Raw genomic sequence first — 72089 nt, forward strand, 5'->3', positions numbered from 1 at the left:
AAGAAGAAATTTGTTGTTGTTGTGTGCCATCCAGTCAATTCTAACTCATAGATGCTCTATAGGATAGAGTAGAACTGCCCCATAGGGTTTCCTAGTCTAAAATCTTTACGGGAGCAGATCTCCAAGTCTTTCTTCCTGCAGAGCGGCTGGTGGGTTCAAACCACCGACTTTTTGGTCAGCAGCTGAGCTCTTAGCCGTTGTACCACCAGGGCTCCTTCAAATGGTCAATGAGCACATGAAAAGGTGCTCAACATCTTTAGTTATTTAAAAAAAAAAAAAAAAAAATTTTTTTTTTATTAATGGGGGAGCAAATCAAAGCCACACTTAGATACCATTTCACACCTACGAGGATGGCTAAAAAAAAAAAAATTTTTTTTTTAGGATGGTTACCATCAAAAACGAAAAAAATAACAAGTGTTGGCGAAGATGTGGAGAAAGTGGAACCCTTGTACATTGCTGGTGCAACTAGTGTAGCAAACAGTTCAGCTACTCTTAAAAAGTTAAACATAAAATTACTTTATGACCCAGCAATTTTTTTTTTTTTAATTTTTATTAAGCTTCAAGTGAACGTTTACCATTCCAATCAGTCTGTCACATGTAGGTTTACATACATCTTACTCCCTTCTCCCACTTGCTCTCCCCCTATTGAGTCAGCCCTTACAGTCTCTCGTTTCATGCCAATTTTACCTTCTTCCCTCTCTCTCTATCTTCCCATCCCCCCTCCAATCAAGAGTTGCCAACACACTCTCCCGTGTCCACCTGATTTAATTAGCTCACTCTTCATCAGTATCTCTCTCCTCCCCACTGACCAGTCCTTTTCATGCCTGATGATTTGTCTTCGGGGATGGTTCCTGTCCTGTGCCATCAGAAGTTCTGGGGAGCATTGTCTCTGGGATTCCTCTAGTCGCAATCATACCATTAGGTGTGGTCTTTTAATGAGAATTTGGGGTCTGCATCCCATTGGTCTCCTGCTCCCTCAGGAGTTGTCTGTTGTGTTCCCTGACAGGGCAGTCATCGATTGTGGCCGGGCACCAACTAGTTCTTCTGGTCTCAGGAATGACCCAGCAATTTTATTCAGAGGCAGATGCCCAAAAGAACTGAAAGCAGGGTCTCAAAAAGATACTTGTATCCCAAAGTTCATAGGAGCATTATTCACAATAGTAAAAAAGTAGAAATCCAAACGACCAATAAATGGATGAGTGGATAAACAAAATATAGTTATATATCAATGAAATATTATGCAGCCATAAAAAGCAGTAAAGTTCTGATTCATGCTACAACACCAATGAATCTTGAAGTGAAATAAGCCAGTCATGTATTGTATGATTCTGTTTATTTGAGATATCTAGAATGGGCAAATTCATAGAGATAGAGAGTCGAGTCGAGGTTACAAAGGGCAGTGGGATGGGACATTAGGAGCTATTGTTTAATGAGTATAGAGTTTCTGTCTGAAACAATTTTTAAAAAAAATCTGGAAATAGATAGCACTGATGATTATACCACATTGTGAATTACTTAACACCACTGAATTGTACACTCAAAGATGGTTAAAACTGTAAATTTTATGGTATGTATATTTTACTAAAAATTTTAAAAAAGTTGTAAAAAAGCAAGTCACTAAGAAACAAAATTCTGTTGAATTAAGAGTAGATGACACAATTGAAAAAAAGATTGGGAAAATTTTATAAAATTTTAAAGGGGAAATAAAAAGTAATGTATAGGACGGCAGTGGGTTAGGACACATTATCGAGTACTGCTCTTCCCACAACTAAGAAGGAAGCATAACACCACTAACGGGTGGGCCTCAAAAACAGGGGTGAAGGAAATCCTTCCAAGGGGCAGAACTTTGAGCAGTATACCTGGTCATCTGATTTGTGTAGAAAAAAAGTGCCAAGGCAAGAAAATATGTATGGACTCATGGACAGTGACAATTGGCTTGGCTGTTTAGTTAGGGGCATGAAAGGAGAAAGCCTGGAATATAAGGGAAAGTGGGGAGGGGGGGACATGTAGAAGAACCAATGAAAGCAGACACAATGTGTAAAGACCTTTAAATTATATGGTAAAGCCCACCAGAGAGCTGATGAAGATCAGAGATTATAGCCTTTAGTATGGATTTTTTTTTTTTTTTTTAGTATGGTTTACACCTCAACATAAAGAAAACAAAAATCCTCACAACTGGACCAATGTGCAACATTGTACTACAGTCTTAGAGGGGCAGGGGTGATTGGTGTAGGTACCGGTATCTGGTTGTAGCAGGAGGTCACACTCTGAACAAGGCAGGGGGCTGAGAATTGTCCCCCACGTCACTCCCTGTTCTCTAGAGCATACAGGTAGGTGGATTCTGCAGACAGACCATGAGCACCCAATGTTTTTGGTTGTAATGACTGGGAGGTACCAGTTATCCTTGGACCCCTGTTCTGGGTAGCTGGGTGACCTCAGTGGAGCTACCAGTCCTTAGGCCCCTAATGTGAGTAAGTGAGGACCCTATTTAATAGGCAAAGCAATGTCAAACATCAAACACCCACCTCTCCACCACACAGCTGAAATGGTTGGAGTCTGCCAACAAAGGTCTAGTCTCCTGAAATAGGCCCACACAGGTCCATGCAGAGGGGTAAGGTATTCAAAGTCCATGGACCATTTATGCCCAGACAGAAGCCGCTTGTCTTGAGCTCCCCTGGAGCTGGTAAATTATCTTTTCCCCCAAATGCAAATTCTTTCCTTCTCCAAGGCCAGGAAGATGGCTCTAAGCACTCAACAGTGCCTATGTCAGGCCCAGGGAATTCAGCTGCTGAACCCGGCTTGGGGGCCGCGGGGTGGGGGGGGAGGGCGCGGTAATATGCATGTACTTAGCCTTTGCCGAGAGCACTGTTCTCCTCAGGTTCTGGAGGTGTGAGTAGGCTGCGTGGCTGGCTGCTTCTCCCTGAGGAAACTGCAGCTCAACGCTAGTACCAGCCCGCCGCCGCCGCCACTCCGGTAATGGTGGCTGAGGGCTCCCCGCGATTCAGGTCTGGTAACTTCTCTCCCCTTCTGAACTGTCTCTTCCTCCCCTTGTCCCTCAGTTTGTTTTCTAAGTTTGCCTTTGATGTTCAGGGCTCCTAGCTTGTCATAAACATACTCGTTTCACTTATTTTTTCAGGTCTTGGTTGTAAGAGGGCTCCCCGGAAGCCCCTGTCTATTCCACCATCTTGGCTCCGCCTCCCAATGAGCAACATTGTGATAAATGGAGAAAAGATTGAAGTTGTCGAAGATTTCATTTTACTTAGATCCACAATCAACACCCATGGAAGCAGCAGTCAAGAAATCAAAAGACATGTTACACTGGGCAAATCTGCTGCAAAAGGTCTCTTTAAAGTGTTAAAAAGCAAAGATGTCACTTTAAGGACTAAGGTGTACCTGACCCAAGCCATGGTGTTTTTGGTGGCTTCGTTTGCATGTGAAAGCTGGACAATGAATAAGGAAGACCTAAGAATTGATGCCTTTGAATTATGGTGTTGGCAAAGAGTATCGAATGTACCATGGTCTACCAGAAGGAACAAATCTGTCTTGGAAGGAGTACAGCCAGAATGCTTCTTATAAGCAAGGATGGCAAGGCTTCATCTCACTCATTGTGGACACATTATCAGGAGGGACCAGTCCCTGGAGAGGGACATCATACTTCGTAGAGAGTTATCAAAAAAGAGGAAGACCTTCAACAAGGTAGACTGACACAGTGGCTGCAACAAGTAGCAAAGACTGTGAGGATGGCTCAGGACTGGGCAGTGTTTTGTTCTGTTGTACATAGGGTCACTATGAGTCAGACTGACTCAAAGCATCTAATAACAACAATGCCAGAGAGCATCTGCCATGGAATAGGCACCTGTGATGGATTGAATTGTGTCCCCCCAAAACGTGTGTCAACTTGACTAGGTCATGATTTCCAGTATTGTGTAATTGTCCACCATTTTGTCATCTGATGTCATTTTTCTATGTGTTGTAAATCCTACCTCTGTGATGTTAATGAGGCAAGACTAAAAGCAGTTATGTTAATACTGCAGGACTCAATCTACAAGATTAGCTCCTATCTCGAGTCAATCTCGTTTGAGATATAAAAAATAAAAGTAAAATAAAATAAATAAAGATAGGAGACATACAAGAGAGAAGAGAGAAACAGAGGGACCTCATACCACCAAGAAAACAGCAGCAGGAGCACGGTGCATTCTTTTTTTTTTAAATTGTACTTTAGGTGAAGGTTAATAGAACAAACTAGCTTCTCATTAAACAGTTAGTATACATATTGTTTTATGACATTGTTTGACAACCCCACGACATGTCAACACTCTCCCTTCTCGGGCTTGGGTTCCCTATTACCAGCTTTCCTGTCCCCTCCTGCTTTCTAGTCCTTCCCCCTGGGCTGGTGTGCCCCTTTAGTCTCATTTTGTTTTACAGGCCTGTCTAATCTTTGGCTGAAGGGTGAACCTCAGGAGTGACTTCATTACTGAGCTAAAATAGTGTCTGGGGGCCGTACTCTCGGGTGTTCTCCAATCTCTGTCAGGACAGTAAGTCTGGTCTTTTTTTGAGAGTGCGTCCTTTGGATCCAGGGTTCCTGAGCTAAAAAGCTCCTAAATCAGGGGAAGATTGATGGCAAGAACCCTCCCCTAGAGCTGACGGAGAAAGAAAGGCTTCCCCTGGAGCTGGCACCCTTTATTCAGACTTCTAGCCTCCTAAACTGTGAGAGAATAAATTTCTCTTTGTTAAAGCCATCCATTTATGGTATTTCTGTTATAGCAGCACTAGATAAACAAGACGGCATCAAACAATTGAGTAGATAGAATAACATAAGTTAACAGCGTGCCTCTCATTGGCCAGCCTAATGATGGCACAAAAGGCACGTGGCTGGAGTAGCCAGGATTGCAGAGATGGAGGATACAGATGGGCCCAGGAGCATGGGCTTCCACTTATCAAGGCTGATTTAACCACCGCCACTGTTGTATTTTCAACCTGCCGGCAACAAAAACCAACTCTGAGCCCCTGATAGTGTGCCATGCTTGAAGGGATCAACCAGCCTCCTGATCTCTTGTTTACAGGTTGATTACATTGGAACTTTTCCGCCTTAGAAGGGCAGTGATTCATTTTGACTAGAATTTACAAATATCATGGGTTTGGGTTACCTTTCCTGACCACAGGACTAAGCCAGCACTACTATGTGTGGGCTTCCAGAGTGCTTGACCCACCAATATGAAATTTTGTATAACATCACTTCAGACCAAGGGACTGACTTTATAGCAAAAAAAAAAAAAAAAAAGTGCAGCAGTGGGTATAACCATGGGATCCACTTGTCCTATTATATACCATATCCATAAGTTGTTGGTCTGACAGAGGAATAAAACAGCATAAGCAGCAACAGAGGCACTTACTTGGAGATAAAGAGGTATACATCCTAAACCAACAACGGTTATATGGTTCCATGTTCCCAGTAAGCTGAATATACGGATTTGGGAACCAAGGTGTGCAAAGAAGAATGGACTCACTTACCATTACTCTCAGTAACTCACATGGGAATTTGTATATCTCTTGCCTTTACAACTTTAGGCTATGCAAATCTTGAGGTCCTTGATTCTAAAGAAGGGTTATTTCCCGCAGGGGTCAAGCAAGAGTTCAATTAAACTTTAAGCTAAGGCTTTCACACAGGATTCTTCATGTAAAGTGACCAGTAGGCAAGAAAAAGAGTCACCATCCATAGAGGTAACTGACCCCAACCTAGGAAGAGGTAGAGATGTTACATAAAGTAGAAGGGAAGAAAGAATATGTTTGGTATGCAGGTGTTCCATTGGGGAATCTCTTGGTGCTTTCCTGTCTAATATTGATGCAGAACGGTCAAGTCAGTAGCCAAGGTTTGAAAAGAATATGGTGATCAGGAACTCAGACCCCTCAGGAATGAAAGCCTAGGTTTTCTCACCAGGGAAGCCTCCTAGACTAGCAGAGGTGCTATCTGTGGGTGAGGGGAATCTAAAAGTGGTAGTAAAAAGAAAGTGATGATAAATATCAGCTGTTTTCCCAAGACCTGCTATAGTGTCGGGGATTATGGTATGTTCCATTAACATTTCCAGGTAAAGAGACCAAATAGAATCCTGAGAGAGCTACCCTCATATGAGATGAACTTGTTACACTAAACAAGTCTATAGGATATAGACTATACTGGAAGCTGAAATCCATGGGTGGCACAAACGGCTAAGCACTTAACTACTAACCAAAAAGTTGGCAGTTCAAGCCCACCTAGTGGCTCACCAGAAGACAGGCCGAGCAGTCTGCTTCTAAAAGGTCACAGCCTTAAAAACTCTATGGAGCACAGTTCTACTCTGCATGCATGAGGTCTCCATGAGTTGGAATCAAATCAACAGCAACTAACAACAACATAATCCACCACATCACCCAGATCTCCCCTTCAAGATAAAAACCCTCTTTCCCTGGCCATGAGCTGTGTTACCTGTTGACAGCTGAGTCCCTTCCAAGGAACTATGCTTGGCTAAAAATTGTTTCATAAAAGTTATGCATTCTCAGTGACTGGTTGATGTAAAGGGATAAAGGTCCAGCCTCCTTGCTTCAAATAGAGACATCTTTGATGGGCCATCCCAGTTTAGGGCTCCTTGTGAGATCAGCTGAGGACTTTGTTGTAACTGCATCTCAATTCAACTTCTTCCTCTGACCAATCCTATTTTCTTTATCCTCTTTTATGGATTAAGCACACTCAAATAAGCCACTTACATGTATATCTCTATCTTAGGATCTGTTTTTGAGGGAAACTTCCTTACGATGTATGAAAACCCCAAAAAACCAAACCCACTGCCATCGAGTCGATTCCGACTCATAGCGACTCTATAGGACAGAGTAGAACTGCCCCATAGAGTTTCCAAAGAGCACCTGGTGGATTCGTACTGCCGACCTCTTGGTTAACAGCCATAGCACTTAACCACTATGCCACCAGGGTTTCCTACTATGTATAAAAGGCATACAACATGGTATTTTGAAAGATCAAGAATTTGGGGATATAAACGCAGACAGATTATAAATTTTAGAGACAGAGACTGCAATATCTGTGATTCCAAAATTATTTTGATGTGTCTCCTAATAAAAATAATCTGATTTTCATTTTCAGAATAATATAATTTAGGCAATTCTATGCAAGATTGTAGATTACCATAGAAAACATAATTTAGTCAGAAGGGCCAATATGAACCATGATTTGTAAACTAGAAATCCTGTTTCGAATGTATATATTTCCTTGGAAGACAAAATTTAAACGAAATTTAACCATTTTTAATTATGTACATTGTTGAAAACTGTTTCTCTAGATCAAGTGAAACACTGCATTGCCCTTGTGTTTGCTTAATATGCTTTGTCTTCAGAGAGCGTGATGGTAACTCATTTAATATCCAAACATAATATTATACATTCTCAATTAGTTAAGTCTAAATAATGAGGTTTTCCTTCATGTGTAATTTCTTTAGAAGAAAGATATCTAGAATACAAGCATGATTATTTTAATAATATTAAAGCTATACTGTAAGCATGTGAAAACTTACTTGAGTTATAAATTCATCTTTTTTTTACTCTTTTTATTTTAAAAATAACATCCATATCAAAAAGCATAACACATACACAAATCATTTAAAGTACCTGTGCACCTGTGTAGCCAGTCACACAGGTTAAGAGACAGAACATTACCAACATCTTGAAAACACTGTGTCCCTTTTTGATCACAAATGTTTTCTCCCTCCTATAGTTTGTTATTAGCTTCTCTTGCCTTTGGTGATACTCATTTCCTTACTTTGCTGGATTGTTTTACCACCCATGCATATGTAGCAGATTAAAGACGATTAAAAATTCTTTGAAGTTTATCCCACAGAGAGGTGGGGGTCGATGCTCTCTCCCCTCAAATCTGAATGGATTCTATGACTACTTTGACCAAAAAACTCTGGCAAAATAGTGTTGTACAGGTTTCTGGACCTCTCTACATGACTTCATATCCAAAAATTAACACAAAATGTTTCAAAGCCTTAAATGTAAGAGCTAAAATTATAAAACTCATTGCCCTTGAAAAAAAAATATTTATGGAGATTCACAAAGCTTTTCTATGAAGGCACTTCCTCCAAAGATTATATGAGTTTTCTTTTGCTAATCATCTAGGCTACCACCAAATCACCAAGTTGACTCTGAATCACGGCAAGCCATGTGTGTCAGAGCAGAACTGTGTTCCGTGGGGTGTTCAGTGACTGCAATCTCTTGGAAGTAGGTCACCAAGACTTTCTGTTGAAGTGCCTCTGAGTAGATTTGAACTGCCAACCTTTTAGTTAGTAGCCAAACCCGTTACCAAACCAAACCCATTGTTGTTGAGTGGTTTCCGACTCATAGCGACCCTTAGTAGCCAAGTTAGTTAGTAGCCAAGTTCTTAGCAATTTGCACCAAAGAATACAGGGTACCTCCAGTCCCTGATATTTTAGATAAAATTGATGATTTGAACTTCCTTAGGTTTCCTTGGAGAAAATCAGTTTGGACTACACTTCTGCATAAGGGCCAGTATTTAGGTTACAGCCTTCTAGGAAGAGGTTTTCCGTGTTTCTCTTATATGTTCCTCTTCTGTTCAGTGTCTAGGCAACTCCCCTGTCCCATGGAGAGTTGAAGATGTGGCAGCTTTAATTCTTGTTCACCCTCCCTGAGTCACTAGTCCTTCAGAATTCCAGCTTAATGTGAATCTGTGTGGGTGTCTATCAAACACCTGATTTTCTGCAGACTTCCACTTCTATCCTCCTCCTTGTGCTAGACAGTCAAAACAAAAGGTCATGGTCATTGTTGTTTCTTCTACAGAGACAAATGCCCTATGGGCAAAAGTAATTTTGCATTCTCTCTTAACTTCTAGGGTCCTCACCTTCACGTTGGCTTGATTTTGATTGGAGAATTCCTCACCATTTTTTCAGCACTTTGATGTTTTTCAGAAAATCATATTTCAAAATTTTTGCACAGATTTGTTATTTGTTGTTGTTGTTAGCTGCCTTCGAATTGGCCCCCAACTCACAGCAACCCCATGAACAATGGAAGGAATGGTGGCTGTGTATAAGGTGCATTGGCTGGGAATCAAATCCAAGTCTCCCACCTGGAAAGCAAGTATTCTAACGCTGAGACACCAATGTCCCCACAGAATTTTAGTTGTCTCTAGTAAGGATTGTTCTAAATAATCTAGGCCTGTCATTTTTGGAAGCCAAAGTTCCTTCAAAAAATAATTTTTTTTTTTTAAAGAAAACACACACACACACACAGATTCTGTTACCTCTCAATTTTTCAAAAAATATTCAATGAAATAACGTTGATATGTTAAGTTGTGTACTCAATTGCATAGTAGGAAAACCATTCTAAGCATTTGGAGTCTTTAATGACTAGATTTTCACTAATAGGATGTGTCTAATCTCTCTGAATTCTCAGCAGATGTTGGAAAGTTAAAACTTGCATTTCAAAAGAAATGGATGCATTTACAATAAAGTACTGTAATATTTTTTTTTTTTTTTATCATTGTATTATGATTTAACTCAGACATCTTCATTGTTTGTACAATTTCTCCAAACCCATGAAAGATAACATATATCCTTCTGGCAGGAAACGAACACTTTAGATTGAGTAACTGTGTTATTTAACTACTCTAATGAATAAATTTTTTTTTAATGAATAAGTTACAATTGAGGATATTATGCAGAAATCTTTTCAATTAACTTGTGTTGATACAGAAACTAAATATAGTGGTCAGTGGGAACCTATTTTTTTAAAACACATTCTTTACCTATCAGGCAGAAATAGTTTTATATCAAATATTACCTACTCTAGGAAATACAGTTGTCCCTCTGTATCTGCAGGGCATGGGTTCCAGGACCCCTGCGGATACCAAAATCCACTCATGTTCAAGTCCCTTGTATAAAATGGTGTAGTACTTGCACATAACCTACCCACGTCCTGCCTTATACTTTAAATCATCTCTAGAGTTCTTATAATACCTAATACAATGTGAATGCTATATAAATAGAAGAACAAAGAGTGTGCACAACACAAGTAGATAGCACAGGAGATTCAAGGCAAATAACCCTTGAACAATGAGTGCTGGAGAGAGACGAGGGTCTGTGAAATGGTGGGAGAGGCCACAGCAGGGGATGTTACGCATCCCTTCATTCATGTGGATTAGGCGTGGTTCTTGGAGTGTGGCAAATTCAAGTTTTACTTTTTGAAACTTTCTTTTTATTTCAAATATTTTCGATCCCTGATTGGTTGAATCTGTGGATGCAGAACCCGTGGATACAGAGTGGCTACTCTATATTAAAGAGGATATTGAAAGTAATAATAATTATAAATATGATACTTAAATATCTACTATTGTTTTCATTTAAGGAAAAAAAATTAACTTTTTCTATGTAAATTACTTTAGTTCACTAAAAGAAGTGTATGCTGGCATAATGGAAGAAGCCATCTGCTGTAAAGCCTGAACAGTTTTGGTTCAAATTCTGAGTTCGTCATGTTCAAATCCTTAGGCAAGTCACTTAAGCCTCCTGAAGTCCATATTCCTTATTTGTAAATGAGGAACAAGAAGGCAAGCTGCTTACTAGAATCCAAAAGTGTCTTTGCAGAAAGAACTCGAAAACAGCAGTCAATAATTTGACTGAACTATACAGAAACTTTCAATGGAATTGTGGAAGGATGCAATTTTTTTTTCAGTCTGTGAGCCTTCTTTGCAGATATTCTAACTTCCCTCATATTAATTCCCAATTGCCATTGATTACAGTTGTGAAAAAAAAAATGATGACACACTTATTCAAGGCTCTTTCATATTTACCATGTATGTTGTATAAGAGTGTTCAAGAGAATACAGCAATACCTTCTTAAGCTATAAGGGCTCTCTTCTCCCTGGGAAGGTTGAATTCATTTTCTAGGGTTAGAAGAGAAAATCTTCCAGGCCATCTAAATCAGCGTCATCCATCCTGACCCTCAATACAGTGGTATATTTCTTAGCTTTTAGATCATTAACTAATTGATATTCATATTGTATGAATAACTGATATATGATAGTCTCATGTTAGTGGTGTGCAGAAAAGAATCAGACACATTTCTGCCTTCAAGGAGTTCACGGCCTGGTATTTGACAAGTCATATCTAGCCCTTGATTCCACCCTTACCTCTACTTCTCTGGTTTTATTTGCAGCAGACAAATAGGAGTAAATATTCCTAGGGTAGCCAGGGATTTAGTTACGAATACCCTTCTAATCTACTCACACTACACAACATACTTATGAAGGATTAGGTATCACAAGTCATCCTAAAATCAACCACATTGCCTGCTGAAGGAAGCCTTTTATTTATTGCATACATTTCCTCTAAATGGAAAACAGCTGTGATAAATTAATCTGTTCACCAGAAATTTGAAATTAAGAGAAATTATCATATAGATATTCTCTCAACCATGAGTTTTGCCCACTATGAATAGTGCTCCTCTAGCCTTTTTTTTTTTTTTTTTAGCCTTATCTGTTCCTTTGATTGTGGCTAGTTCTCTTGGTTCCTTCTGTCTCTGTGGTGCACCTTAGAGACTAAATGTTTCCTGAATCAGACATAATAATATTTGATAGTAAACTTTTTTTTTTTAAGAATATGTTACTCAGAAGGTGATACCATCAGCAACAATAGAACACTTAAGTACAAGGCCCATGTTAAGAGCCATATGCAGAGCATACATCCTCTGCCTATGGAATCAATTAATAATGCAGATATCACTGCTCATGCCATCAAATATTCAATCTCAGAATTCACTTCCTCTGCTCTGCTTCTGTGATAACTGATCAAGATTCTGATTATAATTTGGTTCCCCAAATGGATTTCTTTGTGTAGAATGGCTACCAAAGGGGCTTCCAGTTCCTTTGGTGGTGTCTCATTGTCAACTGATATTTTGACAAATTCAAATATTCGAGGCTGCTAAGCTAAGGCTCAAACATTGTACCATAGCGATTTCACCAAAAAAATGTCCTGCTGGTGGCCAGGGGTCCGGCTAAACACTGCCCCACCCCACCCCCCTCCCCTTCAAACCATAATAGTCAATTTCTTAGTCTCTGTCTTTTATCTATGCATGGCTTGGTCATGGACAATGTGGCTTATATTTACAAATTTATGTTTCTCCTCTCTGGTCAATAATCCTGGTGGTCTATTTTCTTTATAGGATACTTTAAGGAGAAAGGAATACAACACAGTAAGGTAGGTGCCTAAAAAATAATGTGAAAGCCTGGAAGATCACAATAGATTTTGGTAACAGGAATGACTCTGACATTGTACAGAATCGGCCTGCTAGGGGAAGCTACTACTGCCACAATCAGGAAAGTGGGAAACCTGGAGGCTGTTGCTGAAAATGCTGAGTTGGAACTCACGGCACCAATGCTATGATCCAGGGATCAGGAAACTGGGATCAGGGTGCCACCACTCATGAAACCTCCTCTCAATGCCCATTAACAGGCCAGTGGACAGAGAAACGTGGTGCTCGTCTCAACTCCTCCTTGCTATTAAAAAACAAAATGAAACACAAACACAAAATAGTTTCCATGACCTTTCTGGCCAGCAGAAAACAGCCAAAAACAGTAGGAAAAAGGCCTTCTACTCAATTCTGCTTTGTAATTTTACTGTAGGGGCGTCTGTTTGGTGGAAATGTTTTTCATCCAGAACGTAGGCAATGTAGGTTTTTTTTTTTTTTTAACTTTCCAGCCTGCGCAAGATAAAAAGGGCATTCTAAATGTAGATACGAAAGAAAACTGAATGTCAATGGACCATATCCAACATATTTTCAGGTCTGTTTGTTTCCCCATGTTCCTATAAGCTTAACACTAGTTGTACGCAAGGTATACTATGTTCCCGTATCCTACTGTGCACGTACTCTTACTGCATGTGTGGGATCAGAACTGTGCACTGGAGTCGGTGGAAATTACTTTACTTAGTGCAATGCACTGCATGAGATCCTGTGTGGTGCTATACCCTAGTATGCTACAGCGAATGATTCGGTGTGCAACGTGTGTATCGCTGACCATCCTTATGTTGTATGTAGGATGGAAAAACGGCAGGACGAGTCCTGTGAAAATAGTCTACTCAGCCCTTGGTGTCTTGTAAGAAGAGCATATTTATTTGACTTCTTAGATCCTCACATTTACTTTAATGAGATGTTGACCCTTAAAATCTGCTGCTCCTTTCCTTTCTAATCCCCCACATATTTTTCTCATTTAAGTATAGTCACTTTTATGTAGCTTCAGTTATTTCTTCCAAAATATCCACATACAGTTATCTTCCTCTTTTCCAGGTCACACAGAGAGCCATAGAGTAAAAAATGTGCATTCAGAGAAGAATGAAAATATATGGCGGAGCTTTCTCCACTCTCCTCCAAAAGGCTCCAGTGACTTTTGCAACACCCCCTGACTTCATTTATCTATAGGATGGCTCTTGATAGCTTTGTGTGAGCTTTTTAAAGTTCAGCCAAGGCAGCTGCATGATCAACACAAAGACAATAGCTCCCACACGCGGGGTTACATGGATTAAAGAACCCGATCCATCAGTAAATCTGCCAGATGGCAGTGGAAGAAAGCTTGTAACTCTCTCACTTTCATTTCAACAGCAGCAAACAAGGTTCAATGTTTAAAATAAACTCTTCCAGATGAGCTAAAGATAAACTCTGAGGTGGGTGGACTTGAGATGGCTAGGCTGCAGCTCTGTTTGATTACATTAACACAAAACCCCTGGGTAGAAACTGCTTCTGTCAACAGAATGCTTAGACTGGAACACCTAGTACATGAACCCATTTCCTGTGCTTTCATGGACTGGGTGGCAGAAACTGGCTTACGCTTTTTTCACAAACTAACAATGCTATATATTCCTCCGAACTCAGCACTTCCTCAAACCAGGCAAACAATTTAAGATATACCTAAAATGCCAACACTATACATCTACATAGATAAAATCTTTTGAATCTATTTACAACTTAAAATGCTACTTAATCATTCACCTTATTGCTCTATGTACAGGGAGCCCCTACTGACAGAATTCAAATCACCTCATCTCTCACGGAAGCAAAAAGGGGCCATTAGAAAGATTTAGTACCAATAGCTGGATAAGCACCTAGATCAGTGGGGTATACCAGAAAAAAGCCAGTTACTAGGTGTAAGTATTTTCTTAAGTTAGAATTTATAAAGTTAGCAATTGGTGTTTTTGTTGTTGTTTTGTTTTTTTAAAGACTCTAAAACCCACAGCTGTGGACAGAACAGGCCGGAATACCTCATATGCAACACGGCAACTTCTCAAGATAAAATGACACACTGGTAAATAACTCTATTGAATATTCAGGAACTTACCTATTTAACACAGTTAGTAGGAACTTTCACTGAGGAAGAGGAAACACAGGATTGAGGATTAAGTCTGGTAAATCTCAATAACATACTGCAAAAAGACCCCAGGACCAAACATATCAAATCATCAGTTCAGTCTATTGGAGCATTTTAAAAAATAAAACACACCCCCAAATTCAGATTAGAATTCTGTGGAAAAAATATAACTCATTATTCAGAACACATGTATCATCAATGCCTCCAAACTGAAACTCTTCCAATCTGTCAGTGATAGCTCTATTTTAAACAACAGAAGCCCTTTTATTTGGAATTGGTTAGTTAACAGAAAAACAGTTGATTAAAGGACATCATAAAAATGAGTCAATCAAAAATTTTTATTTGAATTAAAACATGCACCATGCTGATCTGCTTATTTTATAAGGCTAACATTTCCATTGCTGTTTCTGTTGCTTTTAAAAGTTCGGTCCACTTGGAATTCCACATCGGTTTTCTTCCATTGTACTAACTTAGGAAGTATAGTTTATGATTTGGGGTTTTTGTATCTTTAAAACGGAGTCAAAATTTAAAGTCACATGCAAAGCACTAAATAGACTCCATATAGATTTTTATATTTATTTTTAGTATTTAATAGTTGTTTTGAAACTTTATAAAAGCAAATTTCTAGTGATTTGCCTTTAAATTTTTAAAAGCACTCAGCTTACTTTTCATAGAAATTCTCTTTGTACTCATATTTCATTGGTTTGTATTATGATTAATATCTCGGATTTTGATTAATAACAAGCACAGCTAGTATATACACACACAGGATTGGTTGGGTTTTCTCTGTTGGCTCCTTTATCCCCAAGAGCCTAGAATAATGACGGGCACATAACAGGTCCAAAAAATCAAACCAAACCCAGTGCCGTCGATTCCGACTCATAGCGACCCTATGGGACAGAGTAGAACTGCCCCATTGAGTTTCTAAGGAGCACCTGGTGGACTCGAACTGCCGACCCTTTGGTTAGCAGCCGTAGAGCTTAACCACTACGCCACCAGGGTTTCCATACATAACAGGTACTCAGTAAGTATTCGTGAAGTGAATAAATGAATGGCACACAGCTCACTCTTCCTAAATATTCAATAGAACTGGAGGGAGCAGAAGGGCCAGAGGTGTGCTCAAGGGTAACCTATCAGTCTAGAGCATTCCCATGGTATGGGCATCAGTCAGTATGTTTTACAAAAAGAATGGAGAGAGAATCAGTTATTACAAGCATGTCTGTTGGGTGGTGGTTGGTTAAGAGTGATTCTTCTGGACTTTGATTAAACATCAATCTTAGCAAAACTCTTCCTTACTGTCTGTATAAAAACAGAGCACTCCTCTAGCTCTCCTCCAGGAATGAGCTACCTTCCTCCACATTAACCTGTAACTACTTTAACTCCCCATTGTCCAAAGAAGGTTTGGAAACATCTGAAGCTGTCTGTGGGGGCCAGGCTCCTGAAGGTTGATTAGTAACACATTCTCTCTTCAGTGTTTCTTAGGACATTTGGAATCAATTAAATATTCAAATCTAGGTTCTTTCAGATCTCTGGCCAGACCCAGCAGGTTTGTTGGGGGAAGAGTTGAAGGCAGATAACTGCTATTCCTCACAGCAAAATCTATAGCTGGAGATAGATTTAAAAAAATACACTCCCTAGGTTTCCTGGATCTATAACAAATAGTCATACATACAGAATTAGAAATGATATAGAAAAACAACAGGAGACTTATTAAGAAAGAGCAGATGTAGTATACATGAGAACTACTACTATAAATGGTGTCTTAAATAAGTACATTGTTCCCAGTTAATCACAAAGCAGATGCTGTCAACTAGTCTTGGGTTTAGGAGACTGTACTAGCTGTGTAAGTACGATAGTATGTCCCAAGAATAAGGATAGTTTTTACATTTTTAAAATAATTAAAAAATAAATTTAATTAAAAAGAGCAAGTAAGAGGCAATGTGGCCCACAAAACCTTAAATATTTACAATGACCCCTGGTTTAGAATTACGTTTTCATCCTATGTACTCACCAGCCATTATGAAGGAGCAAACAAGCGGTTTTCGATCAGCTGCTAACCTACAGGTTGGCAGTTTGAACCTCCTAGTGGCTCCATGGAAGAAAGGCCCGGCAAACTGCTTCCGTAAAGATTACAGCCAAGAAAACCTAGGAACAGTTCTACTCTGTAACACATGGGGTTGCGATGAGTTCAGAGCCAATGTAGTGGCAGCTAACAATAACAACCATTATAGTTACTATTACTATTAACAATTAGATGCATCAGGGAAGGGAGGATGGATGAGTGCCCATGTGTACCAGGCACTCTGTTAAACATTTTACTCACTCTGCCACTTTTATTCCCAGAGCAATCCTTTAAAGTAGGCATTCATAACTCTAAATGCTAGAGTTGAGAAAACTGAAGCTCAGAGAGGTTAAGTAACCTGCCAAGGTCACACAGCAAATTAAGTAGGGCAGCCGTTATGGAAACTCAATGTGGCGGTGCTTTTCAGCACTGAAACCCCTTTCCAATGAAATGTTACTTAGAGCCCCCCTACATAAATAGCTACTCTGAGTGAAGCTGGGGCAGAGGGCCCAGCAATCTCATCCTTTCTCAGAACATTTTGCTTCAAAAGAAGTCAGTTTTTCAGATAATGAAGCCAAGAACCAGCTCAATTATTCCATAATCTGTGTATTACAGGTTTCCCTCTAACAGTATTTTGCTGAAGATGAGAGTAGGTATCAAAGTAAGGGTTGCTGTTTACTTAGAAAGGGTTAGAAGTGTTAGCAGAAGGGAGAAAAGAGAGGGAGAGGGTTTAAACAATCTTTAAAATCTAACTCGTCACACTGTATAGCTATTAGTCCTCTCCTTGATTCCACAGAACACTCAGGTTGGGAGGACATCTTCTAAATGGCACCTCATTTTACCTTAATAGTGGGTGTTTACAGATGAGTTTCTCATTTTTCATCATGATAAATTAATACATCCTATTTTATTATGGTGCCACAAACAAGTACTCTGAAAGGCTTAACTCTTAAAAAAGACCCAAAACCCTAGAAAAGCATCAGGTATCAACATGCAGCCAGAAAAGATGATATTAAATGAAAAAAAAAAAGAAAAGCACTCCTTTTTTAATGAAGTTGAGGTGTAGGACAGATTTATTAACTCCCATTTTTCCAGGTCGCATTCTGGTGTATTTCCTGCCCATATTTCCAAGTTCTGCAGGTCTCTGTGTAGAACTGGTTTTTAAAAAATACAATGTTTCAAAGAAAATGATGTAGCTATACCTATGCCTGCTATGACACACCTGTAATGATACACACATTGAAGTGTTTCTTCCATTCACAACCTAATGCTCTAACAGACCTGCTGTATGATCTGCCAACATCTTGTCATTCTTGAAGGGAATGAATACTGGATCTAAATATTATTGTCCTTCCCGCCAGAGTGATAAGCAAAGTGATAAGCAATTAAAGACTAACCCAGACCAAACTGATGAGTAGAATCAGTGTAGTCTATCCTTTACTGTCATAATTCCTTTTCCTAAAATTAGGGGATGGCTAAAACAAATAATTAACAGTATTAAATACATGCTTTTGATTCTATAACACAAATGCCTATAATAAATCTATAAAAATTATTTTAACGCACCCTATTCATTCATTGGAGCCCTGGTGGTGAAGTGGTTATGAGTTTGGCTGCTAACCAAAAGGTCAGCAGTTCAAATCCACCAGCCACTCCTTGGAAACCCTGTGGGGCAATTCTACTCTGTCCTATAGGTTTGCTATGAGTTGGAATTGACTCGATGGCAACTGGTTTGGTTTGGTTGGTTTTGGTATTCATTATTTACTGAATGTTTACTGTGTGCCAGGTACTTGGTTCTAGGAGGAAAATAAGATAGTTCCTTTCCTTGAAGAATTCCTATTCTAACTGTATAACTGAACCAGTGAGCAAATAATGTGTACACTGAACTCCTAGTAAAGCTGCCAAAGTCAATGGAAACAAAGTGGAAAGAGAATTCGTTCTGCCTACAGGGATTGGAGAAAAAAGTCAGCTGAGGGGAACCTTAAAGGGTAAGTAGTACCAGTGAAGGGAAGAAGGGCATTCTAGAGTGAAAGAATATAAACAAAGGCCCAGAGAGGAGAGTGAGTGGGTGACTTGTCTATAGTGAAGACTGAGTTATAATATGGAATGACTAAAGCTGTGTTGTCCAAGATACAAGCCATTACCCACATGTGCCTATTTAAATTCAAATTAACATTAAACAGAATTAGAAATTCAGTTCCTCAATCAAACTAACCATAATTTCAAGTACTCTTTAGCCACATATGTCTAGTGTCTACCATATTGGTCGGTATAGATAGAATTATTTCTATCACTGCAGAAAGTTCTACTGGACAACTCAGAATATGAGGGCAACGTAAGCCTGTGGTCTCAAATGCATACAGAGCTTAACCTTTAAATAGAAGTGGCTTATGAACTATTCTGCAAAGTTTCTTCAACAACAGCCTTGGGGGATGCCAACCCGATAGTATTGCTATGGCTTATTTTACCCATTCAGCTTCTACAATGGAGTAGAAGTCTTAATTTGAAGAAAGAAACCCCTATTATGGGCAGTTGGAAACCACCAAAATTTTTAAGCAGGGAAATGACACAATCAGATTTAGGCTTTAGATATATAAACTCCCAAAGAGTATCCATGATATGTGAGAAGAAGACTTCATTCAGCATATCTTATAAAGAAATACACAATTAAGAATATGCACCAGTAAATTTATTCCACATGAAGAATTGTGTGCACACACTAAGTATGTTATTTCCACACAAAAACCAGCAGTACAGTAACAATATTTAACATTTTGGTCATGAAACTCAAAGATATGTCAAAAACTTCTCAAGGTACACTTTTCAGTTACTAAATTTCCTATATCTGTAATCCATGCTTGCCCAATTATAATTTAAAAAATATACTACACTTGTATTATTCATTATACTTTGAGATGCCTTTGCTGAAATTTTGTCCTCCAAAATAATAACTGTTCAGTAATAATTGTCATTAACTTCAGAATATCTACATGTACCTCTTAGCAATACTACTGTAAAATTGAAATTGTTTTTTCAAGTAGCAAGCAGTCACGCCACACCACTCCTGGTCATGGATACGACTGACATACAGTTTTATAAACAGGCTCTCTTTTACTTCTTGTCTCTATTTTAATATGCCAACCATCACTTCACTGATATCCCAGAGTTTTCTTGCAACAGACTCATCCATAGCTTTGGGCAATAGTTCTTCTTCTTTACAATCCCCAAAGTACTTTCCTGACACACCTTCTACCTCAGGTGAAGAGGCTAAATAAATAGAAGTCTGGGCTCCTTCTAATGGAGTTTTGAAAAAAGCCCACGATACCAAATTGAACAGTGGTTTGACCAGCAGTGGAATATTTATGTGTCTCCCAAGATTAGTTCGTACAATACCAGGATGTAACACATTGACAGTAACATTTGTGCCTTCTAAGCGGCGGGCTAGTTCTCTGGTAAAAAGAATGTTAGCTAACTTGCTCCGACTATAACAAAAACTTTTATTATAGCTTTGTTCACAGTTCAAGTCTTCAAAGTTGATGTCTCCATATTTATAAAGTTTGGAAGATACTACCACAATCCTGCTGGGAGCTGAACTTTTGAGGAGTCCAAGAAGAAGGCTGGTGAGCAGGAAGTGCCCGAGATGGTTCACTCCAAACTGCATCTCAAATCCATCTTCGGTCTTCATGTAAGGGCACTGGAAGATCCCTGCGTTATTGATCAAGACATCCAGCCTAGGCTCTTCCTTTAAACGTCAAAGACAGAGCAGCAAAATTATGAACACAGGCCTTTAACTGCTTGTTCTGTTCATGATAAATAAGTTGTAATAAAAAAGGCAACTAAAGGCTAACAGTTTTCAATTTCAGGTGTTAGCTTATGAATGAGAACTATCTGGCACGTTAGCAATTTTGCTTTTAATTCGTGGGGGTAGGGATTCCTTTGCAGGCTGTTCCTGAAATAAATCCTAATATTCATGATATTCATGACCGTTAATTCAACAGTCTCTTTTTCTCATTTATTAAAATGATATGCAGAAAGATATTTATCCACAGCAATCTGCCAGTAGGAGACTTAGATATTGAATCTAAGGCTTTGTTTCTGATCTTATGCTTTTATAACTTAAGAATAGTTACTAATACATATATTCTGATATTTATTTTACTAGAAAGTTGACTATCTGATCAATACCAGGATCTTTCTTAAAATGGAAGTACAGTTAATTTGGGGAAGGGACACTTCTCTAGTTCCAGAATTCTCCCCGTAAATTCAGGTGAACTATGAAAATACCTATTTGAGAGTTATCATATAAATACTCAGATCATATCAACATCACAATAAATGCAGTTGTGTTAAGATTTTTAAAAAATCCTGGCAAACTACTGAAATTCTATTAAATGTCTCTATGAGTTGTCAACATTGAGAAAAAAATGAAAAAAAAATTGCATGCTGCACAGGGGTCTGGACTTGTGCTAAGTGCTTTTTGCATGTTTTCTCATTTACTACTTTCAACAACCCTATAAGAAAACCGAAGCATAGAACTTAGGTGACTTACTTGCCCAGGGTCACAGAGCTCGTAAGTGGCAAAACAAAGGTCTGAAGATGAAATTTATATACTAATGCTTCTTCTTTTAATTAATAAACCACTCTGCCTCTCTAATCAGGGTTTTCAAACCACTGCTAGAGAGCCCCTGTGAGCTAGAGTTGATATACAGGAGAAGGCAGGTGGCAGAGATGTAACTAAGGCATGGCAGGTGGGGTGTGTGCCCTGGGCACCACTTGAGGAGGGGTGACAACAACCAATTTCTATTGGCCGTCATAGTTCCCATCACCAGCAAGGAGAGATCATTCAGCGATTTAGAACTAGTTGCCATAAGCGACTGTTTTCAGTAGATAGGCCCTGCAGGTCAGCATCGCTTATTTCCAGAGCTATTAGTAACAACACTAGGGGCAAAGTTAAGAATGCTTTATTCTGTTGTTCTCTGAGGATAAATGACAGCATGGGGATGCAGCCTGTTTAACTCATTTCCTTCAAACTGGCGTAAGCAATAGAGAAGGCCAGAGATGCAAACTAACATTGGAGAGAACATCATGAATCATTCAAAGAAAGCTTAAAAATTTTTCTAAACAGGTAATATAAAAATACCAGAAATAACCCAGTAGATCACAAATACTATGTCTCACAATAACAGCAAAGGAGACTAACAGGGATGGAGGCGGGATTATCAACAAACACCTTTAATCTCTATCTTGCCTCTAGAGTTCACAGTTCTTTTTTTTCCCTGTGTGAAAAGAACCTTTTTCCAGCTTCAAGGGGCCTCCTGCTTAAGACATCTGTAGAGTAGAATTTTATACTTTGACCATATCCCCTTACATCTTTCCAGATCAGAGTGCTAAAATGTAGACTGTCCTGAAGTCTTTACATCCCCTAAATCATGTAAATTGGCTTTCTTTAGCCCTTTCCTGGCTCCTTTTTGTCTCTCTTGATGGACAGAGAAAGAGAAAGGCACAACATGTTCCAGGTGTGAAGACACAGTGATGACCCTCGATCAAATTAATTTGAGGTCAAATTTCAAATTTCACTGGCCCTTCTGCCAAGTATAAATGAAAAGAAAAATGTGTTAAGTCTCTCAACTGTTATCAAAGCCTACCTTGTCAGAGGATTAACTGTTTCTCATTCTGTCTGTCTAAGCACCTGTAGCTTTTCCAATAGTCAACTTCAAAAAAAAGGCAAGAGTTCACCCGTGGGGGAAAGAAAGGAGTGTTCTTTTTCACTAATCCTTTGGAAGGGTTTCCTGAATCAATCATTTCTGAACCATCAGTCTTTGCTGGGCTTGTGTTATTTGAAGACTTTATCATTTATTAATTTTAAAATTCAAGGAAATAAATGGCATAAATACCAAAAATGCCAACCTGTGGGAAGTCTACATTTCCTTTTTTTCCTTTCTGGTTATAGTCACTGAACTTCAGAGCCAGGTGAAAGCTTAGAAAAAGCTTAGAAGACAACAACTTATGTAATTGGTTCTGTTCCATGTGGCCAAAGTAGTATGTTTTTGTTGCTGTTGTTAGGTGCTGTCCAGTCGATTTCGACTCACAGTACCCCATGTGACAGAGCAGAACTGCCCCGTAGGGTTTCCCAAGCTGCAATCTTTACAGGGACAGATTGTTAAGTCCTCCCTTGGAGCCACTGGGTGGGTCTGAACCGCCAACCTTTTGGTTAGCAGATTAGTGCTTAACCATTGCACCACCAGGGCTCCTTAAAGTAGTACAGGTATCACTAATAAGAAACAGATACAGCCCCATTTAATGAATGTAGGAAAACCTAAAGCATCCAACATCTCATATATTAGTACTTATTTTCCTTATCTCTCTGTTCTCCATAGTGAAATACCAGCAGTAAAAAACAAACAAAAAAACACCGCTGCAGCTCCCAAACTGTGCACCAAGTGCCCCAACTCCCAGGGTGCTGCTGGATATCTTAAATTTCAAGGGGAACACAGTGATATTCTGCTTGACACCACAAAAACTACCAATTCCAGGTAGTTCACAGCTACATTAGTTTGCGTTATGCTCCTTCCGGTGATGTCACATTTTTGGGGAGCTGGGTTTCAGCAATGCCTACACCAAAAAACAAGTGCCATGCGAAAAATTGATGTGGGACAGGAAATGAGGGTCGCAGTATGCCATCTGATTCCAAGGTTTGAGAAGTTGGCACAGTGTCTAACAGGTACACACATCCCGTGAGTAAGTAATTACGGTTATTTAAGAATGAAAGATCATTTTTCTTTCAGTTAGGTATATTATTTTTTCAAACAACTACTAAGTTGTTAAGACATAAATACTTAGACAGTTGTTTGGAACTAACTGCTTAATAAATTAACTGCTAGATACTTCTTTTGCTTTAGGGCACAAGGAAAAAATTACTGGTCACTAAGGGTGCCCTAGAGAAGCCCTGGTGGTGCAGTGGTTAGGCACTTGGCTGCTACCCAAAAGGTCAGCAGTTCAAACCAACCAGCAGCTCTAGAGTGGGAGAAAAGATGTAGCAGTCTGCTTCCTTAAAGAGTTACAGCCTTGGAAACCCTATGGGGCAGCTGTCCTCATAGGGTCACTATGAGTCAGAATGGTAATGGGTTTGGTTTGGCTTTGGTAAGGGTACCCTAAACTGAGAAAGTTTGGGAACCTCTAATCTGGAGTCAAGAAACTATTTTCTATATGTACTTTTCTTATGCCAATACATTTTAAATCTCACTCTTCTGAATGCCCTCTTGCAAGTCACCTCTGCAAGAATCCCTCCCACCTCAATCTCAACAGAGGGCATCCATGCCAGTGAACTCTGTACCATCTGTACCAAGAAGTTCTCCCACCTCACTCCCAGGCAAAAGGAGTAAACGTAAGAGTTAAGAGCAAGGGGTTTGGAGAAAGACGATGGGTAAGTTACTTAGCCTACCTATGCCTCAGTTTTCTCATGCTGTAAAATGGGCATATTAATTTCTACCTCTTAGGGTCACTGTGGGGGTGTGATGATAACAATAATAACAGCCAAGGCACTTTAATTTCATTTAAAGTATCTGAATATTTGGCTCAGGCTCTGGCATATAATAAACCTTTGAAAAATACTAGATACTATTTTTATCGCAGTCCCAGTTTAAAGTATGACCACTGAGCTTTCAAGCTCCATTCTACTGGAAATCGCCCAGGATCTGGTTAAGAACGGTGTTCATGAGTCCACTGGTGGCATTCAGCTGAACTCCCTACCCTAGCACAACAACAAAAAAATGGATTGTTCCCTCCCCAGGACCTCGGCTGGCAACTTCCCCAAAGGCTCACAGGCTCTGTGAAAGAGAAGATGGCTTAATGCAGACTAACCTCTGACAGAGGAAATACAATTCAGAGACCTGGTGAATCTACTCCTGGGCAGCCATTTCATAATAAAATATACTTCAGCAACTGGCTTATTATTTTCCTCTTGGGCCCATTCTTTTCTCGACGTCCTTATAGGACGGGAAAAGGCCCTCTAAATTCTGTTTATCTCCCAGGGCCGCAACTCCAAAGGCGCCTCAAAGTCATTTGCTCTTGTGCTGCTACCAGCAGGCTCAGTTATTTCCAAGGTCCCACCTCCAGCCTCTCTGGGGCCGCCCCTTCCCCGCTCAGCCCCGCGCCCAGCAGAGCCCGCCCTTCCGCTTTCCTTCTCCCTCCATCCTCTCCGAGTCGGCTCTCCGCGCCCACACCTGGAGCAGCTCCTGACAGAAGGCGCGCACGGAGCGCAGGGAGGCGAGATCCAACTCCTTGACGACGAGCTCCCCGGCTCCGCCGGCGTCGGGGTCTGCCTTCTGGTCCTCGGCCTGGCCGACCTCGCGGCGGAGCTGACTCGCCGCTTCTTCGGCGCGCGTGCGGTCGCGGCAGCCCATGATCACCCGCGCCCCCAGGCGCAGCAGCTCGGCGGCGGTGGCGCGGCCCAGGCCGCTGTTCGCCCCGGTGATCAGCACGGTCTTCCCGTGCATGAGGCCGGGGTCCCCGCTGCCCTGAAGCAGCTGTACCCTGGACCCCACGAACCGCCGGGCCGCCAGCCACAGCCCCCCGCCCAGTACGGCCAGTAGTGCCGCCACCGTAGCCACTGCCATAGCCGCCTAGGTTTTGAGGGCCCACCAGCCCCTGTGCCGGAGTCCCGGGGACGCCGGTTTCCCTAAACTGAGGCTGCCACCTGTACGCGAAGAACTCTGGGCCGCGGCCAGTCGTCCCCTGTTGCTGCGGCGTGGGGCATGCTGGGACTTGTAGTTTCCCTTTCTAAAGCATCTGCTTTGATTGGTTGGGCGAGTATAGCGCTCCAGGTCGTGGTGTCCTCGGTGTAGCCTGCCAGTGGCCTCACGATGGAGGCTGAGCCCGAAACGCGAGTCTTCGGGCGGCTGGAGTTCATACCAATTGAAGTTCCAGAGTTGTGGCCTTCCCCGTGGGAATGCCTAGTGAGTACTTTGGATTTACAAATCTCTTTATAGGTCTGTTTTCAGGGCTACTTTAGGTGTTTTCCTTTAAGAGTCCCTGGGACTTGTAAATCACCTCAGTTTACTTCCACTCTCTTGAGCATGGTACCTGCCCAACTGAAGTCTGGAATGGTCCTCCTTTTTTTTCCACAGATGAAGCTAAGCACTTAGCAACGTGAATCAACTGGAAATGGAATGGACAGTGTTTCTCAAACTTTAGCCTGCATCAGAATCACCTGGAGGCTTGTAAACTACAGAAGAGTCTGGTCCAGTGCCAGAGTTTTTAATTTAGCAGGTACAGGATGGGACCTGGGAATTTGCATTTCTAAGAAGTTTCCAGGTGATGGTGATCTGCTGATATGGGGAGGACACTTTGAGAACCACTGAAGAAGACCATTAAGGCATTGGTCCCCATAGAAAAAGCTATACTCAAATGGTCTTATTTGACATTGACTGAGGTACAGTGGGAAAAGCTTGGGCTTAGTGTAAACACAGACTTCTGATCAGTCACAGGCTTGGGCCCTGCCATTAATAAATGCCATCTCCTGTGCCCCGTGGGAAAATGAAATGTAATAATGGATGGGAGAGTATGTTGTAAACTGTAAAATACTTCGTCAGTGTCGGGGGTTATTGCCACAGTGATACATCTTCAAGCTGAAAACGTTATACCTTTAGAGAAAGCTACTTTTCAGACATCCTTTATTCATCTACTCAGCCATCCATCAAACATGCACCAATTTCTTACTCTGTGAGAGCCATGGAGAAACAGGACACCATTCCTGCTCTCAGGGTGCTTACTGTCTGGTAATTCCAGAATCCCTAGGATGAGGGGAAAGAGGCATAACTTCTGAAGTTTGAAATAAGTTACCTAGATGATTTCTAAAGGGCTTCCTTCCATTTAAGAATGATGTGGCATCTAATATTCATAATACAAAGGAAAAAGGGCTAGATGACAGGAGAAAATTCCTTAAGAGTGCTAAAATGGTGTTCTGAGGAGGGAAAAAGCATTATCACTGAAGACTAGAGAGGGCGTGAGGAGTGAGAATGCTCCGCTCTGTAACCGATACGGAAACCCTGGTGGTGTAGCGGTTAAGAACTACAGCTGCTAACCAAAAGGTCGGTGGTGTGAATCCACCAGGTGCTCCCTGGAAACTCCATGGGGCAGTTCTACTCTGTCCTATAGGGTTGCTATGAGTCAGAATCAACTCGATGGCAACGGGTTTGTTTTTTTTTTTTTAAATCTCCAATATGAAGCTGCTATTCAAACTCACTGAGCCCCCAGCACATGTTTACTCTCTCTTCTCCTTTCTATCCAGCCACATCATGCCTATCCTTCAAAATCCAACCCGGTTCTCTCCATTTCCTGACCACTTCTAGCCCATACAGACCTCTACTTTCTCAACCTGACGCATGGCCATCATTTGGCACTGAGGACCAAGCATCCTCAATTGTTGGCTATTTGACTGTACACATTTGACTTCCTGTAGTGGCTTGTTACCGTTATAAATTTCCTAAAGGTTGGGATTATGTCTGAGTCCCTCTTCTGGTCTTCATGTAGGAGGATGCCTAGAAAATAGTAGGTATTCAGTAAATGTCACAACTGATATATTTTAGATTGTTTTGTACCAAATTAGGGTGTAGAGCAAAAGATATGCCACCTGTTGTCTTCTGTCAGCCAGAGCCACGGTTGGAATATGTATGTGTGGGTGAGGTAGAGATGGAGGTGGGGTAGACAGAGCAGGAGGGGTGTGGGGAAGATAGGAATATCTAGGAATATTTAGTCTGGTAACTGCAGAGTAGCTTAAGCATGGAACCTAATAGAATGACTAATCTGTTCAGGATGGTCTAAGGCCATTAATGTGAACAACTTGATTTAGAGGTAGCGTAACAGAGCAAAGAAGTATATAGCTTTTAAAGTAAACAAGACCTGGAACCTTAGTCCTGCCATTTATTAACTACCCATCCTTGGATAAACTACCTAATGTTTTTGAATCTTAGGCTCTTCATTGATAAATGGAGGGTAATAAATAATACTATGTAACAAAAATTTGGTTTGATGATAAAATGAAAATAATCAGCCCACTGTACCTAACGTGGTAGATTATGTTGATAGCCAACCATTGTTTGTTTAAAACAAAACAAAACATTAAAACAGAATGGCAACAATGAAGGGCCAGGATATTCCACTTCATGTCACATTTTGAAGCGGCGACCAAGGCTTTTTCGCTATACAAAAACGTGGGCCAACCTGCTAGGCCCGAAGTCAGAGACTTCAAGTATAAAGCCCTGTGGAGTGTGGAGATTTCTACCTAATACTCATCTTTGGTGGAAAGTACCATGTATGAACACACAGCTGCTATATTTTCTGACTGTACAGTGTCAAAATTAGTACACTCATGCAGGTAGAGTGACTTTCTCATTTTGCATTGATAAAAAAGTCTGGACTTAGAGACTATAGAATAAAAATCTTTGATTTTTAGAAGAATCTATCCTTCTACCTTTGGAGACTACTATTCTAGAATGGTGATGACTAAAAATTTATTCCATCCTATCAACATCCAAAAATGAGCAATGCTTTGAAAAATTATGTAGGCTTTTGAAACAGTCCCTTAAACATTCAAGCATTCAATTTTGAAACTCAGTCATTATTATAACTTACACTAAGAAAGGTGCAGTGACACTAAACAGCACTGACGGCTCAAAGAAAAGTAGCTGGCAGGTAACTGAGGGTTCAGTATGTTAAAACAAAACGAGAAAATATTTCCAAGAGAGCTAGGTTCTGAGGTCCAGTCTTCTGAAATATCCGCCTAATTATAGATCAAAGGTCCAATGTTCTGAAATACCCCTCTAATTACCCTAGAGAGCCAAAAGGAGTGGCTTCTGTAATACCAGACTGTCAGTGCTTTATTTCACCTCCTCATCCCTAGGAGTTGATTTTTTGACTAATGCCGTAAGGTACATGAGCTGTGATGGTGCCAAATTTCTGTGCCCCTTCAATGTGGAACATCTGGTCATCAAAGAAGATGTGGGGTCGGATCTTCACCAAGATGGGACCTTTGGGGGCTCCAGCAAGGAAGAGAGCTTCATCTATCTCTAGACCCCAGCGGCGAAGGGTTTTCAACACACGAGCGCCTGAACTGGCTGCACTCCTGGCTGTTACCAGGTAGGTCCTGATAGGGCAAAGTAACCGCTCGTCTTTGGCATAAAACTTCTTCTGCAGTCTGCCTAAATCTTCCAGAAAGCCTTTCAAGGGACCCTGTGAAAGGAACGCATGTCATAGCTGTGATCCAGTGAGCCAAAGGAAGTAAGCACTGAAAGAGCAAAGTCTTATAAGAGCTTATAAAAGGATATAACCATTATAAGAAGATATCCAGTATTATAATGCAGATAGTATAATGCTAAAATACTCCACATTTATGTTTAGATATTTCTTGATATGCATCTTTTTTTTGGGGTTCCTGAAATAAACTTTGTGTAATCATATAATTTATCATGTAAACCCAGATATTTTAAGTGTAAAAAAGGTTCTATAAATAATTAAACCAGAGCAACAGACTTAAATTGAGACTATCCATGGCAAACTGGGATAGAGGGCCACCCTAAATAAACCTTAGTTGATCACCAAATGCTTTTAATTTGCTTTTGGTGAATTGGATATCTTAACATTATGTATTTTTTTGTCTAGTTCAATGAATTTTTTTTTTGGCCTGAATTCACCCCTGTCTGATATTTACAATTGCTTGGTATATCTCTGCACATTTTATTTTCAAACTTTTTGAATACTTAGTTTTAGGTGTGTCTCCTGTACAGGGAATGGAATTGGATATTTATATGTGATCCAATACAAAAGTCTTATTTTTTAAAAGACAATAATCAATTTTATGTTTATTAATATTTTCAATATATTTGATACTGGTTCTGTTGTATTATTTTGCACTGCATTTTCCATGTTTAAATCTTTTAAAGAATTGTTCACTATGTATATATATGTGCATGGGTTCGTGTGGTTTTTCTGACATTTAGGAAGGTTTGCATTATTTCCTTCTAGAGATTACCTTTATAACTCTAACCTTTTATAGTACCCTCAGCCTAACATATATTTTTTAAATCCAGGTTCTATTAGTCTTTACAATGAAAAAATTATGGTATTTCTTCAACCTCTCTCTTATCTTCTGTTTCTCCTCCGTGATCCAATTTTAGTCACTTCTTTAATTTCTTTATGATTTACATTTGTGTTATTAAACATTTTAATATTTATGTTTATCAGTTTTACATTTTATGTTTTGATCAGCAATTGTAATTGAAGAGACCAGCATACTTACTCTTCCTTCAACCTTGTTCCCCACATATTTTTCCAGATTTCATTAGCTATATAATTTCTACATTGTTAGAGCACATAATATTTGCTTTTTTTTCTGTCATTCTAATCCCCACAGTTGTTCTTGTTTTATTTTTAGTTCTATGGTTAAATATATTCTATGCTCATTTGTGCCTTAGTGCTTCTAGTCGTCACGTGTTGGACAAAACCTGCTCTATAGTACTAATTTTTTCCGATAGAGTCTTATAGAAATAATAATCCCTGAGAATATAGTATGTTTTCAACTGCTTATCTATCTCCTCTTTCCTTGAATGACCATTTGGCTAGATATAGCATCCTTGAATTATATTTTCTCTCCATAAATATTTTATAAGTAGTGCTCTACCCTTTTGCCATTGAGTGCTGCTGTGGAGAAGTCTGAGAGCATCTTGAATTTTCCCAATTTATGGTGATAGTCCTTTTGGCCAGGCTGCCCAAAGATTGAGTTCTTCATCTTTGAAGTCACATAATTTTACTAGGTTTTATTAGGCCATATCTTAGTGGTGATCATTCTGGTTCTATTTTCCTATCACACAATGTGCCTTTTAAGCTTTCATTTTTTTAACGTGTGTATTAATCTTCTGATTAATTCAGGAACATTTTCTCAATTTATATTTTTTGGTAAATTTACATCTTTATATGTACAACACCTGGGACATAATTTCAGCAATTTTCTTCAGGCATTCCAATTATGCATATGTTGGATTTTCTTTATCTCTGATCTATTTCTATCAATTTTCTCTCTAAGATTTTACTTTTTAATTCTATGAGTTTCCAGAGTTCCACCATTTTACATTTTCCCATCTCTGCCCTGATTCTTGCATTTCTAATTTTTGATCTTGTTTCAGTAAGTTTTCAAAAGCCATGACACATGTTTAGTCACCATTTTTATCTGTACTTGGCAACTTTTTTTCTAGTGAGAATTTTTAATCTGCTGGATTTTGCTCTTCCTTGTCTGCCTTTTTCTCATAATATCTTTGCATATGTCCTGTGCTGGTTCTTTTTATTACTCATCATGGAAGTAGATTGGTTTTCCTTGGAACAATTAGAGGGTGTCTGGGGAAGGTCAAGGTAGTATTTTAAGGCTGGATCATTTTCACAATTGAAATGCTTCCTTTTTCTCTGCTGTTATTGAAACAAGCTGTTTTCTGCAATCATGGCTTATCTGTGTGATATTTTGTTTAGTACTTCTTTCTTTGAGAGTGCATATAGCCAAAAAAGCAAGTAAAAATTCACTTCCTAAAGAGGCATACACATAGGTGAAAAAGCTATAATTTTTCATTCTTATTATTTTGGCAATAGCAGCAAAGGGTGTTTAGTGACTATTGGCAGTAGTCATGTTGGTCACAATTTGCCTTTTAAACACAGTAGAACGCACTTCTCCTTACTGCTTCTGAGTAATTTTCAAAGAGAAGAAATGGAGCATACAGATTCTATGTCACCAGTTTCAAACCACACATTCATCTCATCCATTTTTATTTCTACTTTTGAGTATGTTTTATAATTTATATATTTGTACAGAAGTACAAGTATATAATTTATCATTAAGAATGTAGAAATATTAAGGAAAGGTTACTCAAAAATACTTACTTGAGAACTTGCATGATTTAAAACATTTGGAATCTGCCTAGAGTGTAGAAATGTGGAAAGACTGTTATTACCACTCTTAACAGCAAGAAAAAGCCAGATAATCTACAAAATTGTAAGTGTTCTTAAGCACAATCAGAGAGTTTAGGTCACAAGGCAACTGACTAGCATGAAATCCAAGGAAAAACAGGCATCTACAAGAAGACATAGAATGCAAGAACTGTTGCACCTTTGGTGAAACATGGAAAAAAGAGATACCAGATACCATACAAGCAGACATGAAGAATTTAGGTAATTAAAAAGAAAAAAAATTGGTAACAATGAAATGTGGGCTAGTGAGAGAGCACAGAACCTTTGGAGCCATGCACACAAGTATACCCTTTTTTACAGGCTCTTCTCCATAGACCTTACTAGGTGCTTCTGAGAAAGAATTCAGGTAGGGCAGGAGATGGAAGATAGCAGTCTTTATTGGTGCAGTACTGGAGTAGGGCAGCAGCTGCCAGTGTCAGAAAAGACTAAAACCCTATCTGATCCCTTCTCCCCTAAGATACAAAAAAAGTTTTAAACTATTAGAAGAAAAGCTCCAAATCTCATCACCCCCAGGGCACAAGTAAAGACTCATTACTACTGGAGGAAGAAAAATGAAAAAACACTTTATTCTTGGGTGAGGGAGGAAAACTGTCTGAGCTCAGACAATTAAAATATTTCCTACCACATGGGACCACTACTCATCTGTTAGCCACTGTGGTGACTTGTGTGATGCTGTAATGCTAGAATACGACATCCATATTTCAAATACCAGCAGGGTCACTCATGATGGACAGGTTTCAGCAGAGCTTCCAGACTAATACAGGCAAGGAGGAAGGACCTGGAAATCTAAAAAACTGGCCAGTGAAAACCTTATGAATAGCAGCAAAACATTGTCTGGTATAGTGCCAGAAGATGAGCCCCTCAGGTTGGAAGGCACTGGACATACGACTTGGGAATAAGAGCTGCCACCTCAAAGTAGAGTGACCTTAATGATGTGGATGGACTAAAGCTTTCAGGACCTTCATTTGCTGATGTGGCATGACTCAAGATGAGAAGAAACGGCTGCAAACATCCATTAATAATTGGACTAAGGTGTACCTGGCCCAAGCCATGGTGTTTTCAATTGCCTTATGCATGGGAAAGTTAGACAATGAATAAGGAAGACCGAAGAAGAATTGACAGCTTTGAATTATGGTGTTGGCGAAGAATATTGAATATACTATGGACTGCCAAAAGAATGAACAAATCCATCTTGGAAGAAGTACAGCCAGAATGCACCTTAGAAGCAAGGATGGTGAGAGTATGTCTCACATACTTTGGACATGTTATCAGGAAAGATCAGTTCCTGGAGAAGGACATCCTGCTTGGTAAAGTAGAGGGTCAGCAGAAAACAGGAAGACCCTCAAAGAGCTGTCTTAACACAGTGGCTGTAACAATGGGCTCAAGCATAACAATGATCACAAGGATGGCACAGGACTGGGCAGTATTTTGTTCTATTGTATATAGGGTCGTTATGAGTCAGAACCAACTTAGAAGATGTAAACAAGGCTAATGTATTTCGGTTGCACGTGTGTTCGTTGTATCATGTTAGGCACAAATATTGTTTTGTAATTGTCTTTATTCAGAGATTATATATGGTTTAAGGAGATGTGTAGAGATGCCAAGTTGACAAGGGGTGGATTGTGATGGTTGAGGTTGTGTGTCAGCTTGACTGGGCCAGGATTCTCAATGGTTTGGTAGTCACACGATGTGATCATTTCCACGATAACATATGATATAATGAGATCACCTCCATGATGGGATCTGCTGTCACCTGCATCGAATATAAGTGAACATTCTGGCAAGGATCCTGGGCTTTTGCTCATTCTGGATCCTGCAGCTGGCTCCTATTCATCTGACCTCCAGTTCTTGGGACTTGAACTAGCAGTTTACCTGCAATCTTGCCTGCCAGTCTCACTATTTATCGATCTTCGCAGCCTGTGAGCAAGAACCCTGCTCTCTGACTTACCGATCTGAGGTTTGCCAGCCTCTGTGGCTATGTGAATCAGAAGACATCTTTATCCTGACTCACCACTGACTTGGGACATTCCAGCCCTTGCAACCACGTGAGCCATTTCCTTGAGATAAATCTCTCTCTGTATTTACTCACACACTTTACTGGTTTTGCTTCTCTAGAGAACTCAGCCTAAGACCCTAACGGGGCCAAACTAAAACCCCTGACTACTAACTGTACTTGAGAGGGGCTGAGGTAGAAATCGCACCTCATATCTTACTTGTAAGTGGAACATACCTAGAAAAGCCTTCTGACCTTTATGAACAAGCTAACTCCTTCTATGTTCAAAATAAAACAAACAAAAGCGGTATTTTTATCCACTGGCAAAGGAACTGCATATAAAACAAGCAATCTTACTTAAAATTCATTGAATACTCCTGTAATAACTATTGTTAAACATCACAATTTCAAGAGGGAGTTTAATGGGGTGGGGGGGGGGAAGATAATTTAAAACATGGAAAAAAAACCTTATGTATGCAAAGTCTAAAAGAAATTTGGATTATTTACTAGAGATGAGAAAAGGGTATTTTAACATTGTCTGGAAGTAATTTTTTTTTTTTTAGGTGGGGAGCTCTTCCACATGTCAATGGTGGTAAAAGGCAAATATGCAGTGGGCTCTGAATATCAGCATAGGAGACAGATATAAAATGAAACAAAAAGAATTTTCCTCTCCATAATGAACTTCGTAATATTGAACTACTTCATAACAGTAGGTCAGAGCTTCTAAAGGAGCTATTTAAGAAGGGAATATAAAGTTAAACTCCCACACACTTACAGTTTAAAGTGTTTCTTGCTGTAACATAGAGTGACAAAGTAGTAAAATTTTTCAGGCTTCAGTTAGTCTATTCATACTTTTGTAAATTAAGGAAAAATGGCCAAAATTAAGTTCAAGTAAAGCTGATAAAAAAAACAATAATTTGGATTAAACTCCTTGGGAAGAGTCACAGAATAAAACTGAATCAGTTCAGGTTCAGTTTGGAGACTATTTTGATGCTTCAGATTTCCTTTGGCTCAGAAGCCGTAGACTTTGTTCATTTTAGACTGTGATTGTCTCACTTCAGTTCACAAATTAATTCTCAAAACCCTAAATATTTTGTTTCAGTTTGATTTACTGTTCATAGTTTGCACTTGTTTTAGGCTCATTATTTGCTCCAATTTAAGCTCTCAGTTTTGCAGATTTTCTCAATTAGGTGATACCTATTTATGGAATTTGAGGTCCTGGACAGAGGGGTTGACAAATGCTTCCTGACCTATTTGAAATGACCTTACTAATTTGAGGACCTATAGGAATGGCTTATTGCTAAGCTGTATTAACTCTGTTACTCATAATTTGGTGAACTCATTGTTATGGAAGATTACAGAAGCATTTCACAAAGGATGAATAAAATAATATTTTTAAAAAGTTGGCAGCAGCAGATGCTTCAAAATGAGAAATTCCAACACACACACTCACGCACACACAAAAGACAGAGAAAGGAAATTACAAAGGATAAAACAGTAAGAAGGACAGCCCTACCTAAAATAATTTTAAAATCCCACACTTAACAAATATCTATATACTGGAAGATAATGGGTCAAAATTAAATAAAGCTCACTGAACCTACCTGAGCAAGAGGCTTATTCTCAAATAGCGTTTCATGTTGAAAGAATTTGTCTAGCCCATGCTCCTTGGCAATATGTTCAGACTCGTCAGAGAAGAGGACGGCATCCCCATCAAAGGCCACACGGAGCTGTGTGTCACAGTAAGCCATGTCTTTGGCTCCATCAAACATTGTCGCAGAGGCGATCCCTGACAGACGATGGGGGTTGATTAAAACTCTTCTCAGAACCATGAGTTTTAGTTTCCTCATTTAAAAAAATAATTCTCCCAGACCCCATGCCTCCTCTTTAGCTATTGTCTGATGATCCAAACCCCTTCACGCTCTTAGGCACACACTGCCTCCATTTCTATAAGGGATAACCCAGTGCCATCGAGTCGATTCCAACTCATAGCGACCCTATAGGACAGAGTAGAACTGTCCCATAGAGTTTCCAAGGAGCACCCGGCGGATTCAAACTGCTGACCCTGTCGTTAGCAGCCGTAGCACTTAACCACTACACCACCAGGGTTTCCGCTACAAGGGGTAGAAACATGTAAAATGGGCTGTAGGACTATCACTGAGGATGTCCACCTCCGGGAAGGCCAAAGCTCTAAAGGACAAACTTAAGGGCTGCAACCTGTGAAAATTTCTTAGCCGAAAGCCTACATGGAAATAAGCCACACAATTATATACGAAGGCCAATGTAAATAACCACTAGAACAAAATTAGGTTAACTATAGGGATAAAACCAGGGTTATACCTTCTTGTATTGCTTCTTGCACTTTTTCAGAATCCGCAGAAAGATACAAGTTGGTAAGATATGCCTTCAAATAGCCAATGGGACTTTTTCCACCGGTCAGACAGAAGCGGTCAATTAGTAAGCCTGTTAACAGGCAAGAAAGACTGTTACGGCAGAGACTAAAGACAAAATATCGTAAATCCATGGTGCCCATGATAGTTACCCTCGGAATAACTGAGTATCTACCCAGGTTTTAGAATTACCTTCATAGCACCACTATTGAAAATATTATTAGCTGCTTTACATGAGAGGATGTGTTGGGTACATTATAATTTTTGAAATACAGCCACATAGACTATGCTAGTTTACTCTCACAATAACTGTATGGCAGGTATTCTTACCCCATTACCAAAAAGGAAACTGACAACCAAAGACTATTCTAAGCCCACTGGCTTACATGCACTGGGTAGACCTGAACCCAAGTGTTTGACTCTTACCTAGACTAGAACAGGGCTCTTTTCCTTAACTACAGCCATCTCACTCATTTAAAGAGCCAGTTAAGGTGTGGCTGTATTTTAAGTCCCATTTTTGCGTTTCTTCAGTAACAATAACCCAAAACCAAACCCAGTGCCGTCAAGTCGGTTCCGACTCATAGTGACCCTATAGGACAGAGTAGAACTGCCCCGTAGAGTTTCCAAGGAGCGCCTGGCGGATTCAAACTGCTGACCCTTTGGTTAGCAGCTGTAGCACTTAACCACTATGCCACCAGTGTTTCCTTCAGTAACAATACAATTTAGTAATCTCTAAAAACAAAAGATCTAAAATTATCACTTTCCTGATTTGAAATTTTAAATGCAGTTATTAGCGAACTAAACAACAGTATACCAATAAATGCCTCTCAAATCAATAACAACTAAAAAAAAATACAGTGCTGGTGAGAGGTTTGCAAAATAGGCACCCGCATACACTATGGATGAAAGTATTAATTGGTACAAGCTGTCTAGGAATTAGTTTGTGTACCAAGAAGTTTGAACAGGTTTATACCTTTTGACCTAGGATTCCTTTTTTGGGAATTTATTCTAAGGGAATAATCTGTAATTACAGTAAAGACTTATGTAGAAAGGACTCAGTACAGGGTTATTTATAAAAGGAAAACATCATCTAACAATGTGAGACTAGTTAAATAAAATATGATGCATATGATAAAATATTATATATTTAAAGTATCTTTTACCGGTTACCCATTGCCTTTGAGTCGATTCTGACTCATGGTGACCCCATGGGACAAAGTAGAACTGCCCCATAGGATTTCCAAGGAGCAGGTTGTAGATTCAAACTGCCAACTTTTTGGGTAGCAGCCAAGCTCTTAGCCACCATGCCACCAGGGCAGGGGCACATGATATAAAGCAGAATATTAAATCTAGTCAGTTACTTATCATCTGTATGTACCAAGAGAGTAGGGTCCCTCAGTAGTAGGGCTGGAAGTGTCTGCTGTGTTATTAACAAAATAGTCTCCTTTTTCACTTAAGTCAGATAATAATATTGACAGATAATTTAATGATCCAGAATTTATTTGGTGACACTGGGACTTCAGAAATGATTGAAACATCATCTCTCTTCTCAAGGAGATCAGTTTGCTGAGGAGACAGATGTGTAAATAGATAATTATAATACAACATAGCAAGACCATAGCAGAGAGAGATACAAATTGCCTTCAGCACCCAGAGAAAGGGAGGAACGAACTTTTCCAGGTGAGAGGTTGTCATTCTATTAATAAGGCTGTATTTTTTTTTTTTTTAATGAGAAAACTGGGCTTAATCAGTTCATCAGCAGAATTGGGTAGATGCATATGTTACTAGCCTCTATGTGCTCAGTGTGGTGAGGGATAAATGCATTGCCGTAGAGTCGATTCCTACCCAAGGCGACCCCATGTGTTGCAGAGTGGAACTGTGCTCCATAGGGTTTTTTTGGCAGTAATGTTTATGAAAGCAAATTGCCAGGCTTTTCTTCCATGATACCACTGGGTGGGTTTGAACTGCCAACCTTTCAGTTAGTAGTCAAGGGCAAACCGTCTGTGCCATCCAGGGACCTTGTGGTGAGGGATAAAAAATTTAAAAAAAAAACAAACCCAGTGCCGTGGAGTCGATTCCGACTCATAGCGACCCTATAGGACAGAGTAGAACTGCCCCATAGAGTTTCCAAGGAGTGCCTGGTGGATTCAAACTGCTGACCCTTTGGTTAGCAGCTGTAGCACTTAACCACTACGCCACCAGGGTTTCCTGGTGAGGGATAAAAAAAAAAAAAAAAAAAAAATTTTTTTTTTTTTTTTTTAGATAGCCCTAAATCACCTTAAAAGATAATAGCTCCCATACTAAGCGTTCATATGCGTTCTCTCTTTTAACTTCAGAACACTATAAAAACTGCATTTTTAAAAGGCAAAAAGTTATTTTAAAGTATGTACCAGTAAGATACCAACTTTATAATTGTTGCTGCTGTTGTGAGCTGCCTTTGAGTCATCCCAGGCCTTCTTCCTAGTCTTTCTTAGTCTGGAAGCTCTGCTGGAATCTGTTTAGCATCATAGCAACACACAAGCCACCACTGATAGATGGGTGTTAGTTGAGTATGTGGTACACTGGCCAGGAATCTAACCTGGGTCCCCCACATAAATTCAACCACTGAATCACCCATGCCCTCAGCTTGATAATTAGGCTAATATAACATAGATCTTACAGCTTAGAATAAAATAAGCCTAGCACAACAAAATGGGCTTACTTTGACTTGTCTCCAAAAGACTGAATATGCCACTTAAGAAATAGGCTGAAAGTCCTCCAGATAAGAAGTTAGGTAATTCCATAATAGGAAAAAATGGGGACTTTCTCTTAGCGTCCTCAGCACAACTGATGGAAATCCTGTGAAGAGACTGCTATTGTTGTTAGGTGCTGTCGAGTCGGTTCCAACTCGTAGCGACCCTATAGGACAGAGTAGAACTGCCCATAGGGTTTCTAAGGAGTGGCTGGTGGATTTAAACTGCCAACCGTTTTGGTTAGCAGCTGAGCTCTTAACTGCTATGCTACCAGGGCTTCGTGAAGAGGTTAATTAAAATTCCCATGTAAAGGCATAAAGACAGTTTTGCTGCTTACAAGTATGGATTTGATGTGTGGGGAGAGAGAGCAGACGAGGAAAATCAAATTGTAAGAGTGGAAAGGAGAGGTGAAAACCTTTAAACCTTTAACATTTATCTGCGGTGAGCAAGAAGTTTGATCACAGAGAAAAAGCCTTTGGGTTGACGGCTCCTTGAAGTCAAGTTCAGAAGTGAAAAACATAAAACAGAGAAATATATTGCAGGACCTAGGATTAAGACTTTGAAATTCACACTTGACAAGTTAAGTCCAGAGCTTTGGGCCCAGCTCTGTGGTGGAGTTAAAAATGAACATGGCCCCTCTTGTTCTGACATAGGCAAATAAACATTCCTCACGCAGAAGGGGTGTCAGTATCAAAGACACTGCATTAGTTAGGCCACAGTTAGCCAAATAACATGGCTTCTCTCTTCCAGAGCAGCTAAGCAAGTCTTCCACATGGTATTTATTTTACTTACCATAGTGATTGACGCTGTTTATAAGCCGCACTCCCACTTGGGCATGGTTATTAGTCATCAGTACAATATCAAATAAGTCCTGTTCATCAGGATACAGCTCACGAAGTCTTGCATTGACATGCTGCAGTGCCTGCAGGTTACAAACATGAACATGTGTAAAGAGAGGCAGGCAAGGTGGGCATTGGGAGACTGGAGAAAAAAGATCTCATTAGTGTCAAATTCAAGTTCCGAAGACTTCACTGAAAGATTATGGCTCCTTTAAGGCAGACTTATGTGACTCATTTCTGTATTTTCACCTTTTCAAACACAACCTCAGTTAATGTCTACCGAATAAATGGGCAATGGTTGTGGGACATTGTTACATTTGGTTTACTAGAATTTATCTCTGAGGGATAAGTAGAATGAAGGATCAGGCTAACCCTTCTACAGTTTTTATTTTCTAAGCATGGATTTTTAGACTAGGTTTGTTGTTTCCTCCCATGCTTCCAGTATGCCCTGTAAGTCTTTACACCTGCAAGTTCTAGAGGCGACATTTGTTTTTGCATAGTTATGGAGTTATTGTGCAATATTAGTATAAGTTACGTATGGTATCAGAGTTATAAATATTATACATTTCTGTATAACTTCAGAGAACCTTACCTCCTGTATAGAAATCATGCTTGTAATTGCCAAGAGCATTGTGTTTTTTTTAATATGCTATGTTTTGGAATCAGAGCAGTTAAAAGGGAATTTCATCTCATTTTAATAAGGTGTTGTATTTCTATTCCTCGATTTTTAAGTCATTACTACTTCTCACTACTACTCCTAGGGAGGGAGAAAAGGTTTCTATTACAGGCCCGTGATTTCAGCTCCACTCAGGGAAACTCAGCATCCCAAATCTCAAATCTAGAGCAGGGAGCCAGGGTCCCTTCCTCAACAGTCTAGAAGTGTAAACTGACCTGGAGTCTATTAGAAAGGGGCAAGAATGACAAGGGTAGGCTAGGAACTATAAGGGAAACTGAACAAGCTGTCAAAAGTCATCCAGCCTGCCTGAGTGGCCAAAAAATTGCTTTGCAGAGTACCTTAACAAAACGGAATGCGGGCCCAGGGGTCAAGATGACGTTCTCGTTGTTGAGCTGATATTCCATGTACTTTTCCAGGCCTTCTTCCTCGTAGATTTTCCTGCCGTCCACCATGTTGAAGAGTGCCCGGGATGAAACAGCAATGGTGATGGCGTGCTTGGGTTTGGGCTGCAGACAGGGTGCCAGCAGGAGGATAGGCAGACAGGAAGGGATCAGGGATGAGGGCTCTTGCCAGGGCAGGGGGAGAAAACAGTTGGGCCCCCAGCTTGGAGAACTGGGACTCTAGTCAGTAAAGGGCTCAGACTCCCAGAGGCTGCATGGAGGCAGTTTAGGGGGTGGGGAAGTGGAGGGAGTAGGGTTGCTGTAGGGGGCTGAACAGGCTGTCCTGCACAATGGGGAAGAGAACTGTTTGAGCTGCAAGACTATGAGAAAGGGAGTCAGAGGGCCCTGCTCACCGGCTGGGGACGTGAGCAGCTTGGGGCTTTCTCGTACAGCATCTTCACGGATGCCCAGTAGGCCTCGTCCTCCTCGTCGTCTTGCAGGTGCTGCTGTTCGGATATACAGTCGCGGTCCGACTGGGCAGAGGAGTAGGTCCCCTTGCGCTGTGAGTAGGCCTTCCATTCGGTGGGGGACAAGCGCGGGTAGTCCCGCTGCTGCGATTCCCGGGCTTCCCGGATTTCCTGGACGATGCCATGAGCCCAGGCTTCTGGATTCTCGTGCATTTTGGTACTGCGCCGGGAGCCTGGCTCCGGCTCCGGGGGCGTGGGAGGCCGAGATTCCGGTGGCATGGGTGGTTTGGACTGCGTGGGAGGCGAGGGCTGTGCAGACAGCTGCAGCGGCGACTCATGCTGGCTAGGGGAGGTGGATGGAGTCCTGGAGGTGGCGGAGCTGTTAGGGAGCTGAAGCAAGAAAAACATCTGGATTCGAGGCCCACCCAGTGTCCCTGCCCCAGCTGCAGTCAAGGTCCAGCTCCAGGCCTGTTCCTTTCCATCTGCCAGTCCCTGTTCTATTCATAGGCTCTAGATTGGTCCTAGTTTCAACCTCAGCCCTTTTAAGGAGGGTTTAAAGTGGTACTGAGGTATTTTAGTGCTCTAAGCATTTGGTATTTCTGTAAAATGGACACAAGGGCCAGGCTGATTTTGTTTCATGCTAACTCCTCTATCAGCATCTCACATATTTGTAGATAGGACACAGGTCCTTATCTTTGTCCTTAGGCAGCCATCACACAGTTTGCAAGGTTCTGCCCCTCGCCTCCCATATACCTGCTCAGTCAGAGCCCTCCAGGTAGGGCAGAGAGCTTGAGAAATGGAACTTTCTCTGCCACTGCCTCCATGTGTGACCTTGGTTAACTGGATGAGGAAACTGCACTAGATGTTCCCACCGGAAGACTCTACACACAACTCGGTGTCTCTTCACATTTGCCGTGGAATATAATGCAATGATTGCTTGAAAGGCTGATAGTCTGGAGAAGAGAGTATCTCCCATTGCCTTCAGAGCTTCATATGCCAGTGGAAGCTCGACTGGAGAGAATGATCTTCCTAAATAGAAAAGGTCCAGTCTATTTTTTTACTAAGGTAAATGAGTATCCATGTTTTATTGCAGTTTCTATGATTGCTTCACATCTAACTTCAAAGTCATATTCTTGGCTAGATTATTGAGAAAAACCTGACACAGAGGTAAAGGGCAGATGGATCAGGCAGGGATATGTGTTTTCCCAGCAGGTGGGTCTGCATTGCTCTCTCTGCAGCCACAAAACTTAATCTCAAAACCAACTTTTTGGCTTATGTGTCCAGGTCTAGCCAAGGGCATAAAAGTTCACACAATCTAATACACTCCAGCAATTTATCTCCTACAGTGATATTTCCATCACCTCTTCTCTGAGAGTCTTAGGTACCCAATAAATCTTTGTTGAATGAAAGAATGACTGAGAAACCATAGAGTATAATGATGAAGCATGTAGCCTCTGAACTTAGAGACCCTGAGTTTAAATCTTAGCTCTACTGCTTATGAATGTGAAGCCTTAGGTAAGTTACTCTTGGCTTCAGTTTTCTCAGCTGTAAAATGAGGTTTATTGGGGGGGGGCAGGAGTTTCTTGTGAGGGCTAACTTAGCTAACACATGTATGTAGAACAGACCCTGCCACCCAGAAAACATCCATAAATGCTAACCCTTATTTCACCATCTACTATTTCTTTTTCATCTCTATCTCTACCTTAAGACTGGTGTTCCTGCTTCTGGGCTCGTCCATGGATGGAGCCTTGGTGGATGGGCTACGTGATGTCCGGGACCATTGATTTCTCACGAGATACCCTCGAGAGTCTGCCTTCGATAATTCTTGGGATCCCTGTTAAGGAGACAAGAGTCGTAGAGGTATACCACTCCTTCCATAAATGTGTCTGCAGAATAACCATATCAGGCTAAAAATGGTGGGGCCCAATGAGAAGATTCTTGCCCTTTATGACCCTTTATTTAACCCTAACCACTTGTGTATTCTAGCTCTGGTCCAGTCCTGACTTCTGTGTGGCAAATAAAAGGGGGATCCACCAGGAAGAATATCTAAAACCAAGAAACAAATCTGGCACTCCTGTATATTTTCACCTGTTGATTCCTCATATTTCAAACTCTACAGTATTGACTATTTTTCCTCCTTTTTTTCCATTCCTTCTGTTAAAGATAAGTCTGTTCACAGATACTAAAGTGGTATAGCTACCATTTACCAGATTACAAATACAAAGGCAGTTGGTACATAAATAGGAATCCCTGGGTGGCACAAATGGTTAGGTGCTCGACTACTAACCGAAAGGTTGGCAGTTTGAACCCACCCAGAGGCTCTTTGGAAGAAAGGCCTGGTGATCTGCTTCTGAAAAGTCACAGCCTTGAAAGCCCTACGGGGCAGTTCTACTCTGCACATGTGGGGTTACCCCGAGTCAGAATTGACTTGATGGCAACTGGTTTGGTTTTTCGGTTTTGGTACATAAATAAGGCTGCAGCCGGGCTCCAAGGATGCAGCAGAAAAGGAAATAGAGCCCACTAGCATTCCCTTCAGGAGGTCAAAGGTTGAGGAGACCATGGAGAGGCACGTGGAATAGTTCTTATTCCCCATATCCTTCCCCTCACCCAGAGCGCCTGTGGCTCCCCTCTAAAATCAGTAGTGCAATCTCTGCTCACCCTGATCATGGTGATCTGCCGGCCCTGCTCCCACAACAGGCACATGTGAATGTAAATACGTATTGTGCGGCAGGGGCCAAGAAGTACTGTTCCTGTTCCCTCAGCTGCACAAAGGCAGCGTCTACACGACGAGTGACCTCGTATGGAGCAACATCTCATTGAGTGATTCGGATAGAATGCACGCCTCATCTGAAAGATTGTGCAGAAAATGGTCAATGCCATGGCCAGACTCCCCTTCCCTCCCTGATTTGATCAAATACCAGTCTGCTTCCATAGGCTGAGCAGAGGCAAAAAAAAAAAAAAAAAAAGACCCTTTTCATCGAGTTGATTCCAACTCATAGCAACCCTATAGGACAGAGTAGAACTGCCCCAAGGGTTTCCAGGGCAGTAATCTTTATGGAAGCAGACTGCCGCATTTTTCTCCCTCAGAGCGGCTGGTGGATTCCAACGGCCGACCTTCCGGTTAACAGCCAAGTGCTTAACCACTGCTCTACTAGGGTTCCTCTGAGCAAAGGAAACGACTCTATTTCTGTGTCATATGTCCAGTGTGAACATGGGGGATGTGGACTGGAGGGGAAGGCAGGGACCAGCTTCTCCTAATTTTCCTTAACCTCTCCATGAGGACATTAAAAAAAAAAAAACACATTAGGTATCCCTAAATACAGATTTCAACACCTCAGTTACCTTCCCCAAAACTCTCCAACCCCCTAATTTTTTTTTTCATTTTGCTCTCTGCCTTCTAATTTTCTCACCAATTCCACAGTGATCAGCTCACCTGAGTGGTCAGACGAACTGCTTTCTCAGAATCCTTTCTTTTCTCTCCTTCTAGGCTTTCTTTTGAGTACCTCATCCCGGCCTCATTCTTAATATGGAAACAAAGAATGTTTGTTTATTTTAAAATATTAGGAACATTAGAAACTTTGGGTTTGAAAATAAACAAAAAATATTTGTCTCTTTATCAATATCTCAATATCAGTATGTATAGAACTCATTGGAAACCCTATGGGGCAGTTCTACTCTATCCTATAGGGTTCCTATGAGTTGGAATCAACTCAACAGAAACAGGTTGTATCTTTATATAAACATGTAATTACAAATATATATACATACATATATACATATATATGCGGATGACACAACTTTGCTTGCTGAAAGTGAAGAGGACTTGAAGCACTTTGTGATGAAGATCAAAGACCACAGCCTTCAGTATGGACTACACCTCAACATAAAACTGAAGAACTCACATCCGGACCAATAAGCAGCATCACGTTAAACAGAAAAGACTGAAGTTGTCAAGGATTTCATTTTACATGTATCTACAATTAATGCCTAGGGAAGCAGCAATCAAGAAATGAAAGGACATATTGCATTGGGCAAATCTGCTCCAAAAGACCGCTTTAAAGTGTTGAAAAGCAAAGATGTTGCTTTGGGTGCACCTGACCGAAGCTGTGGTATTTTCAGTTGCCTCATACACATGTGAAAGCTGGATGGTGAATAAGGAAGACCAAAGAGGAATTGATGCCTTCGAATTATGGTGCTGGCAAAGAATATTGAATATGCCATGGTTGGGTGGGCCAGAAGAATGAACAGATCTGTCTTGGAAGAAGTACAGCCAGAATGCTCCTTACAAGCGAGGATGGCTAGACTTCGTCTCACCTACTTTGGACATATTATCAGGAGAGACCATTCCCTGGAGAAAGACATAATTCTTGGTAAAGTAGAGGGCCAGCAAAAAAGGGGAAGATCCTCAAAGAGCTGTATTGACACAGTGGTTGCAACAATGGGCTCAAACGTAGCGACAACGATTGTGAGGATGGCACAGGACCAAACAATGTTTCATTCTGTGTTCTGCTGTATGTAGGGTCATTATGAGTCAAAACCAACTTGATTGCATATAACAATAACAATCTAACTATATATATAGAGAGAGAGGCAGAGAGAGAGAGAGAGCGCCCTGGTGGCACAGTGGTGAAAGGGCTTGGCTGCTAACCGAAAGGTTTGTGGTTCAAACCCGCCAGCTGCTCCATGGGAGAAGAGGCCTGGTGATTTGCTCCTGTACTCTATGGAGCAGTCCTATTCTGTCCTATATGGTTGGTATGAGTTGGAATCCATTTGATGGCACATAATAGCAACATATACATACATACAGTTGCTGTTAGTTGCTGTTGAATTGGCTCCAATTCATGGTGGCATTATATGTAACGGAACAAAACATTGCCTGGTCCTGTGCCGTAGTCATACTCGTTGGTATATTTGAATCACATACACGCGTTATATGTATATATACAAAATCATATATGTGATACAGTTTTCCCTCTGTTCTCACAAGCATGAGTGAAAAGAACAGGTATCAGTGAACTATACTTTTTTTTAATATAGATATTTGTTGATTCATAGATTTGAGACATGGAGCATTTATCATTTAAAACATGATAACAAGGCAAACACTCTTAATTTATGGGAGAATTTTCCAGGGGGCAGCAGGATTTGGATTTAAATGTGAAGCTGTTCACACAGAATAACTTTTTTTTTTCCTTACTCCGAAGCTACTTATGGAACTTTTTCTTTTGCTATATATAATTGACACTTTTTTCCCCCCTAACTTTGATTTCCTTTGTTTTAAAAGATTGATCTAAACCTCTTCAATATTAGGGTGATTTTCAAAATTAAGGCCCTTAATTCTGTACACATTTATTCACAGACATATTGTCTAGAGGCTTGTATCCTTATCATATAATTGTTCATAGCATCTAGGGTTTCATGTCAATAAACTGATACGGAGGATGGTGTAAGAGAGGATGAGGGAGCCATAACTCACTTTATGGAAGCCTATTTACATATTTATGTTTTCACTTTCAATCTAAAGAGGTACTTATTGGAGTACTGTTTGTACTGTTTCATGTTAATTCAGTAGCTGTAATTGAGATTGGTGTTATTTATCTGTTTATGGAGTTCAACTTCTAGGTTAGACCAAGGTGCCCTGGGGTAGTCTGTTCATCTCTATATGTTCAGTGCCTTGCACCCAGTAAAAACCCTGATCAAAGTTAGCTGAATGATTGATACTGTGACTACAGAGATTGACATAGCTGTGTGGTCCTTGAACTAATCCTAAAATCCTTTCACCACCCCCACCACCCACATACCAAAAACCCATTCAAACCCATTGCCTAGTTAATTCCAACTCATAGGCACCCTGCGGGACAGAGTAGAACTGTCCCACAGGGTTTCCAAGGCTGTAATCTTTATGGCATCAGACTGCCGCATCTTTCTCTTGCAGAGCGGCTGGTGGATTTGAACTGCCAACCTTTCTGTTAGCAGCCAAGCATGTTACCACAGTGCCACAAGGCTCCTCCCACCCACACACCAGTTACCATAAAATCCTATTACTCTCTAACTCTGTAACCAAAAAACGAAACCCAGTGCCGTCGAGTCGATTCCTGGTGGCATAGTGGTTAAGTGTTACGGCTGCTAACCAAAGGGTCAGCAGTTCAAATCCACCAGGTGCTCCTCGGAAACTCTATGGGGCAGTTCTACTCTGTCCTATAGGGTCGCTATGAGTCTATGAGTCTAACTCTATAAGATTTCTTAAATCCAGTCTCTCTTCTCCATCCCTATTATCATTGCCTTGTTCAGGCCTCGAATCATCATAGGCTAGCCTTCTGAACAGGTTTCATGGCTTCAATTCCTCCCACTTCTAGACCAATCCATCCCAAAGAGTGATATTTATGATATGTAAATCTAATTATGTTTTTTTTTCTGGTAAAGTCTTGATTAGATAAACAAGGCACTCCATGATGTACTCCTGTTGTTAACTTGCATTCCCTCCAGTATTTACACTTTATGCCCTACTTATACCAAATGACTTGTATTTCCCTCATACCACCTTTATTTCCTTGTAAACTTCTCATCTCTTTAATGTTCTTCAAAACGCAGTTCGGAGTGGCCTGGGGTAAGTGCCCAGAGTCAAACATTCCCCTGTGCGCCCTGTGTCTGTTACTGAGTTGTACTTTGTTTATGTATTCTCTTTCCTGCTAGGCTGTGTGTTTGCAAAGACAGCAACTGTGTTTTCACCTCCTAGCACTAACGGATGAGCATATGCTCAATAAATCCTGATTTATTGGATAGGATGCTAGCTCTTTAACTTTTTCTCCATTCTTTTCATTTCCTTTTCTTCTCCTTCCCTTTTCCTCTACATGTAGCCATTGTCTGAAATAATTTGGTTTTAGCAGAGCATTCCCAGAGGCAAATGATGCTCCAAAATCAACATTTCTTCAGCTCAATCTATAGCAAGGTCCTAGGACGTTCACATTCACTCACCTTCTTTTTCTGTTTTAAGGATGTTTGACTCATTTCTTTCACTATTGAAATTCTGTTGTTATTATGCAGGTTTTCCTTTCCCCAGCTCCATTTCCTGTTGCTTCCCCTGCTCAGTCTAGCTCTGCATTTAGAATGTCAAATTTATGACATCATATGTGATCCCATAGTAACAAACTGACTATGCATACGTGATTATGCTTTTTTTTTTTTTTTTAAAAAAAAAGCAATAGTATTTCCTTATATCAGAGTCTATCCTACGTGTAACCACTGTCTGTGTTTTTAGGAAATAATATCAGAACAAAGTTCAAATGTATAATATGTAGCAATATCAATACTACTACTTCCTGCTTTTTACAACACTTTAAGCATTACTATATCACTCATCATATCAATCCCAATTTTCTGGAACTGCCAAAATGAATGGCAAACTCATTTGTAGACCCAACTTTATCATTGTTCTTCCTGACAGGCTTTGAATGGGTTTCCCCAAATCCAGAGACTATTTTTGACAGCTCAGACTTTTTCTAAACTTGGCATAGAGCTTTAGTGAAAAGGCAACAGAAGCGCTTGGTGTTTCTTTCACAATGGCAAGGCCCATTGAGAAAGACTCTTCAGAGTACTTTGGTTATGACTAGACACTGTGTCAGAATTAGCTGAGTTTGTCTTTCTGATGTTTGCCCAATCTTTTGTCCTGTAAACACACATCTGTCCATTCTGTGTACACACGGAGAAGAATGTAAATGCCAGCCCCTGACTGAGACCAAATGAGTTCTGTACTTTACCTTTCTGATTTTACCTTCACCCAAGCTTTAGGCAAGAGACATGGGCCATGCCAGCCTGAGCCAGTAAAACCATCATGGACTGAGCCAGATTCCTGGCTTCTCTTCATGGGAGAAGATAACTAAATTTGAATATCAGAAGCATTTGACATTTTTACCAAATTTCACCAAGGGATCTTCAAGAAAGTAAAACATGCAGGCTCTGGGTTAAGCTACCTGGGTTTGAATCCTTTTACCCCATATCTGATTGTGATCCTGGATAAGTTGTTAATTTTTCTAAATCTCAATTTCCACATTCATGCAATGGAGATGATAATAGTATCAACCATTACTGGTTATTGTGGTGCTTGAAATACAAAGTACTTAAGATAGTACGTGGCATATCATAAGTGATGAGTAAGTGTTAGCTATTACTTTTATTCATAATTTTTACTGCAGATATACTACAGAACTCAAAGAGAAAATATTTAAATTCTTTAAACCCCACTGCAATCTAATTTCAGCAAGAGAAGCTTAAAAAGTACTTATTCACATTTGTAAACAGTCAAATTTCAGATCGATGGTTTTTCCTATCTCCTGAAGTCTAGTCTAAATGGCACAGACAAAGCAAAGATTGCCGCTGAGAAGAGGCAGCAATCAGAACAGCAATAAAGAACAAGAGCTGCAGAGCTAACACTTGTGTTCTACAAAAACAGAAGGAAGATTCTTCAGAGACAAGGGACTGAAGGCAGCTTTGGTTTCTGACTGGTCCTTCTAGCCTACACCCAAGATTGGCTTTCCTTCTGGTCCCTTCCATGACTCCTCCTCCACGTAAATCAGCATTCATTTACTCAATAAGTTCCTCGATTATTGGTCTTTATCTGCACCACACAGCCTAACACAGAATGGGAGCCTAATGGGTGTTTTGAATTTTATTATTTTACATTTTGAGATACAAATATGTAACTGTTTATGCTTTGTTCTAATGCTAAGGGTGAATTAAAAAAAATATTTGGGCATTTTTTTCATATTTCTTCATTTTTTTCTTTCATTCTCTTCTAATTCTTAGCTTTGTTAGTGAGAATGGAAAACTACACACGTGTACGCAGCATATATTTTGCTTGGCTTGGACTCATCTCTCCATGAGGTCAACCTTGGTAATAAAGCCAAGAGACTACTTTGTTATGATTTTGTTATACAGCCTTCCTAGATCACCCAGAATTGGTTTTGATAGTGGAATTGTCATTGTCAGTTCTAGTTATTGAAGAGATAAAACAAAACAAGAGACCTTATAGAAGGACCTAACATACTTTAGAAAACCACAGACATGGCATTTCCTATCTATTTTTGGCAACTCCTTTTGTTTCTCACCATGGTTGAGAGAAACATACCCATTTCTTTGACAATGTGAAGAGGATATTGCAGAGTGATTTGTTGGACATGGATCACACTTGACCCTCCTTCCCCTGATTTTTATATTTTTGTGGCTGTTGTGATATAATTCAAAATTCATGGGGATACTCATACCCTCCTTTTTAGCCAGGAGATTTTCATAATGTAGGACACAGATTAAGTGACACAACTATTCATCTTTGTACCCTGGAAAGACTCCAAAGAGTCTTTTTCTTCACTGTCACCACCTTTTTTCATATTGATCTGTAGAAGTAAATGTTGTAGAAAATAACTCTATTATTTTCATTGCTTTTCTTTGCTGAATCTAAAGATAGGAAAATCACTAAAATGTCAACATTTATTGACATTTAATGTGTTTATAGATATCTATCCACATAGATTAAAAGTTAACAAGATTTAGTAAAAATTAGAGAGTTAGAAAAAAGAAAACATCTGTGAACTCAATCCCCTGCCATAGCCATTACTAGCATGATGGTATATTTCGTCTGAATGTTTTTCATGCACATATTAACCCCTCCTCCTTTTTAAAATATTGATATAACTCTACAGTATATACAATCCAGTGCCCTGCTTTTTTTCATACAATATTAAACAAAAATTTCCCATGCTATTGTAATCATAATTTTTAATGATTCTATAGTAATCTAGGGTGGATGCATGACAATTTGTATAATCATTTCCCTACTATTGAATAATTACGTATGTATATATGAAAGTTTTTGCTGTTATTAATATCTTCATGAGTATCCCCTTTCTCCAGCTAAAGTACAAGTTCCTTAGTACAAAAATCTTTCTTTTCGCAATGACTAGTACATTCAAGCATATAATTGGATGATTAATAGCATCTCCAATTTAGCATGTCCAAATAAAAACTCTTGATTTTAAGCTTGCAAACTTGCTTTCCCCTCAGTGTTTGCTGTCTTCTTAAATGGCACCTCATCCACATGTTTTAGGCCATCAATTTTATAGCCATCATAGGGAACTCTTTTTATGTTATACCCAACGTTCAGTTCTTCAGCAGATCCTATTTACTTTAGCTTCAAAATATACCCAAAATTCAGCCTAGCCACCAGCAACTCTTGCCTGGACTGCTGCACTAGCTGGCTAACTGGTCTCCCTGTGTCCTCTCATTTCCTGTAGTCTGTGGATAACAGAAAAGCAATCCTTAAAAATGTAAATCAGAACTTGCTCAAAACCCTTTAACATCTTGCAAACACATGTAAACACAAGCGTAAGATCCAAAGTACTTTCCATGACATCTCCCTGGTCTCATCTCTTACCACATTCTCCTTCACTTACTGTCTTCAGGTACATGGCTGAAGACTGTTCCTGCATCAAGACTTTATAACTTGGTGCTCCACCTGCTGGATTACCCATATATTTGCATGGCTTAATTGCTTAAGTCAGTTAGGTCTCTGCTCTCATGCCATCTCCTCAAAGAGATCTTCTTTGACTATCTGGAAAATGGTACCCTATTTCCATCATTCTCTACCTTTACCAGCTTTATATTTATTTATAACACTTATTTTGACCTGACTTTATTTAATATGTTGGAGAAAGATGTGGAAGTCTGCTTCTGTAAAGATTTACAGCCTTGGAAACCCTGTGGGGAAGTTCTACTCTGTCCTATAGAGTCACCATGAGTCAGAATTAACTCGACAGTAGTGGGTTATTTAATAACTGTTTATGTGTTTGTTGTCTCTCCAGTCTCCACTGTAACAAAAACTCATTGAGAGCTGATACCTGCCTTTTCCACTGCTGTTTACCTAGTGACCAGAAAAGTTTCTAGAAGGTACCTCAGTATGTGTTTGTTGAATGAATACATTAAGCACTTAAAAAATGCATCTTAACAGTGATAAGCAGAGTACAGAATGCTGTGCTAACAGTAGTGGTAACCAAAAAAAAAAAAACCAAACCCAGTGCCACTGAGTCGATTTCGACTCATAGTGACCCTATAGTAGTAAAGAGATACAAAAATAATTAAAAAAAAAAAAAAAGTCACTTTCCCATGCTTTTGAGAAGGCTGATAAGATCAGTGAGGGGCAGGGAGAACATAGAAAAAAATGTTACATTTTTCCCGTCTTTTTAAGCCCTTTGTCTAGAGGACAGTGGTTCTCAAACTTCAGCATGCTTTATAATTACCTGGAGAGCTTGTTAAAACAAGATTAGGAAAGATAAATGGTTAAATAAACTGTGGCACATCCATGCCATGGAATACTACTCAGCAATAAAAGAGGAACAAACATGTGATACACATAACAACCTGGATAAATCTCCATAGAATCATGCTGAGTGAAAAAAAAAAAAAGCCAATCCTGTTTGATTCCATTTATATAGCATTCTTGAAATGACCAGATAATAGAAATGGGGAATAGATCTGTGGTTGAGGGGTTAAGTAGGGGGTGGGGGCAGGACGGAAGTGAATGTGCTATAACAGGGCAACATGAAAGATCCCTGCGGTGATGGAAATATTCTGTATTTTTATTTTGACTGCATCAATGTCAGTATCCTGATTGTGATATTGTATAAAAAATAACTTCGTAAGATGTTGCCATTGGGGGCAACTGGGTTAAGTGTACATGAGATCTCTCTGTATTGTTTCCTACCACAGCATATAAATCTACAATGAACTCCAAATAAGAAGTTTCACTATTTAAAACACACACACACACAGATTGCTGGGCCTCACCCACAGAATTTCTGATGCAGTAGATCTGGCGGCAGGTTGGGAGTGGGGTGGACTTCAAGAATTTAAATTTCTAGCAAGTTTCCGGATACAGCCAATGCTTCTGGCCTGAGCACTACGCTTTGAGATTACACTTTGCTAATCGCTGTCGTTGTCGTCAGGTGCTGTCCAGTCATTTCCTAACCATAGTGACTCTATGTACAGCAGAATGAAACCCTGCCTTGTCTTTCACCATCCTCACAATCATCGCTTGTTTGAGCCCATTGTTCAGCCACCATGTCAATCCATCTCACTGAGGGTCTTCCTCTTTTTCACTGACCCTCTGCTTTACCAAGCATGATATCCTTCTCTAGGGTCTCGTTCCTCCTTAGAACATGCTCAAAGTATACGAAATGAAGTCTCACCATCCTCACTTCTAAGGAACATTCTGGCTGTACTTTTTCTAAGACAGATTTGTTTTTTCTTCTGACAGTCCATGGTGTGCTCAGTATTCATCACCAATGCCATAATTCAAATTCTTCAATTCTTCAGTCTTTTTTATTCGACGTCCAGCTTTTTATGTATATGAGGCAATTGAAAACACCATGGCTTGTGTCAGGAGCACCTTAGTTCTCAAAGTGACGTCTTTGCTTTTTAACACTTTAAAGAAGTCTTTTGCAGCAGATTTACCCAATAAAATATCTTGTTTGATTTCTTGACTGCTGCTTCCATGGGTGTTGATTGTGGATCCAAGTAAAATGAAATCATTGACAACGTCACTGTTTTCTCCGTTTATCATGATGTTACTTATTGGTCCAATTATGAGGATTTTTTGGTGACTCCTGTGATAGAGTAATTAGAAATTGTTTATACTCACTTGAGTTGGAATCAACCGGACAGCAACTCTTTTTTTTTTTTTTTTAAACTGGTTTATATCCACAGTTGTGCTTTAGCTCTGTTGGTTTCATATGAACCATTTCAAACAATCTGCTCCCTATCGTAACACTCGTCCGTTGCAGGCAAAGTGCATTATCAGTGAAACTGCTACTAGAATGGACCCATGAGATTGCAGGTGCTCATGATGGATGTTGCCTATGCTTAGCAGGGCCAAGCCTGTTGGCTGGGTAGTAAGCAGTTGGTGAGCAACAGCTGTGTCCTGTTATGGCTGCCTCATCAGGGAAGGGACTCTCTAAGCCAGAGATTCACACTCTGGGATACACATTAGAATTACTTTGGAAGCTTTTAAAAATCCCAGTGCCCAGACCACAGCTACAGACCAACACTTCAATATCTTCCAAACACACATAAACAAATTTAATCAGGATCTCTGGGTATAGGACCATATCAGTATCATTTGTGTTTGGCTAAAGGACTAAGCCTCTGGCTCTAAGCAAAATTTCCATTCCCCTACCCCGGTACCGTTGGGTCAAGCTTCCCACATTATCTCTTCAAAAGGGGTACATACCACCATCCTCAAGAAGCTAAACTCCCAAGGGAGAAACCCAAGTCTTCTTTCGCTCCTTTTCACTTATCTCACCTCCTTAAAAAGTCACGTCTCTTCTCTCTCTCTCATCTCCAAGTCAAGTTTTCATCTCTTGAGCTAAGCAAGAGACTCCCACCAACCTCCAAGTCTATGTAGTATTTTGTCCCTTTTCTCAAATCCATCTTTATATAGCCTCCAGAAGGATCTGCTAAGGTTGAATTGAGTACCTCAGGAAGTTATGTTGAAATCCTAAACCCTGTACCTATGAATATGATCTTGTTTGGAAACAACATTTTTCTTTGAAGATGTTATCAACTAGATTTATATACAGTCATGCCAGAGTAGGGTGGGTCCTGATCCCATCTGAGTGGTGTCTTATAAAAGAGATACGGAGACACACAAGGGAAAGAGGCCACCTGAAGTTTCCTCTACAAATCAAAGAACAACAAGAATTCCTGGCAGCCACCAGAAGCTAGGAGAAAGGCATGGAACAGTTTCTTTTTCAGAGCCCTAAGAAGGAATAAAAAAAGCCAATACCCTGATTTGGACTTTTGGCCTACAAAACTGTGAGACAATACATTTCTGTCCTTTAAAGCTACCTACTTTGTGATATTATGACAGTCTTAGGAAACTAAGACAGGATCTTTCTAAAAACACCAATGGAATCTCAGTCTCTTACTTAAAAATGTTTTGTGGGAAAATATTATTTTTCAGGGAACAAATTTGAAACATAAAATTCATATGCAAGGCGCTCTATCACTTAGCTCCACCTCCATTCCTAGCCTACTTCCACAGTCTCATATGCGTACTTCAGTTTCCCCTATAAAGCTCTTCTCACAGTCCACTTTCCAGAACTATTCCCCATTTCCCAGTAGAGTTCTGAATTTTGGAGTCAGATTGACTTGGGTTCAAATCCTACATTTGGTATTCAATATCTTTGGACAACTTACCCCATCCAAACTTCCGTTTCATTGCCCTCAAAATTGAGTAATAAAATCTACCTTTCATAGTTGTTGGTGAGGATTATTAATAGTATAATAAGTTACCTGAGAATGACTGAAAGTATAATAAAACCAAAAAACCAAACCCACTGCCATCAAGTTGATTCTGACTCGTAGCGACTGTATAGGACAGAGTAGAACTGCCCCACAGAGAGTCCAAGGAGTGCCTGGTGGATTTGAACCACTGACCTTTTTGTTAGCAGCCATAGCTCTTAACCATTATGCCACCAGGGTTTCTGATAGTATAATAAGGTACTTAGCAAAGTAAGCACTTAATAAAACCAGATGCGTCGAGCTGACTGAGTCATAGCACCCCGACGAGTGCCGAGCTGAACTGCTGCATAGGGTTTTCAATGCTGTGGCCTTTTTGGAAGGAGATTGCCAGGCCTTTCTTATGAAGCACCTCTGGGTGGATTTGAAACACCAAGCTTTTGGCTGGTAGTCACACACTTGTTTGCACCATTCAGCACTCCTTATGCACTTAGTAGGAGGTTTACATTTTAGTCATTATAAATATAGGATTTTGCAAAAAACATTACTTTGATCCTTTAACCCATAGTTTACCAACCAGATACCTGATTGGAGCAGTAACCAAACTTTCAGATTGAAAATCGGGATATGTGGTGCAAAAAAAAAAAAAAAAAAAAAAAAAACCCAGCTCCCTGCCGTGGAGTCAATTCTGGCTCAGCGACCCTATGAGATATTTCACATCAAGACTATCTTAGACAATTTAGCATAGTTAGCAATGGGCACCGTCCATGTCACGGAGCAAATAGTTTGGGGACTATAGAACCTAAGATTAGTGGAAACAGGTACAACATTTCTGAAGCTCAGAGTGGGCTGTGGAGAAACTGATTTTTCTTGTTGCTTTCACCTGCCACTTGAATTGACTCTGTCTTAGTTTTCTATTGTTACATTACAAATTTAGTAGTTTAAAACAACATCCATTTATTACCATAGAGTTCTGCAGATGAGTCTGGGTGAGCTCATCTGTGTTCTCTGCTTAGGGTATCCTACAGCTGAAATCAAGGTGTCCACTGGGTTAAGCTCTTCTCTGGAAGCTCTGGGGAAGAATCTTCCAAGTAAATTCAGGTGCTGGCAGAATTCATTTTCTTGGGGTTGTACAACTGAGGTCCCTGTCTTTTTGCTGGCTGTCAGCCAAGGGTCACTCTCAGCTCCTAGAGGTGGTTCTCAGGCCCTTGCCCTTGGGCTCCTCCATCTCAGCAGTGGGGGACCTCCCTTGTGCTGAATCCCTTGCATCCTTTGAATATCTTTAACTTCCTCCTCTGCTCCCAGCCTGAGAAAATACTGGACTTTTAAATGCTCAAATGATGAGGTTAAGACCATATAATCTCCCTTTTGATTAATTCAAAGTGAGTTGTTCCGTAAACCTGATTGTATCTGCCAAATCTCTTTTGCTATGTATAGTAACACAATCATGGGAATGATGTCCCATCATATTCACATGGGAGGGAATTATATAATGGCAAGTGTCACTGGAGGATCACCTCAGAATTTTGCCTACAATACCCATTTAACTGGCTTTACCTGGGTGATTCTTCAAATCAGAGAATTAAATGAATAAAACCCAGGCCTCCCAAATGGTGACCACCGTTGTCTGCATCAGAGAATATGGGCTAGCTGGGGCTGGTCTGGGCACTTGATTTGAAAAAATAGCCTGTTTTAATTTTAAGAGTAGGGCCAGAGGAGATAATGCGTGAAGAAGCATCTGAGGCTGTTGCCAAGTCCTCTGCATTCCGCTGTTTGGATATTTTCAGGATAGCGGACTTTCTCCTACAGGCCTCTCTGATCTGTGATTATTGAGGAATGGGGCAGACCTAGGCACACCTTGACACCTGAAGAGTTTACATAAAAGAATAGTAGTCCTAAAAATAAATATGAAGATAAAGTGATATGTTCTTCTTAGTCCCTTTCCGTACATCCATATGTATCTCTAATGGTTGGACAATGAAAAATATATCGAAAGTATCAGTGTTGGTTTTGGAGTCAAATAAACCTGAGTTCAAAAACCAACTCTGCTACTAACCATTGGTTTAACTTCAGCAACTTCCTTAACGTCTCTGAGCCTTGATATTTATGGCTATAAAATAGGATTAAGATACTTAGTTTGATGGTTTTTTAGTCAGAAATAAATAAATAATGCATGTAGTATCTTTGGCCCAGAGAACCTGGTCTGTGGTAAGGGGTCTGTTGTTGTTAGTTGCCATTAAGTCGATTCTGACTCATAGAAACCCCATGTGTGCAGAGTGTAACTATGACCTTTCAGAAGCAGATCACCAGGCCCGACTTCTGAGGTGCCTCTTGGTGAATTTAAACCACCAACCTTTTGGCTTAACTGTTTGCACCACCCAGGGACTCCAAGGGGTCTGTAAAACCAACAAAGACAAAAAATCACACCCGTTGCTGTTGAGTCCATTCCTACTCATAGTGACCCCATAGGACAGAGTAGAACTGTCCCATAGAGTTTCCAAGGAACAGCTGGTAGATTCAAACTGCTGACCTTTTGGTTAGCAGCCGAAAAGGCTAACCACAGCACCACCAGTCCTCCAAGGGGACTGTGGTAGACTGTAAATCATACATAATATTTTGCACAAGGGGACTGTGGTAGACTGTAAATCATACATAATATTTTGCAGCCATTCCTATCAGGAGGTGGAGTCAGTTTCCCACTGTTTGAATTTGCATCTGTCTTGTGACTTGTTTCATCCAGTGTAATGCTGGAGAAGTGACATAATATGAATTCTAAAGCTCAGGCCTTCAAAGGCCTGTAGCCTCTGCTTTTGCCCTTTTGAAGCTGGATTGAAATCTTCATGAGTGAAGAAAGAGGCAAAATGAATATATGCTAGACACTTTACATATTTTATACTACTTACTACTTTTTAACCACCAAGTGATGCAGAGTAAAGCAACTTGTCCAAAGTCACAAAATTGATAATTGGTGGAACCAAGATTCTAACTCAATGCTACCTTTCTTTAAAGCTCACAATGTTGAAACACAGTTCCTCTTCAGGGAGCTTCTGTAGTGGCCCATTCTTCTATACCCAGTTTAACAATTGGTCAGTCTGGAATTCTGTGCAGTTAATTGGACAGTCTAAAGAATGCATCAGCTAAGTGTTCATTATTTCTAAATACAAGCCTCGTTTAATAAGACTGTGTATCTCTACAAGTCTCAAGTATGTTTGAGTTTAGCTCCTCATATTAACCCTGTTGATAGCGATTATGCAGAGTATTCTTGCCAAAAGCTGATCTGTGGAAATTCTTTGTCCAGAATACTGACTAGAGGCCAGTATGTATATAGGCTCTGCCCAGATGGTGGTTACATCAACATTCTGCTTACACAGGGCAAAGCTACAGAGAAAAAGCTCTGGAAAGGTTCCTCAAGGAGGAGAGCATAACAATACAATTCACCGTGAAGAACAAGTTGTCTTTTAGTTTCATATTTCTTGATTATCCACATGACTCAGGAGTTACCATGGATTCTCATGGCCAGAGAACTCTGTCTATTGGACACTGGAATGGTATGTGTTTGGGGGATTGGGAAAAAATGAAAAATATGTGTAACATTTTTACTTAAAAAAATAATTTAAAAAATTATCCCTGGGTGTGGGGTCTCAAAGGTAATGCTACTATACAAAATATAAATTCTTGAGAAATAAAAATGCCACTTAATTGCTGTGTAGATGAGGAGTCTGAGGTTTGATTTTGTCATCTGTAAAATAGGAATTCAACACATATACACATACTACATTTTGTCGTAAAACTCAAATGAGGTCATGCAAGTGAAAGCACAGAAAACAGTTCGTAGTAGGCTCTTCACCCCAAATACCTGCAAGACAACTGGCATTTAAAAAAAAAAAAAACTGCATGTTGAGCAGGTTGTTGTTGTTAGGTGTCAATTCAGACTCATAGTGACCCCATATACAACAGAACGAAACACCGCCCAGTCCTGTGCCATCCTCACAATCTTTGCTATACTTAAGCCCATTGTTGCAGCCAGTGTGTCAGTCCATCTTGTTGAGGGTCTTCCTCTTTTTCGCTGACCCTCTACTTTAACAAGCATGAAGTCCTTCTCCAGGGAATGATCCCTCCTGAGAACATGTCCAAATAATGTGAGATGTAGTCTCGCCATCCTTGCTTCTAAGGAGCATCCTTGTCGTACTTCCAAGACAGATTTGTTCCTTCCTTTGGCAGTCCATGGTATATTTGATACTCTTCTCCAACACCACAATTCAAAGGCATCAGTTCTTCTTCGGCCTGCCTTTTTCGCTGTCTAGCTTTCACATGTGTATGAGGCTATTGAAAACAACCATGGCTTGGGTCAGGCACACCTTAATTTTCAAGGTGACATCTTTGCTTTTCAACACTTTAAAGAGGTCCTTTGCAGCAGATTTGACCAATGCAATGTGTCTTTTGATTTCTTAACTACTGCTTCCATGGACTTGATTGTGGATCCAAGTAAAATGCAATCCTTGACAACTTCAGTCTTTTCCCCATTTATCAAGATGTTGTTTATTGGTCCAGTTCTGAGGATTTTTATTTTCTTTATGTTGAGTTGTAATTGATACTGCAGGCTGTGGTCTTTGATCTTCATCAGTAATTGCTTCATGTCCTCTTCATTTTTAGCAAGAAAGGTTGTGTCATCTGCCTATCTCAGGTTGTTAATGAGTCTCCCTCCAATCCTGATGCCTTTTTCTTCTTCATATAGTCCAACTTCTCAGATTATTTGCTCAGCATACAGATTGACTAGGTATGGTGAAAGGATACAACCATGACGCACAAATTTTCTCACTTTAAACCAGGTGGTATCCACCTGTTCGGCTTGATCGACTGCCTCTTGATCTATGTACAGGTTCTTCATGAGCACAATTAAGTGCCCTGGAATTCTCATTCTTCAAACTGTTAATCCACAATTTGTAATGATCCACACAGTTGAATGCCTTTGCATAGTCAGTAAAACAAACGTAAGCATCTTTCTGGTATTCTCTGCTTTCAGCCAGGATCCATCTGACATTAGCAGTGATACCCCGGTTCCACGTCTCTTCTGCATCTGGCTTGAATTTCTGAGTTCCTGTTGATATAACGCTGCAGCCACTTTTGAATGATCTTCCGCAAAATTTTACTTGCATGTGATATTAATGATACTGTTTGATAATTTCTTTATTCGGTGGAATCACCTTTCTTGGGAATAGATATAAATATGGATCTCTTCCAGTTGGTTGGCCAGGTAGCTGCATTCTATATTTCTTGGCATAGACCAGTGAATACTTCCAGTGCTGCATCCATTTGTTGAAACATCTCAGCTGGTATTCTGTCAATTCCTGGAGCCTTGTTTTTCATCCATGCCTTCAGTACAGCTTGGACGTCTTCCTTCAGTACCATTGCTTCTTGATTATATGCAGCCTCCTGAAATTGTTGCATGTCAGCCATTCTTTTTGGTATAATGACTCAGTGTATTCCTTCCATCTTCTCTTGTTGCTTTCTGCGTTGTTGAATATTTTCACCATACAAACCTTCAAAATTGCAACTTGAGGCTTGAATTTTTTATTCAATTCTTTCAGCTTGAGAAATGCCCTGTGTATTCTTTCCTTTTGGTTTTCTAACTCTAGGTCTTTGCACGTTTCATTATAATACTTTGTTTTCTTGAGCTGCCCTTTGAAATCTTCTGTTCAACTCTTTTACTTCGTCATTTCTTCCTTTTACTTTAGCTACTGGACATTTAAGAGCAAGTTGCAGAGTCTCTTCTGATATCCATTTTGGTCTTTTGTTTTTTTCCTGTCTTTTAAAGAACCTCTTGCTTTCTTCACGTATGATGTCCTTGATGTCATTCCATAATTCGTCTGGTCTTTGGTCATTAGTGTTCAAAGTGTCAAATCTATTCTTTATATGGTCTCTAAATTCAGGTGGGATACGCTCAGGGTTGTTCTTTGGATCTGGTGAACTTCTAATTTTCTTTAATTTCAACTTGAACTTGCATATGAGCAATTAATGGTCTGTTTCGCAGTTGGCCCTTGCCTTGTTCTGACTGACGATATTGAGCTTCTCAATCATCTCTTTCCACAGATGTTGATTTGATTCCTGTGTATTCCATCTGGGTAGGTCCACATGTATAGTCGACATTTATGTTGGTGAAAAAAGGTATTTGTAATGAAGAAGCTGTTGGTCTTTCAAAATTCTGTCATGTGATCTCCAGCATCGTTTCTATCACCAAGGCTGTATTTTCCAACTACCCTCCTTCTTCTTTGTTTCCAACTTTTGCATTCCAATCACCAGTAATTATCGATGCATCCTTATCGCATGTTTGATCAATTCCAGACTGCACAAGGGAAAAATCTTCAATTTCTTCATCTTTGGCCTTAGTGGTTGGTGTGTAAATTTGTATAGTAGTCGTATTAACCGGTCTTCCTTGTAGGCATATGGATATTATCCTATTGCTGACAGTGCTAAACTTCAGGATAGATCTTGAAATGTACTTTTTGATGATGAATGAAAGCCATTCCTCTTCAAGTTGTCATTCCTGGTGTAGTAGACCATATGATTGTCTGATTCAAAATGGCCAATACCAGTCCATTTCAGCTCACTAATGCCTAGAACATCAATGTTTACACATTACAATTAATTTTTTTTAATTTTTATTGTGCTTTAAGTGAAAGTTTACAAATCAAGTCAGTCTCATACGAAAATTTATATACACCTTGCTATATACTCCTAGTTGCTCTCCCCCTAATGAGACAGCACACTCCTTCCCTCCACTCTCTATTTTCGTGTCCATTCAGCTGGCCAGCTTCTGACCCCCTCCAGACAGGAGATGCCCAGATAGTCTCATGCATCTACTTGATCCAAGAAGCTCACTCTTCACCAGTATTATTTTCTATCCCATACACCAGTGCCGTCGAGTCGATTCCGACTCATAGCAACCCTGTAGGACAGAGTAGAACTGCTCCATAGAGCTTCCAAGGAGCACCTGGCGTATTCAAACTGCTGACCCTTTGGTTAGTAGCACTTAACCACTATGCCAGCAGTCCAGACCAATTCCTGTGTGAAGAGTTGGCTTTGAGAATGATTCCTGTCTTGGGCTAACAGAAGGTCTGAGGACTGTGACCTCAGGGGTCCTTCTAGTCTCAGTCAGGCCATTAAAGTCTGGTCTTTTTACGAGAATTTGGGGTCTGCATCCCACTGCTCTCCAGCTCCCTCAGGAGTTCACTGTTGTGGTCCCTGTTAGGGCAGTCATCGGTTGTAGCCAAGCACCATCTAGTTCTTCTGGTCTCAGGCTGACGTAGTCTCTGGTTTATGTGGCCCTTTCTATCTCTTGGGCTCTTAATTACCTTGTGTCTTTGGTGTTCTTCATTCTTCTTTGCTCCAGGTGGGTTGAGACCAATTAATGCATCTTAGATGGCCACTTGCTAGTGTTTAAGACCCCAGACACCACTCCGATGCAGAATGTTTTCTTAATATATTTTATTATGCCAATTGACCTAAATGCCCCCTGAAACCATGGTACACAAATCCCCACCCGCCCCTGCTACGCTGGCCTTCTAAGCATTCAGCTTATTCAGGAAACTTTTTAGCTTTTCGCTTAGCCCAGTTGTGCCGACCTCTCCTGTATTGTGTGTTGTCTTTCCCTTCACCTAAAATAGTTCTTATCTACTATCTAATTAGTGAATACCCCTCTCCCTCCCTCCCTCCCCACTCTCATAACCATCAAAGAATATTTTCTTATCTGTTTAAACTGTTTTTTGAGTTCTTATAAGAGTGGTCTCATACTTTATTTGTCCTTTTGCGACTGACTAATTTCACTCAGTGTAATGCCTTCCAGATTCCTCCATGTTATGATGTGTTTCACGGATTCATCATTCATCTTTATTGAAGCATAGTATTCCTTTGTGTGAATATACCATAATTTATTTATCCATTCATCCATTGGTGGGCACCTTGGTTCCATCCATCTTTTTGCTATTGTAAGCAGTGCTGCAATGAACATGGGTGTGCATATATCTGTTCGTGTAATGGCTCTTATTTCTCTAGGATGTATTTCAAGGAGTGGGATTGCTGGATTGTATGGTAGTTCTAGTTTTAGTTTTTAAAGGAAGCCCCAAATCAATTTCCAAAGTGGCTGTACGATTTTCCATTCCCACCAGCAGTGTAGAAGTGTTCCAGTCTCTCCACAACCTCTCCAACATTGATTATGTTGTGTGTTTTGGATTAACCCCAGGTTTGTTGGAGTGAGATGGAGTCTCATTGTAGTTTTGGTTTGCATTTCTCTAATGGCTAATGATCGTGAGCATTCCTTCATGTATCTGTTAGCTACTTGAATGTCTTCTGTAGTGAAGTTCCTGTTCATATCCTTTGGCAATTTTTTAATTGGGTTATTTGCCTTTTTTCAGTTGAGTTTTTGCAGTATCATGTAGATTTTAGAGATCAGATGCTGTTTGGAAATGTCATAGCTAAAAACTTTTTCCCAGTCTGTAGGTAATCTTTTTACTCTTTTGCTGACGTCTTTGGGTGAGCATAGGTGTTTGATTTTTAGGAGCTCCCACTTATCTAGTTTCTCTTCTGCATTGTTAGTAATGTTTTGTATACTGTTTATGCCATGTATTAGGGCTCCTAACATTGTCCCTATTTTTTCTTCCATGATCTTTTTCGCTTTAGATTTTTGATCCAATTTGAGTTACTTTTTGTGCATGGTGTCAGGTATGGGTCTTGTTTCATTTTTTTGCAGATGAATATGCAGTTATGTCAGCACCGTTTGATAAACAAACTATCTTTTCCCCATTTAACTGAATTTGGGTCTTTGTCACATGTCAACTGCTCATGTGTGGATGGATTTATGTCTGGATTCTCAATTCTGTTCCATTGGTCTATGTATCTGTTGTTGTACCAGTATCAGCCTGTTTCGACTACTGTGGTGGTATAATAGGTTCTAAAATCAGGTAGAGTGAGGCCTCCCACTTTGCTGTTCGTTTTCAGTAATGCTTTACTTCTCCAGGTTCTCTTTCCCTTCCATATGCAGTTGGTGATTTGTTTCTCCATTTCATTAAAAAATGTCACTGCAATTTGGATCAGAATTGCAATTTACCTATAGATGGCTTTTGGTAGAATAGACATTTTTACAATGTTAAGTCTTCGCATCCATGAGCAAGGTATGTTTTTCCACTGATGTAGGTCTCTTTTGGTTTTTTGCAGTAGTATCTTGTAGTTTTCTTTGTATAGGTCTTTTACATCTCTGGTAAGATTTATTTCTATTTAATCTTCTTGGGGGCTACTGTAAGTGGTATTGATTTGGTGATTTCCTTCTCGATGTTCTTTTTGTTGTTGCAGAGGAATCCAACTGATTTTTGTATGTTTATCTTGTATCCTGATACTCTGCCAAACTCTTCTATTAGTTTCAGTAGTTTTCTTGAGGATTCCTTAGGGTTTTCTGTGTATAGGATCATGTCGTCTGCAAATAGAGATTCTTTTACTTCTTCCTTACCAAACTGGATATGCTTTATTTCTTTATCTAGCCTAATTGCTCTGGCTAGGACCTCTAGCACAATGTTGAATAAGAGTGGTGATAAAGGGCATCCTTGTCTGGTTTTGATCTCAAGGGGAATGTTTTCAGGCTCTCTCCATTTAGGATGATGTTGGCTGTTGGCTTTGTATAAATGCCCTTTGTTATGTTGAGGAATTTTCCTTCTCTTTTATTTTGCTGAGAGTTTTTATCATGAATGGGTGTTGAACTTTGTCAAATGCCTTTTCTGCATCAATCGTTAAGATCAGGTGGTTCTTATCTTTTGTTTTATTTATATGATGGATTACACTATTTGTTTTTCTAATGTTGAACCATTCCTGCATACCTGGTATGAATCCCACTCAGTCATGGTGAATTATTTTTTTGATATATTATTGAATTCTATTGGCTAGGATTTTGTTGAACATTTTCGCATCTAAGTTCATGAGAGGTATAGGTCTGTAATATTCTTTTTTTTTTTTTTTATGGTGTTTTTATCTGGTTTTGGCATCAGGGATATGGTGGCTTCATAGAATGAGTTTGGAAGTATTCCGTCCTTTTCTGTGCTCTGAAATACCTTCAGTAGTAGTGGTGTTAACTCTTCTCTGAAAGCTTGTTAGAGCTCTGCAGTGAAGCCTTTCGGGCCAGGGCTTTTTTTTTGTTGGAAGCTTTTTCAATCTCTTGTTATGGGTTTATTTAGTTGTTCTACCTCTGTTTGTGTTAGTTTCAGTAGGTAGTTTGTTTCTAGGAATTCATCCATTTCTTCTAGGTTTTCAAATGTCATAGAATACAATTTTTCACGGTAATCTGATATGATTCTTTTAATTTCAGTTGGGTCTGTTGTAATATCGCCCATCTCATTTCTTATTTGGGTTATTTGCTTCCTCTCCTGTTTTTCTTTTGTCAGTTTAGCCAATGGTGTATCAATTTTGTTTATTTTTTCAAAGAACCAGCTTTTGGTCTTGTTAACTCTTTCAGTTATTTTTCTGTTTTCGATTTCATTTAATTCTGGTCTAATTTTTATAATTTGCTTTCTTCTGGTGCCTGAGGGTTTCTTTTGTTACTCTCTATTTGTTCAAATTGTAGGGATAATTCTTTGATTTTGGCCCTTTCTTCTTTTTGTATGTGTGCATTTATCGATATAAATTGACGTCTGAGCATGGCTTTTGCTGTGTCCCAAAGGTTCTGATAGGAAGTATTTTCATTCTCATTGGATTGTATGAATTTCCTTATCCTTGATGTCTTCTAGAACCCAGTCGTTTTTGAGCAGGGTATTGTTCAGTTCCCAAGTGTTTGATTTCTTTTCCCTGCTTTTTCTGTTATTGATTTCCACTTTTATGGCCTTATGGTCAGAGAAGATGCTTTGTAATATTTTGATTATTTGGATTCTACTAAGGCTTGCTTTATGACCTAATATGTGGTCTGTTCTAAAGGATGATCCATGTGCACTAATAAAGAAAGTATACTCGGCTCTTGTGGATGGAGTATTCTGTATATGAGGTCAAGTTGGTTGATTGTGGCATTTAGATCTTCTGTGTCTTTATTGAGCTTCTTTCTGGATGTTCTGTACTTCACCAGAAATGGTGTGTTGAAGTCTCCTGTTATAATTGTGGAGCTGTCTATCTCACTTTTCAGTGCTGTTAGAGTTTGTTTTATGTATCTTGCAGCCCTGTCATTGGGTTCATAAATATCAAATATGCTTATATCCTCCTGGTGTATTGTCTTTTTAATCATTATATAGTGTCCTTATCCTTTGTGGTGGATTAACTTTAAAGTCTATTTTGTCAGAAATTAATGTTGCCACTTCTGCTCTTTTTGGATTGTTGTTTGTTTGATATATTTTTTTCCATCCTTTGAGTTTAAGTTTGTTTGTGTCTCTAAGTCTAAGGTGTGTCTTTTGTAGGCAGCATATAGATGGATCATGTTTTTTTTATCCATTCTGCCACTCTCTGTCTCTTTATTGGTGCATTTAGTCCATTTGCATTCAGGGTAATTATGGATAGGTATGAGTTTAGTGCTATCATTTTGATGTCTTTTTTTTTTGTATGTTGTTGACAGTTTCTTCTTCCCATTTAATTTTTTGTGCTGAGTAGTTTTTCTTTATATATTGTCTTTTCCTCTTATTCATTGTTGTTGATTTTGTTTCTGCTGAGTCTCTATTTTTTTTCTTGTATTTGTAGGATTGTTAGTCTCCTTTGTGGTTACCTTAATATTTACCCCTATTTTTCTAAGTGTAAACCTAGCTTTTATTTCTTTATATCTCTTTGTGTTCCTCTCCGTATGAAAGACCTGTGACTACCTTTCTTAGTCCCTCTTTATTGTTTTAATGTTGTCTTCTTTTACATAACATTGCCATTACCCTGTTTTGAGCATTTTTTTTAATCTTGATTTATTTTTTTAATTTATTTCCTTGTCTGGGTTGACTTCTGATTGCTCTACCCAGTGTTCTAGTCTTGGGTTGATACCTGATATTATTGATTTTCTAACCAAAGAACTCCCTTTAGTATTTCTTGTAGTTTTGGTTTGGTTTTTACGAATTCCCTAAACTTCTGTTTATCTGGAAATGTCCTAATTTCACCTTCATATTTGAGAGACAGTTTTGCTGGATATATGATTCTTGGCTGGCAATTTTTTTCCTTCAGTTTTTTATATGAGTCATCCCATTGCCTTCTTGCCTGCATGGTTTCTGCCGAGTAGTCCGAGCTTGTTCTTATTGGCTCTCCTTTGTAGGTGACTTTTCGTTTATCCCCAGCTGCTCTTAAAATTCTCTCTTTATCTTTGGTTTTAGCAAGTTTGATTATAATATGTCTTGGTGACTTTCTTTTAAGATCTACCTTTATGTGGAGTTCAGTGAGCATCTTGGATAGATACCTTCTTATCTTTCTCAATATCAGGGAAGTTTTCTGCCAACAAATATTCAACAATTCTCTCTGTATTTTCTGTTATCTCTCCCTGTTCTTGATAGAGTCCCACATGATTCTTAAGTTTTCTTCATTTTTTTTTTTAATTCTTTTATCTCATTTTTCTTAAAATATATTGGTGTCAAGTGCTTTATCTTCAATCTTACCAATTCTGCCTTCCACTTACTTGGTTCTGCTCTTCTGACTTTCTATTGAGTTGTCTACTTCTGTAATTTTATTGTTAATCTTCTGAACTTCTGATTGCTGTCTCTCTGTGGCTTCTTGCATTTCATTAAATTTTTCATTATGTTCTTGAATAACCTTTTTAATTTCTTTGACTGCTTTATCTGTGTGTTCCTTGGCTTGTTCTGTGTTTTGCCTGAACTCCTTCCTAATCTCATTCCTGATGTCTTGAAGAGTTCTGTATATTAATCTTTTGTATTCTGCATCTGGTAATTCCAGGAAGGCATCTTCATCTAGAGGTCGCTTGATTCTGTGTTTTGAGAGCTTTTTGAAGTGATCATGTTCTGCTTCTTTATGTGATTAGATATTGACCATTGTCTATGAGCCATCTATAAGTTATTGTATTAATTTGTTTTATGTTTGCTTACTGTATCCTAGCTCCTTCCTTTGTTTTGTTTTGATATGCCCAGATGGGTTGCTTGAGTGAGCTAGCTTGATTATTTTCACCTTCGAAGTTCTTAACGTCCTGTCACCAGATGGCTAGAGCTGTTATCACATATATCAGCCTAGGAATCCATTTGCTTTTGTTTTATGACTCAGCTCAGGTGTCCAGGTAGCATGTCATCAAGTGTGTGGTACAGGCTCTGTCCTATAGTCAGTCTTAGAGGGGCAGGGGTGATTGGCCTGGGTACTGGAATCTGGTTGCAGCAGGGGTCATCCTCTGAACAAGGCAGGAGGCTGACAACTGTCCCCTGAGTGTCTGTGAGGAAAGTGCATCTCTGTTCCCTAGAGCGCACAGGTGGGTGTGTTCTGGAGATGGACTATGGGCACCCAATGCTTTTGGTGTAAAGATTGAGAGGTATCAGTTACGCTTGGACCCCTGTCACGGGTGACTGGGTGAGCTGAGTGGGTAGGTAAGGATCCTGTTTAATAGGCAAAGCGATGTCAAATATTAAACACCAACCTGTCTACCACACAGCTGAAACAGTTGCAGTCTGCCAACAAGGGCCTATTCTCCTGAAATAGGCCCACACAGGTCCATGCAGTGGGGAAAGGTATTCAAATTCTACAGATCGTTTGTGCCAGGACAGGAGCAGCTTCTGTCCTGAGTCCCCCAGTTTAGTGGAGCTGGCAAATTATTTTTTCCGCCAATTGTGAATTTATTCCTCAGGATGCTCAGCAGAACCTATCCTCAGGCCCAGGAAATCGATACCCACTGAAGCCGGCTTGGAAGCAGGGAGCGTGGGAAAATATACACAAGTACTTAGCTTTTGCCAAGAGCACCATTCTTTTCTGGTTCCGGAGGTGTAGCAGGCTGTGCAGCTAGCTGTTCCTTCCTAAGGAATCTGCAGCGAAACACTACTACCAGCCCATCAGAGTCACTTCTGGGAATGCTGCCTGAGGGATCCTGGTGATTCAGATCCAATAACTCCTCTCTGCTTCTGAACTCTCTCTCCCTCCCCCTGCTGCTCAGCCTGTTTTCTAACTTTGCCTTTGATGTTCAGGGCTCCCAGCTTGTCATAAATATAATCATTTCACTTGTCTTTTTCCAGTCTTTGTTGTAAGAGGGATCTCCGGAAGCATCTGGCTATTCCGCCGTCTTGGCCTCGGCTCTGTTCCATTTAATTTTCGACGTCTTCCAATTTTCCTAGATTCATACTTTGTACATTCTACCTTCTAATTATTAATGGATGTTTGAGCAGATAGAAAATGTAAATTGGAAGATGGCAACCAAAAAAACCAAACCTCTTGCCATGGAGTCAATTCTGACTCCTAGTAATCTTACAGGACTGAGTAGAACTGCCTCATAGGTTTTCCAAGGCTGTAATCTTTACAAGGAGCCTTGGTGGTGCAGTGGCTAAGAGCTCCGCTGCTAACCAGAAATTTGGCAGTTTGAATCCACCAGTCACTCCTTGGAAATCCCGTGAGACAGCTCTACTCTGACTTAGGGTTGCTATGATTGCAGTCGACTCAAGGGCAACTAGGTTGTTTTTTTGAATCTTTATGGTAGCAAACTGCCGTATCTTTCTCCTGTGGAGCAGCTGGCGGGTTTGAACTGTCCATCTTTATGTTACCAGCTAAGCGCTTAACCACTAAGCCACCAGGACTCCTTGCAGATATCAAAAAGGCCTGAAAATCATGCAGGCTAAGTAGAAAATGGGGACTGTTTTCTCATAAATGTAGGCGAGCTTGGTTCCAGTGTAAGATTTGGGGTCTTCCTCTTAAAAGAAAATTACGAGGATTTTTTTTTTACACTTTCCATTTGGCTTAGTCAGAGAGGTCCATGTTAACCTTTTTTCTCCCCTTCCCATCTTGCAGTTGACACCCACTCTTGCAAGTAAAGTTAACAAATGACCCCATTCCTCCCATTAGTAACAGCCATTAGCAGGAATGTTCGACACTCACCAGCATTAACCAAATCCTAATTAGCCACATACTGCCTGCCACCCCCTCTTACAATGCTCACCTTTCTTTCCTGTGCCTGCTGTGGCTCTCCTAAAAGAAACATTTGTAGAACTCTCCTCCTTAGCCAACTCTCCCTCACATCATTAATCAGTGTGCTATGCCTCATTCAAAAAAATAAAAAAAATTATTCAGTTTCCTGCTCCATGCCAGCCAGATGGACAAGTGCTAAGTAGGACTTAAATATGTACCTTCCTCAAGTTCGCACCACATTACATTGCTGCACCTGGATGTATGGCGTGTTAAGGAGAAAGTGGCCTGAATTTCACAGAGGCTGCCTTGAAACTCTGTGGCTCTTATGATGATCAGAGCTGAGACTTGAGTAGAACAAATCAGAGAAATACCTCATGGCCTACGACCTTCCTTCAGGAGTTTATCACCTTGTTAGGAGAACCCTTTACCTGAGGGGCTTACGGACTAAGGGGCTTCCTCTATCAGGTAGGTTTAAAAAAAAAAAAATTAAGAAACAAAAAAAGAGAGAGAATATGGATATTTACGCATACACGTGGTTCATCACACTGTCCCTTCAACATCACCAAGTTAGTTCCTACATGGAGGAGCCCACAGGCAGCAGGATCACTTCCTTGTGACAGACAACTTGTTGCCATGAAAAGCAAGTTGCCTAATCTGCAAGCTTGACTGAATATGAGTGCTGCCACTTTTTATGTGTCTATGCAAGGTGCTTTAACTGCTAAGCCTCACTGCCTCATTTGTAAAATAGAAATGATAATAATACTGGCCTCACAGACAGGAAAGAAACAAGGAATGTTAAGAATCAAGAGAAATGCCTGGAACAGGGCAGGCACTCAGTAACTATCCTCTTCCCAGGTCCCCTGGTTCCTGATTCACCTGCATAAACATATTTCAGGGGCTCTGAAGAGGATTTCATCTGGACCCAGCAACCACCTAGGGTGGGCCCTGCCCTGAACTCCAGTGCCCTACAGACAAGAGACTGGGAGCTTTGTCTCTTTATTTTTCTTTGGCCTGTTTTTTATTTTGGGTCTGTGTGATTTCCTGGCAACAGCCCCATTGGTGGTGAGAAAATATGTCTGTTTGCTATTTGATGAGCATGCAACTTGTTCCTAGAGGTGCCTCACCACCAATATTTGTTGCAAAATGTAGGTCAGCCATGAATGTCCCTGAGTGTAACACAGCTCACTTTAGGGTCTCGAGCCTGGCCCAGCTTGGATTCTGTGTTTTTTATAATGCATATGAATTGGCTTCAGTGAAATTTTTCTAGTTTTTGGAGTTTGGCTACAAGGTTGATTGCTTTTCATTGCTTTTCCAGTTAGTCTTCTCTGCAGCCCACCTTCTCCATGCCTGTAAATAATGCCTACTTCTACCCTTGTGTTCTATTCCACTGTTCTCCTGGTAGCTCAGGAAAAAATTCTGAGATTAATTTTAGAACCCTGCCTCTTCCTTCCTGTTATATCCAGGCACTGGCCTGAATAGCATCTGTCGACTTGACTTCCTTAAAATTCTCCATAACCAGCCAAGTCCCCTACCACTATCCTGTTGCAGTTCCCTTCCACAATACCCTATGCAGCCTCTGCCCTAAGCACTAAAGATGCTGAATTATAATTCTTTGTTCTCATGTTTTTCTCTCCCACTAATTCAAGAAAACCTTGGGGCATCCTCAGTACCTAGTACAGTGTTTGAAAAAAAATGTTTCCTGAATGAATTAAAAAATGAGTGAAAACATTGTATATTCATTTGGGAAGATTCTGTGTCAGAGGGCTGACTTGAGTTTGAGGAGGAATTTTCTAGAACTCTAAAATTAGT

At 40.1% G+C, this 72089-nt stretch overlaps 2 protein-coding genes across 6 annotated transcripts; both read right to left on the bottom strand.

Moving 5' to 3' along the window:
* Positions 1 to 19142: 19142 nt before the first annotated feature.
* Positions 19143 to 25249, bottom strand: RDH14 (retinol dehydrogenase 14). Its single transcript, XM_003411902.4, has 2 exons — positions 24698 to 25249; positions 19143 to 20217 (listed from the first exon to the last, which is right to left on the bottom strand). Exons 1-2 carry the CDS (start codon positions 25088 to 25090, stop codon positions 19600 to 19602), a joined length of 1011 nt encoding a protein of 336 aa, XP_003411950.1. The 5' UTR covers positions 25091 to 25249; the 3' UTR covers positions 19143 to 19599.
* A 2531-nt stretch (positions 25250 to 27780) lies between these two features.
* On the bottom strand, positions 27781 to 47966 carry NT5C1B (5'-nucleotidase, cytosolic IB). Of its 5 annotated transcripts, XM_003411899.4 has the most exons (11): positions 47934 to 47966; positions 44392 to 44478; position 43962; positions 43617 to 43753; positions 42661 to 42792; positions 40905 to 41348; positions 40450 to 40617; positions 39389 to 39518; positions 35815 to 35937; positions 35079 to 35263; positions 27781 to 28703 (listed from the first exon to the last, which is right to left on the bottom strand). In XM_003411899.4, exons 1-11 carry the CDS (start codon positions 47964 to 47966, stop codon positions 28371 to 28373), a joined length of 1773 nt encoding a protein of 590 aa, XP_003411947.1. In that variant the 3' UTR covers positions 27781 to 28370. The 5 variants fall into 5 exon arrangements, with proteins under 5 accessions (XP_003411947.1, XP_003411946.1, XP_003411948.1 ...); XM_003411898.4 differs by lacking the exon at position 43962 and having other exon boundaries at positions 43617 to 43805; XM_003411900.4 differs by lacking the exon at position 43962 and having other exon boundaries at positions 43566 to 43805.
* Positions 47967 to 72089: the final 24123 nt, after the last annotated feature.

The sequence above is a fragment of the Loxodonta africana genome, chromosome 12, assembly GCF_030014295.1.
Source record: "Loxodonta africana isolate mLoxAfr1 chromosome 12, mLoxAfr1.hap2, whole genome shotgun sequence".
Taxonomy (NCBI): domain Eukaryota; kingdom Metazoa; phylum Chordata; class Mammalia; order Proboscidea; family Elephantidae; genus Loxodonta; species Loxodonta africana.

Bases quoted from the DNA above. Each gene is read 5' to 3' on its own strand.
- RDH14 (XM_003411902.4), bottom strand. From the start codon at position 25,090: ATGGCAGTGGCTACGGTGGCGGCACTACTGGCCGTACTGGGCGGGGGG. The intron at 20,218-24,697 runs GTGTGGGCGCGG...TGACGTTTAAAG, and splicing joins TCTGTCAGGAGCTGCTCCAG to GAAGAGCCTAGGCTGGATGT.
- NT5C1B (XM_003411900.4), bottom strand. From the start codon at position 47,966: ATGAGTCAAACATCCTTAAAACAGAAAAAGAAG. The intron at 42,793-43,565 runs GTGAGGGGAAGG...TCTCCTTAACAG, and splicing joins GGGAGCCACAGGCGCTCTGG to GGATCCCAAGAATTATCGAA. The intron at 35,264-35,814 runs GTATAACCCTGG...ATCGTCTGTCAG, and splicing joins GCAAGAAGCAATACAAGAAG to GGATCGCCTCTGCGACAATG.